At 38.5% G+C, this 72,089-nt stretch overlaps 2 protein-coding genes across 2 annotated transcripts; one reads left to right on the forward strand and one right to left on the reverse strand.

Moving 5' to 3' along the window:
- The first annotated feature begins 6,229 nt into the window (after positions 1–6,229).
- Positions 6,230–32,270, forward strand: CLNK (cytokine dependent hematopoietic cell linker). The gene is made up of 15 exons (XM_036382056.1): positions 6,230–6,340; positions 8,796–8,958; positions 10,653–10,729; positions 11,030–11,075; positions 13,249–13,277; positions 13,590–13,609; positions 15,044–15,172; positions 18,073–18,100; positions 20,903–20,921; positions 21,949–22,012; positions 23,133–23,173; positions 25,582–25,715; positions 26,040–26,117; positions 26,249–26,404; positions 31,696–32,270. Exons 1-15 carry the CDS (start codon positions 6,269–6,271, stop codon positions 31,822–31,824), a joined length of 1,185 nt encoding a protein of 394 aa, XP_036237949.1. The 5' UTR covers positions 6,230–6,268; the 3' UTR covers positions 31,825–32,270.
- Positions 32,271–33,008: 738 nt separating this feature from the next.
- On the reverse strand, positions 33,009–45,713 carry ZNF518B (zinc finger protein 518B). The gene is given in 4 exon segments (XM_036382055.1): positions 33,009–36,140; positions 36,143–38,486; positions 38,488–39,002; positions 45,501–45,713. Coding segments are annotated over 3 exon segments (3,222 nt in total). The 5' UTR covers positions 38,800–39,002; positions 45,501–45,713; the 3' UTR covers positions 33,009–35,574.
- Between the last annotated feature and the right edge of the window lie 26,376 nt (positions 45,714–72,089).

Consider the following 72,089-nt stretch of genomic DNA (forward strand, 5'->3'; position numbering starts at 1 on the left):
GTCTATGCCTCTAGTCTGCACTATCAAAAACACACTAAGGATTTTGTATCTGGTGAGTCTGGTATGAGTATCATAAGTGGAAAAACTTATACAACATACCCAGGTGAACTAAATTCTACATTTTAAGTAAAAAGAGGGGAAATGGTCCTAAATTGCATTAAAGAAAATCCCACATTTTTGCAGGAGGAAACAATGTTGCTGTAGTATTGACCAGAGAATAAAGAAAATTCTGTGAAGGAAAGATGCTTTGGCCCTATAATTAGACATGGGGATTTAAAAAATGGCATACCAATATTTTACAGCAAAAATGGTGAAAAATACTTCTTTTTAAGCAAGGTCAGGATTTTATTAACATAGAACATGCAGAAAGTCATAAATGTCCTCATGGCCTCAGCCATGATAAGTTTCTGATAAATCCTGAGCCATTTATGTTACTATTCACCGTAACGTAACGTGTATGTAGTTCTGATGGACTCACAGAGATATCAGTAAAACCTCAGTGCTGCATCTCACACAAAGACAAAAACTACCAAACAGACCAAAGGAGCTCCCTGCTGCAGGTAAAGGAGAACCTGCAGAAGGTCACTCTGCAGGTGCATGTTGGGAAATTTGCCACAGGAAGGGGCAGGGAGGAACGAGGTAAATTCAAACACACAAAAATTTTGTTCACTGTATGTATAACTCACGCAACAGCCTTTTGCATTTGTAATACAGACTGCCTTGGGGGAGCTGGAGGAAGAGTTTTGCAAGGAATGAAACTGTTCTTTTAAAAGACAAAAAATTATACATGAATGATAAAGAGCACTGAGATGACAGAATTCAGTTACTTGTTCATATTCCACATGCTCCAGAGACATATCACTGCAGTATAGATTTAACCACTTATCCAAAATTCTCTATAGCTATAGCAACTGCTAAAGCACACCTCTCCTGCTAAATCCACAGCTGAAAATAAACATATCTAGTCTTTCTTCTAAAATTTGCATCTTTGCATTTAAGCCCTTTAGTATTTCCATAATAAACTGTCTACATGACAGTTAAAAAATTCATTAGCAATGTGTGCATTTAAATACTGATTAAAATGTGTGTGCGGGGGTGGTTTTTGTTTGGTTGTTTGTTTGATTGTTTGTTTCAAATAGGTTTTGGAGCATGTTTGTAAATAAAAACTGAGACCTGACTTGACAGCACTGATTATGGGATCTATGAATTTAAATGAGTTTGGGTAGGTCCAAAAGGACATGACCGCCTTTTCATTTGTAGGAATTATTTGTGAGATAAACCTAACCCTTTTTGCTGAAAACACTGAAATGTCCAGTAGTCAAAAGGTAAAAGTAGAAATCATCTCAGTTTTTGTTTCAAGGATTTGTAAATCAGTATTATTTCACTGAGTAAAATGAGGAGTTCTGTTTCTAAGAGAGGTTCAAGTACAATCAGAAGTAGAGAGGCCAAGAGAACTGAGCTCTGTTGTTTTGGTATCTACACCACTGGTGTTTAGCAACTATTTTACCAGCAATAGAGATCTTGGATATGTGCCCCTGGGTTTTAATTCCCATTCAGTTGAATTCAATAAGTACCCTATTCTAATGTAACCAAAACAGTGGATGCAGGAATTCAGTTTCCAGCTTTCCGTTCCCTCGGCAGGAAATCTTTGCTCTTTTGTCCAAATCACTGAAAAGAAAAAAAAAATCAGGAAAATATTCAGAGAATGAAAATGTTTGAGATAGAGAAGAAGGTAATAATTTACATATGTGCATTGAAAAGTTTTGAAAATTAGTTTTGGAGCTCTGCTTGCCATTGCATTTCTTTCCCACTTACTGTTGCTCTCTAACAGCAAACTTTGTTCAATTCTGTCAGACCCAGCAGGAAAACAGTAGAATATCACCCAGCAGATTCAAACAGCAGGAAAACAGCTTTGCCAAAAAATAAGTAAGTAAATAAATTATTTTTTAAATCACTGATAATTAATATAAATAAAAGTTTTATTGTAGATGTGTCCATGCTGTTATCACACACTCTAGTACACTCGTGTGGCTTACAGCTTGCTCCCTGAATAGGAAACCATTCAGCTTCACCCTGTGTTCAAAAGCTGCTGCTAATCTAAGTTATTTTGTAATTGTAAGAGTGGGCTAGTTGAAACTCTGAGATTTGTGGTGGTATTTCCCAAACTTTAGGCAATTCCAAGGGTGGATGCTTAGCTACAGCTAAAATGAGTGCGCATTAATGCAGTCTTAATGTGATCCCTGGCCAAATCTTCATTGCAAAATAGCTTTTGATGTTGCTTCTGAATACTAAGTACTGCTACTGCAATGATCCACAAATGTTTCTGGGCAGGCTGATATAGAGCTACAGTCTGGGTAAATTCTAGGAACAGTCTAGCTACAGTCCAGTGGGTAAAGAGGGTCATGGTGAGAGAACCAACACCAGAGTAAGGCTTATGTGGTTCTTCCACACCCAGTATATCTCATATATTCTCCGTGGCAGAGGAATAACAGGATGGAAGAATACTACATCAGGTCTAGGGAAGGTGTTATACTTATTTAGCAGAATGGGAAGGGAGCCATGTGGAGTGGCACAGCTGCATGTGGAAAGAGAGTTTTGGCTCTTATCTCCCTAAGGAAATTCATCCCTCCAATAATACACTGAATATGTAAAGCATCAATAAGGCTGTTACAATATTTATGTCTAAAATGAATGTTTGCAAAATGAGTAAAGCTCTCTGCAACAAACTTGGAGCTGTAAGTGAACATAAAATGTAAGGTTTGACCCAAGATTGTTGAATTTCCAAATCTGCAAAGTCATTTCTCAAATGCACTTATTATCCTTGCAACTTTCACTCATTAATTTAAACTGGACTCTTTGAGAAGTTTCATAGAACAATGGAAATTTCTAATATTTAAGGGGATTTTTTTCTATTTTTCTGTATTTAGATCTTGCCCAAACATACATGAAGCAATGAATCCAAATAGACATCGGAAAGGTAAAATCCCTTCACTGCTGAAAAAGGAAGTACTGTAGTATATCTATGTAGCCTGTTTCTTACTCAGAGCCAGTAAAAGTCTGTGATAGATCTGAACATTTTAATATCATAAAAATTAAAATGAATTGGTAGGAAAAATGAAAAGTAATGGATATACACTTAGGGGATACCCACTAATGCAGACAACTAAAACATATTTACTTCCACTGTGCACCAAAAAATGTTTGGCTTCATGATGGTATACACTGCAAAAAGCCAGGAGTAAGTTATTCTCTTGATGCAGACTGAAAACATTAGCTTGGCTGATGGCTTCTAGAAAGAAACTGAGGGACCTTTCTCTTTTTCCTCTGCTGCTGCCTTTGAAGGTCTCTCCTCATTTTGCTGTTTACTGTTCCAAAACAACAAGACAATGATATAGGATCTCTAAATCTGTTTCTATGACAGATTATTGTCAGTAGCAAGCATGTGTTTAAACTGCATTAATTTCAAAAGCAAATCACTTCATTTACTTAAATTCTTTGTCAATGACACTGCGGTTCACAACTGTAGCTGAGCTGAAACATTTAATGCAAAGCATATAAAATTATCTAACTAAAAAGTTAGATGGCACAACTAGCCAGATAAATTTATTTGATGTACCATATGTTTATAGTGCTATGTGAAGTTTGCTTAAATGCATTTAATATCCATATAATATAAAAGATTTAGATTTAGGGCTGGAAAAAGCAGTTCTGGGAAAAAAAAAAAAACAGCAATCAATCATCTAACTGCAAATCTTTTATTGTTGTGGATAGCTGGCCTTAGCTGAAATGCCCACCATAACTGGTATTTATTCACATGCCTTTTTCATGTCTCTGAAGTGAAACCTGCCTAATCTTTTACTTGGTGCTCTAATTAAACCTGTATTATTTAGGAAGCTTGTTTGTCTAGCCCCTCTAAATGCTTTAGGAAAATGCCTGCATACCTGAGCAGGACAAGGCTTTGCATCATAATTTTGGGCAAGACAGTAAAAAAGTGACTCTGAAAATGTCTACACAGTTCTTCCTCACAGCATTTCCAGCTTCAGGGTTTTTTCTACTGAAGTGGTTAGGATACACCCTTGCAGGATCACAAAGTTTATTAAATCGCAGCCCACAATTCTTTATCATTTTCTGCCACTGGCTGAAACACCACAGTGACCTATAAAAAACCACCGTGCATTCATAGATTCAGAGAAGCCAATGGGAAGAGATTTACCTTCTGCTTTCCCACTTAAAGTGTTATGATTTTGATGTTGGATTTTTGTGCACAAATTCCTAACCTGTCACCCTTTTAAATAAAACTTTTTTAGGTCACCATGAAAAGTCAAGTTAATAAAACACACTGTTTTATTCCATTGCAAATTAAAGAGAAGGTATTTTTTTCCATTTTGTCCTTTGACATCAGGCATTCTCTGTCAACTGGCAGAAACACACCCACATGTATGCCACAGAAATATAACATCTTACTATTATAAGTGATAGTCTCTATCTATCAATTTCACAGGCAATGCAGCAAAGCAATGAAAAATTTCCAGACTGAATAAAACATGCTGAGTCCCTATAGCTTGAGGAGACTCTAGCCTGTGCCAGCTTTAAATCTTTAGCTTGCAGTGAAAAAAATTATGCCAGAAGGTCCAGCTGATTGCAGTTACCATCTTCACTATGAAAATTATATTCTTAAATAACAGGAAGAGTGATTTCTCATTGGTTTGCATTCCTCAGCTAGCACAGAGCAAATATTTAGGCAGTTACCTCACATAGAGGGCAGACCCATGGAAAAGCAGCACCAGTGCTGTTCCCTTCACTGGCCCAGTGCAAAGGAGGCCTAAGAAGAAAGAGGCAGATGGAGTTCATCCCACCTTCAGTGATTCATGCAGAACAGAAGAGATGATAAACTGACCAGGACATCAAATTGTAAAGTGATATTGGATAGCAATACATCACCCCACAGGCTTGTGTCAAACAGTCCCTTTTTAGCATTAAGCCATGAAATCCATGAGCAATAGCATTGATGTTTACCACTGTAACTCACTTTTTTATTGTTGAGGATAAATCAGCCAAGCTTGTTTTATGAACAGAAGTATAAAGGCTACAAATTAAGACACTGCCTTTTTTATTATCATACTGGTAACACCTTTAACTGGACTTACTTCTGATTAGCACCAATATAACTAAACAGAAAATCAGACAAGTAGCTTGCATGAATAAGTCTCCTTCCCTGTCACCCAGGAATGATCCTCTGAGCAGACATTAAAGTACTACATATATTGAATAAATGAGCATTCAATGCCATCTGCTGGGGTATACAAAAATATGCAATACCAGGCTCACAGGACCAGAGTGACAAATGCAAAAAGGGTGTTTAGGCAGAAACTTGCTTCTTCCAAAACACAGCTGTAAGGGATGGTTGTGGGATGCTGGCTGTCCTTAATACCCTTCAGCTATGGGGTACAACCCCTGGACAAGAAGTAGTTCTGGTTTTAACTCTCTCCTTAGCATAAAAGTGTTTCAGTGCACAATTATCCCTTTTTTCCTACGCATTACAACCTGTGGTAATTATTTGTTTTTGGTTGATCTTGATAGAAAGACTTTCATGCTCTGCTTTTGAAATCAGGTCATTATGTAGCCAGAGATTCAAGATTTGTGAGGTTACAGGCAGCCTAAGGATTGAAACAGTCCAGAATGAGAGCATATGCTGGGCAAGGTGATACCATGGCTGTTTTGCATTAAAGAGTCACTGGGTTAAATGTGTAAATCAGGCTAAGTGCAGAAGTTGGGAGTCTCTGTTCACCAGCTCTTTGGCCCTATAGCTCATGCACTCCTGGTTATACCATGAAACAGCTTCATGGGCAGACAAATACCACTGAGAACAGTTTATAGCCTGATAGCTGGAGTGTTCTCAGATTTGGGATTTTCCTCTGCTACAAAGAGAACAAAACATGTTTCTATTCACAGAGGGATTTCCAGGAGTCCCAGAGATCTCAAAGTTCTGCACCAAGAAGCAAAACTCAGGAGAGAGACAGGAGTTCAAGCACATCCTTTTTTGGGTGTTTTTGGTGGGCGGGCTTAGATGTGCTCATGATTGTGAATCCCATTTCCACACAGCTACTTCCTCATGCATTGTACAGGTCCACAAACTCCTGGGTGGACCCGCTTCATGTCCTTTTTTCCATATCTCTAAAATACTGCAAATAAATACTCTAAAAGCTGCAGTTGGCAGATATATATTCCTTTATATAAGTTACTAGCTACTGTTATAATTTACAACAGAATGGGACCTGCTGACAGCTTTTCTCCATTTTATACAGAAAAGAGAACTATTCCGGCTAACACCTATAATTCTGTAAGTACCACATGGTTCTTCCTAAAATTTTACATTTCTTTCACTTCTTGATGAATGTTAATATCATCTTGGCTAAAATACTAACAAAAAATGCAATCATCACTGGTTTTTAATGCAAAATAAGGAATAAGAATTGTGAATTACAGATGAGAACTTTTACCTTTTTTTAGCGGGATCTAGACTGGAAAGTGACTCATTTGCCAATTCTCCATTAATGGGCTGAATCTAAAATACACCTCTATCATAAGATCAGGTAAAAATAACAGGAGTCAGGCTGAACAAGGATGTAAGTCATAAATCTCAAGATTAAATATGTAAGCAATACAAATGAAAACTGAAAAGCAAACAGAGAACATTTCAATATCTTTCCATTTGTATTTGAAATCTGGGTTTGAGTTTCAGTTCAGGCCTATAAGAGTGAAAATCCCTTTTAAATCACAAAAAGATTAAAATAAAACACAGGTCTATGTTTTAATAAGCAAGTTGGACAAACAAAGGATGACTAAAGTTTGATGCAATCAAAACTTTGCTTCAGATTTCACAGAATGATTAATAACAATCAGATGCTATATGGGATTAATACCAAATAGAAGGCAGAAACAGCACAGAGCGGAATGAGGAAAGAATGGTCAGGAAATTATTTACTTATGCTAAGACACTTAAAGAATTATTTAAGAAATTTCTGAGATATTAATTTATTCTCTTTGGAAATTCTCCAGAGTCCTGAGTTTCTAAAATTATGGAAAAGAACAGTGGTAATTACAATTTCTTCCAAGAAAGAAAGCAAATCCTGAGGATTTATTTGGACCTGGACTGATTATTAAACAAAGTCAATCTGAAAGCATCTTTTGGAAATAATAGGTCTGATTATGCAAATAATTGTTAATATCACATGAAGAACATCTCACCAATTCCTCAAACTAAAAGTAATTTCCTTTTCAGCAGAAATATGACTATGATAATGAGAAAGAAAACAGTAAATGTGATATATATTGATTTTTATTAGGCCTCTGTTATTTCCCAGAAGACATTCTCACAAGTACATGCCTGGTCTAGATGAAAATGATTTCATCAAATGAATGTTCTTGCACAACTGATTGAAAAAATAGCCACTCTCAGCCTAGCTGACAGTATTGCTATTGAACTGGCAAGAGTGGTGCAGAGAAGAGCCTGAAAACCCAGGTACCCTGCAGGGTCTGTCTAAGGTGTGGTGACATTTTTATGTACTGTCATAAAGACAAACCTCACCCTGCAATGTACTGTAAAGAACACTTCTGGAAGGTCTGCCTCGTGTTGTAACAAAGATATGTACAACCTGGTGTGTGCTCACAGGAAAGTAACACTGGGGATATGAGATTCAAAGTCTTTTAAGTTGGTTGATGATCCAGGAAAGATTTAAAGTATATTTGCTTAGTGAGAAGAATAAAAAAGTATATAATTATAGGCATTAGTATAGTAAAGTTTGAAATAAAGTGGATAGTAATCAATTTATTTCATGTCCTTGGAGAGTAAAAGAAATTGGCTTCAATTCTAGCACTCCAAGAGAAAAAGCATGAACTGAAAGGACAGTTAACTAGAAGGGTAGAAGGGTAGAAGATACCTCAGGAAAATATTGATTCCCCATTAGTAATGAGAATAAAGCAAACATCAGGGAATAAATCTGAGAATAAAATAAATTTGAGAATAGAAGAGACATCAAAGAAGACCCAAGTGCATGGATGCACCTACGCTGTTGGTGACAAAATATGACTTCTAGAGGCACGGGGTATCCTCAGCTGAGATTCCCCAGCTCAGCAATATTGGCTCTGTACTGAAGGAAGCCAGCAGTTATGTTTCAGTGAGTAAACAGTGAAGATGAAGGGTGGAGCAGCACTCCAGAACACAACCTTGAGCAAACCTGTACAAGTGTAAAGACACATCCAGGGACATCCTGAGTCACTCTCAGCACCATATTTCCATGGACTCCACTGTTCAGTACATACCCACTATCACAATCAGTTGGACTGCACATTTGTTAGCACAAATTCCCCAAAACACTGTATGTTTTTATTTTGAAGTGTGACATTTATGATGATCTAGTTAATATATTCTTGCAAGTAACACATGTAAACAGTCAGTACAATACAAATACCACACAGATAATATTATAATAAAAGATACACTTTCAAATGTCTGCAATGATCATAAATTAAACACTCTCATTATATTTTCAAGAGCAGAGAGGCAAAATTCAGACAGACATTTAAACTGCCTCCCAAATGGCTACTTCATGAATCTAAATTAAAAATTTAGGCACTCAAAACACTTCCTCAACTACTTTCCAACCTTTCAGTTTCCATCAGAAAATTTCCCATGCACCAAAATGCCTGGTTATGGCAATCATATATTTCCACACTGAAATCAATCTTGAACTTAAATTTATTTGTATTATCTGTATTTCTCCTCTTCTATCCAGAGTGAATACTTGACAATGAAGGGCAAGAGTGACTTCCAGCTTTCCTCTGAGCTATCTGAGGAGGAAGACAATATGTATGAGACTGTAAATTCTTCAGTGCTGGAGGCCATTCATTCTTTGAGAATCCTTCCTGCCAAACCTCTAGAAGAATCTGAATATGCAGGTAACATTTTCTGTCTGGGGAAACCGAGCAAAACTTAGAGTTGTAGGGGAGCAGTACAGACCTGGAGTTTCCTGTCCAGATTTTTTTTTAATTAAATGGTTCAATTGAAAAATAAGACTGGTAGGTAGAAACATGGGAAGAGCTTTGTCTGCTTCTTCATATTCAACAGTTATCTTGATTTTAATTAGATTATGCTAAATTAATAATTACACATTGCTCTTTAATTTTAATATTACCTTCACGGGATAAATTCTATTATCCCATTTCACATGGAATGTGCAAAAAACTGGCTGATCAAACCCACAGCCATTTCAGAAAGTCTCACTGCTATTTAAGCTTAGAAAACTTTAAGATGGAAAACATTAAAGAACACACCACACTTTCCTCCAGATGATAATGTAGTATCCTTTCAAAAGGAGTTCTCTGATGCTTTAAATAGCAGTAATAAGCAATTACTGTGAGTGTATTTCTCAAGCATTCTTAACTTTGTAAGGTAGCTGCATTAATCACCTTTTGGTTTACTAAAGATATTCTAAGTCACATTTAATGCCTAAACATACAGAACCAATTAATATCCCATTTATGGCAGTGAAATGTCATCCTAGCTGTGCATTGCACCAATCCAATGTAAACACTCGAGAGGTTTTAAACAGTTTTAGAAAATGGGGGGAGTCCTAGATGAGAAAGACTGGAAACCATAAACCAGACAGCTTGCTCCAGTCACATAAACTCAGCAAACACATTTTCTACTCATTTTTGTGGGAGTTTGTTTGATGTCTAAACAAATGGATGGCTTTTAAAGTGAGTAAATTCATCAGTGTGTGAAAGGACCACAATCAGTCTGAACAACCAGATATTCTACATTATGTTCCAAGACTAATTTGTCCTTTTTATTTGGAAACCTGAAGTGAATTCCAAACACAGTTTTTATCTTGGTTAGTAGTAGAAACTTTCATTTAGAAGTCAGCATCTTTTGTTGTTTATGTAAGATTGTCCTGAACTAGCCAAAAGACATAGTTTTTGTTGTGTGATTTAAGGTAAAACACATTAAACAAAAAGCTGCTTTTTGCCTATGTATTATGCCCAGTAACTATAATGTGGCAAGATACAGGAGCGAAGAAAGGACTGAAAATATTTTTCAAAAGGGTAAATTCAATGCTAAAATTTTTGCCATCTTTTCTAGATAAATACAAGTGCCCTTGAGGTGTAAAATTAATGACTGAAAAACACATGTTAGCATACAACCTAAGCATTTCCTTTTAATGGCCAGGGATGCAGTTTTTTTATTAAAAGCTAAAGTAAAAATTAAAATACTACCTAGAGAATAAAACCCCTACAACCCTCACGAAACCAGAACAACATGACAGCATTGCCAAGAGCAAAGGTTGAAATTAAAAACAAATTCGGTAATCTAACCACAGTTAAGGTCAAATGTCTGCCTTAACTGTTTACCAGCTTATGAAGGCTTTTATTTATAACCACAGTGGGGACATTAACCATAAAGCTATTACCAGGATCACGCTCGTGTTCTCAATAGAGCTGCTACAATGGTTGTTAAGTTCTCAAAAAAAAAAAAAAGCTATATAAATGATGAGACCTGACCTGAAAAACACATTTTGAACATTGAAACATCTCCTTCTTCAAACATTATATTACCGAATTACTCAGGCTTGATTTTTCTTCCTCTTTTGCAGATACACGGTGCTTAAGGCCTTCAGGTACCACTTCCCCAACGAGTGAGAGCCCATCTCAGCCGCCTCAACACTCAGCTGTAAGTAAAGATACTAAACCTTATTCACAAACAGATTTCCCCTTTTCTGTAATATCCCCCAAAGTGCAGTCTATTTAAAGTCTTAGCCACATCACATTCATGTGCACCAGGCAGCCCAAGTTCCTGTGAGCTGTTCCTGTTTCGCTTTGCACGGATGCCCTCGTCTCTTGCTTTCGCTCCTTGGCTTCTGGGCTTCTGGTGAGACTTAGAGGCATCCCAGCCAGGAGCAGCACCCTTTCTACTGGCCATAGCTTCTAGAATGATGGCTAACATCACATCTTTCTTTTGGTTTATTAACAGATTCACACATTTGATCCGGAGGGGAGAACAGTGCCAAATGTAAGAGGTATAATTTTAAAAAAATCCACCCATTTTTGCAAGCAGAAATAGTAATTTCTACTTCCATAATTACCTTTTGTACATAGGCAGAGATTACACGTGATAGAATAGACATGGTTTTCAGAACAGCAGCTGCTTTCCAAAACAATCATCCTGCAAATTTTGCAATACTCTTTCAACTATCTAACACTGAAGTAATTATTTACAGAAGGAGATATATTTTATCTCAGGAGTTGTCTGCTCCTACAAGGGGAGAAAAAAAAGGCCCTTCAGTTTAAAAACCAGATTTTCCTTTTTGCTATGTTGTAAGGATATAAGGGGCAGGGAGCCAATGTCTCCTGAACTTTTTCACCAAAAGTGTGCAAGATCCCCATTGGGCTTTACTTCTAATAACATAATTCTTTTTCACTCCCTATCCTTCTCAGGGTTTTTCCATTAATTTACTGTAAAACATAATCTAATAACCATTTTTAACTAGTAATACCAAATTTACCAATTCCCACTAGGGACTTACATCCTAGGGTGACTATTTACAAAGGCTTTTGGACAATGTTCTGACCTACTCAGAATATGCTAATGGTGGGGTACCTCACCTAGCATATTTTTTTCTCTGCTGCTTTACCTTTAACCCTAAATTTGCTTCAAAATCCTTTAATTTTGAGTCAAAAATGTACCTTTAATTTTTGTTCTGTTTCTTGTGGTGAAATGAGAGAAAGGCAATCTTATTCTTCAAGAGCCTAATGAAGTCTCCAAATATAGTCCTCTGATTGACAGTTTCACTCAGTTGTAGGATTGTTTTAAAAGTAGGTTTCTATACCCTTTTTTACATTTCATTTACTTTGGCTATAGCAGTACCTCATGAAGTCAGCTACTGAAGGATTAAATATATGATTGTCTTTGAAAAGAAATTGTATTTTTTTTATCTTCCCATTTTCAAATCTTTGAAGACAAGGTAATATGGTCAAAAAAATTGCAATTGCCAAGCCAAGAAAATGTGACCCTTTTGTGTTTGCTGTAACAACTGATTTTTAGAAAGTATTATGATTTGACCAGCCAGAAAAATAACTCAAAGAATTCCATGTAAAACAGCATTTGCTTCCCACCCCCCCTTATTTCACACTGTAATGCAAAATGTAGAGAGAAGTAATTCCTACAGATGATGAGAAAGTAAGCACTATATAGGTTGAAAATGAAAGGTTAGATTGATTCTTGTGAGCAAATCCTCATGTAGCCTGGAAAAAAGCTAAACTGAGATAAATTCGAGTAAGCAAGCTTCAAAATCTGCAGAAATCAGTAGGTAAGGGCAGTTTGCCAGTTTATCTAAAGCTTTGAATTCCACCAGGATTTAGTAGGTTGGATTTACATGTCTCCATGCAATGTGTGCTGGTGTTAACATGAACCAAAGCCAGTACAGGAAGGTAAATTAACTTTGGTGTTTGAGAATGCAACTGATACAAATTTTTGGTACTTCTTGAGTGAACAGTGCTTATAGAGAACACTATTATTTTTACATAATAGTTACACTGTTTTTAAATATATCCGAACATTTTTTCATATGCCCAGTGCTATTAAGTGGCCTTGCCACAAGATGGCATAAATAGCACAGAAGACTTTTTTTTCAGCAGTATTTTCTAGACATGTTAAACATTTAAGGTATCATTATTTTATTCAGAGCAATTTGTTATGGTTTATTTGAAGGAGAGCTTGACATCTGTTGCATGTGCCTTGCATTATTTAGGATTTCAGCATGTAGAACTTAGAAAAATAATTTCAATATAGCAAAAATAAAGAATTTTTTTAGTAGTAAGATGTTAATTAAATAATAAGTCATATTTTGGTATATTTGAAAAAATAGAACTGATTTCATTGGTTTTCAGTATTTTTATAAATTTCTATACAAAAATAAAAACAGACAATAAATGCATCCCCAACTCAATAAGCATATATATATGCATATAAAGTCTCTGGAAAATATTTAAATTTACAATACCTGAACAAATATCACCCTCAAATGTTTCATTCTGAAAGCAAGAGCAGAGTTCTAGAGGTAGAGCCAGGGGAAGGCAAGGAATGGGGCTGGAATGCCCATAATAATAACAACAATACCAGAATAAAGCTGTAACTTCATTTGTGAATTACTGGGTAGCACTCTACTAATAATTATTTGTAATTATTCTTAGGAGGAAGAATGAAAATACATGGATACCAGGTAAGCAGAATCTCTCATCAATTCAATTTTTTACTGGTTATTTTGCCATTTAATAGATTTTTAAAAGCAGGCTGCCATTTTGCTAGCACTAGCCAAAGGAAAAGAGAACTCCTGTCTACATTACCTCACTTGCATTCACATGAGGATGTCTTTTATTCCTCAGTGATTTTAAAATACCATGTTATAGAATGATGTTCTGTGCTGTAGAGCACATAAACCCTTTGACTCTTAATCTAAATTCCCCACATTTCTCTCAGGTAAACTAAGGGGGGGAAGAAGCTTACAGAGATTTTTGTTTCCTTTCTTTTCCAGGAGCCAACACCTCCCCCACGGTAAGATCACATCAGAGATCTCTTACCTGTGCTCCCCGGGGAACTCAGTGCTAATGAATGCTCACATCCATCTGTGCTGCTCATGGTAATGAGGTGGCTGAAAGTGAGCCAGCATCCTTTCCCTGCTGCCTCTCTTTGGACTTAACAGGCTCTGATATGGAATTAGGGAGAACAAAACAGGAGCTCTAAGCATTCATAGCAGGAGCTCAGGCCTGCATCTTCAAAACCAACTTGGCTGTGCCTACAGACAAGTCAAAAGCCTAGAAATATTGAATCTGGTTCAACCCAGGTATAAATTGCTGCAGAAAAAAAATATTCCACCAATTGTATTGGTGCCTTAGGCTCTGTTCACTGTGATAATATTGACTTCATTCTCACTTAAATCAATTTGCCTTTTTTTTTTTTTGCTACACATCTAAACCATGTATGGAAATAACTGGAATATTTCCATTACTCCCACAGAAGATAGACCAAGCCCTATTCCACAAATATATTTTTCTATGATATGCTCACAAATAAAAAATTAATCACTTCTCGATTTGGTCAAACTCAAATAATAACTGCTATAATTAAAAAATACTTTCAAAAGGTCATCTAGGAATGGTGGCAAGTTTATTCCTCCATGCCTGCACTGACTGCCCTAAAAGATAAAAAGAATTTTAAAATATGATTAGCATTACATATTTAGATTTTACTCTAAAAAATATGAAATAGCATAAAAGGGCAGTAAAACTTCACAAATTCAAAACCATATTAGTGCAGGAATAAGAGCATTCTCAACCCAGTATTCTACAAAATTTCAAAAATTTGTTTCTGTTTGTATTACAGTAGCCAGAATGGTTCTTAATTCTCTCACTTGACTTAATTTGAGTATGCAGTGTGCAGACACACAAGGCTCCCTCCCCAGGAGCCCACCACTGAAGGCAGCTCTGCCAGGCACCTTGGATGCACCTCTCTGTGCTACAGCTTCCAGCTGGAGCTGGGCTGTGACTGCCTGCTCTCAGAGCACAGACAGGGCATGCCCACATCCCTCAGAAAACACCAGGCCCATGGCACCTTTGAGTTTTCTTTGGGATGAAGAACATTTTTTCCTCTATGTCTGAAACTGGATTGTGTTCAGTGGAGCATACACACAGCCATACCCACCTGGAAATATCCACACTGCAGAGCTGTACTTGGCACACAAGAGCACTAGTCAGTGGCACACAGCACAGAGCAGTAATGTCTTGCAAATGTAGAATATTATCCAACATTGCTGTTGCTGTTGAAGGGCCCTGAAGAGCTCCTGGATTTGAGCTTGGCTCAGCACAAATACATGGAAATACTCTCAGAAAATTCCAGTCTCTTACTTCTAGAACTTGTGCTTAAAACACAGTCCCTGCACCTCCTCCTTTTTTCCCTAATAGCTCTTTAAGGTCTATTTGACTTCTCTAGGCCTCTGAAGATGCTGCCAAAGCAGTATCAGCCCCTTCCTCCAGAGCCAAGAATAAGCAGCCAGGTCTTACACAAGAGGAACACGCTCAGCCGAGATCCCACCTTTCCAATATCAGCAGAAGTCACAAGGTACTGTGCATTCCTCAGCTTCATTCCCTGAGAATCAAAACACTCTCCCTGCTCAAACCACAAAATTTTACTTCTGTCACACCTCTGCTTTTGCTTAAGAAAGTTATTCTTTAGACAGCTGTGAATAATTGAGAGAAGTGGTACTTAGTGTAATGTGACACTGGCATTTTTTTTTTAAAAAGAAATTACAAAATAATGGTAAAGGAGTAGAAAAACAGACAAAACTTTCATGAACACTTTGTTTAAAATTTTTTTCTTAATAATATTTAGAGGTCTTGCAACCACTTTTAAGTAAAAAAATGCTATTTACTCAGCACAGTTAGTGAATCAAGTGATGGGGAAACACACTGATTGCAGCAGAGATACAGAAACTCACTCCACATCCCAAAGACATTACACGCAGCAAAAGAAATGACTCATCTGTAGGCAGAAGTTTGGCTTCAGCCCATGGGACCAATGAATCCAAGCTAGAAATCACTTCTTGCCCTTTCCATTTTGCACTCCTCAGCCACACAAGACCCTTGGGCATTCAGCATCCTGACATGGCAGTGAGGAGGAGCCACCTGAAGCACTAAGACTCGTGCCCAGCTGTATGACCCAGCACATGCTTGTGCCAGGTTAGGAGTCTGGGTGTTTTTTCCACACAACACATACCTGGTCAGATGAGCATGAACACACTCTGCTCACTGCCACACAAGCAGATGTGTGCCTGCTGTGTGACCAAAATTCACATTCATAACAGGGGACAGTGTTGGACTCATGCTGGGAACAGGAATGACACAAATCCAGGGGTTATGATGCTCAAATGACTCCTAGAGCAGCCAGAAGCTGTGTCAATCTTGTCCATCCTCCCTTAAATTATTTCAATTTCAGCTCATCAGGATGGAATTTTGCTTCATTTTACAGAGGTCACTTCAAATCCTTTGGGTAGAAAATAAGCTTACAAATCAAGAAAATAATCTTTGGCTTAAAGTATGTATTTAATGAGTGAGCTCTAATTATGGGTCATTGAGGTTGTGTTTTTTTCCTGAATGGTGCTTAAATTTTTTCATGGCTTAGGTTCCAAAATATGTTGTTTGCTAAGACATTTTATTAATATGAAGTAGCTTCATATTCAGATGCAAGACCTGACAGAGCTGCAAAGTTCCAAATCCCACAACTGATCTCCTCCCTTGATAGGGCAGCACAGATTGAAAGCTTTTTGATAAATGTTATAATCCATGCTGCCAGCAGATATCAGTGTGCAGAGCACTTTGATTTAAAAGGTCCTATTATAAAGCCAAATTCTGTAATATAAATACATGTCATGGCTATTGTACTAGGGGTTTTTATTACATGAGTAAAACAGAAGTAGAACAGAATAAGACAACACAATATCTGGGGAAGGCACTTGACAAATTTGCTGCAAGCACTTCACTCAAAATATTTCTCACCCATCCTCAGTCCAGTTACAGCTTTGTAAGGAGAAAACAGACCCATGAGCTGCAGAGGGAAGCAGTATGGCACCACAGCTTACAGCCCTTTTTCTAGACTGAAAGCAAAGCTGTCCAACCATAGATGTGACTTAGGAGTGCAAGTCTTGTTTTCCAATAAAATTTGGAAGACTTATAAAATTTAACACATCATTATTTATACACTCATAAAAATAGCTTTATTAAAAAATAGGGAAGTGCAAGATCCTGGAATGTGTATTAGAAGGTCTGATGTGATTGAAACTTCTATATGCCTGTGGTAAGCAGGCCATGCAAGGGCCATGTCCCTTGGAGGTGGAGGCCAGCCCTGCAAGCACATCTTTAATGTCATGGAACTTTACCACACACCCAGAGTCCTGAATATGAGCTTTCACACACTAAGTAATGGCCCTGGAGACCAAGCTAACAAATTGAAGAAACTAACACAAAAACAACTATCCAAAGCAAAAGAGTTCCTCTCCTTTCTCCTAGCCTTCTTGAATAATACAGATAATTTCCAAATTTCTTGCCTCAGGCCTCCATGCTGATTGATGTTTTCAACACAGACATGAGGAAGAGAGCCCTTGTCACTGTTGAAAAATAGCTCCCAGGTTTCCCTATACCAGATCTTCATTTTGCCTTCTGACTGATTTAGCAAAATACCTCACTGTCATATTTTTTTCAGTCCAGGAGACAGGCTAAACAGGGACTAAATCTCAGAGCCTTCCAAAAACTACTAGATGCTTTTTCACACCTTATGTTGCTAAATAGCTTGTAAAATCTGGTACCCTGTCTCTTTTATTAGGAGATGCAAGCTACTAAAAGCTGCCATAAGCTTTCATCATAACCAAAACATCTAACAAAATTTGTCAGACTCAATACCTTGTCCATTTTTTTGGAAGGAGAATATTTCCTTCCCAGGAAAGGATGATACTTCTGTTGATCAGGCATATCAGGAGAAGGCAGAAAAATACCTTAACACCTATTTAAGCAGGGCCATGAGGAACATTCTCCACCCATCTTTCCCTGTTTTGCACCTCTTTTCCTCTACACTCTCAATTTCAGCTCTGTGAATGCTTCATTTTTTAAATTCTTCAGTCTTTACAGAACTTCCATTTATGGCTGACTCTAACATGTGTAATAAGACTTTTTGGCATGAGATGAAAAGTGTTGAAGCTGATACTCCTCTTTTTCCCCTCCTTCCAGTATAAATCCTTAACAAAGTTGTCTTTTGCCATAATGAATTCAGTGGATGCTATTCTTTTTTTTAAGGAGGTCCAAGATAATTCTCCTGATAATAATTCATGTAAAAAATAACCAGCCTCTGAACTTCTCTAGCAGTAGCAAAATCCTTCCCTTGTCAAGATGTAATCATCACTGATGATGTACTCAAAATGATTTTTATTTTATCATAATTAAATATTTTGTTCATTATTCTTTCTTTTCCAGACATTCTTCTGTTAGGAAATCAAATACAGTAAGTATTCATCTTTGTATGTAGTAGGACCATAAAAGCCAAACATATTCCCTGGCTATGTATGTATATGTAATAGCATTTGAGCCTATTAGGTTAAAAAACCTGTAAGAGTCATATTAGCTTTGTGTCATAAAGTGTCCATCTTTAATGTGTGTTGCAATTTCAATACTGTTACTTCCTGAATGGGGTCATTTTCTGAATTTGTTTGCAGAAATAAAAACACAGGTACAGTACAAAGCTCCCTGTCCAACTATCCACAGAAAGATCTCTTGTAACTGCCTGATGGGGATGCCTGTGAAGAGGGAGATACTCTCCTTCAGACAAAAAGAGAATCCACATACATTTTCACAAGCAGTGAAAATCTTATAATTTTCACTGAAATTATAAGATCAATAGAGGAGAGTAACAGCATTAATGTAATATAAATACTTGAAATATAAGATGACCCATTTCAATATGAAACAAGAATGGACAAATTTTAAATCCAGTTTTAACAGTGCCTGCTATGCCCCAGCTCCCTTTGGCCTCCCTTTCTCCACTCACTTTCTACTCAGACCAATGAAGTAAAGAAGAGGTTTTTTAGCAATAAAGGAATTTAGTTATGACAAGTGGTTTCCCATAAAACTTATTAAGAGATACAGCCCCTACAATCATGCAGAGTGTTGAAGGATGTTTGTAAAATTTTGAAAGAGGTTATCACTTATAGTTTTTTGTGTTTCTTACTGAATGTTTTAGTTCCTGCACTAATGTGTTCCTACTGAATTGGTTTTATTTTTTCTCTCATTAAAGGGAACAGAAGAAAGGAATCTATAGGAGTTAATCCCAATTGTTTGCTTCCACAGCAGGTTGAAGCACAAATCTGCAGACTTGTCTAACTCTTAAATCCATTGAGTTTTCCTTTCCCACAGCTCTGACTGGGAGGCTGCCCCAAACCTCACCCCTCTTGGTTAGAAGCTTTAGTTTGAAAGATGGTGACAAAAACATGGTTTGATAGAAACATTGTAATCAACACTTACTGCTTAAAAAAAATTATATATTGGCAAGAAAGACACCATTAAAAAAAAAAGCTTTTTCTTCTCCTGGATGCTGCCTCATTACAAACCAAATATGAAAACACTCCCAAGAAAAATAAGTATCTTACATCTGTAATTAATATTTCTGGCTGAATGCTGTACAGCTGCACAAATACTTCAGCTCTTAACAGACTCTTAGTTTGGTTATATCTTAAGGAGAAATATTGTGTGTCTCATGAGATGGAAAAGATAAAATTTCATTTTGGTCAGTTCCCACTCCTATAGATACAAAGGCCTAGACAGTTTCAGTGTGACCTGGAGAAGACAGAGTGTGCCCTTGTCAGGGTTTCAAACACCAAAAAGCAGATTTGAGAGAAGGACTGCCCCTCACCACAACCCAGACAGGCTGCAGAAAAGGGTACTGAGGGGCCTCTTGAAATTGGAAAGGACAAAGGCAAAATGCTACCTAAGAATGAACTAAAGCCTCTGCTCAGCTCAGAAGGGCCTGGGGACCAAAGGCTGAACATGAGCCACTGGTGGATCCTAGAAAGCCATAAAGGCCAAGAGCATCTCAAGCTGTGTCAACAGAAGCATTGCCAAGAGAACAAGGGAAGGGACAATTCCCTTTTACTCATCACTCACTAGACAACACCTGCAGTACTGCTCAAGGCTGGAGCTGGCAGAGCAGAGAGGGTCAGCACAGGGTCTCCAGGGCATGCAGCACCTGCCCTGTGAAATGAGTCTGGTGGGACTGGGCTCCCCTGCCTGGAGAGGGGACAGCCCTGGGGGAACCCAACAGCTGCTGAGAGATGTTTGTCAAAAAGGCAGAGCACGGTGCACCACAGAGTGCACAGTGGAAGTACAAGAGGCAACAGTCTTGAAATGATGAAGGTTTCAATCAGAAATAGGGAAAAATTAATTATGAGGGTATTGAAAGAGGTTTCCCAGAGAGGCTGTGAGATCTGCATTCAGGGAGGTTTGCAAGACCTGGCTAAAGCTCTGAGACCCCAGGGCTCATCTCACAGTTCTCTGTGCTTTAGGCAGATGCTTGGGCTAGGACCTGCCCAGGTCTTGTCCAGCCTGAATAAGACTTGAAACTTCTAAGTAACAGGTAAACATTATTGGGGAAGTAACTTATAAGGAAGGCTCAAAATGCAATATCTACCAAAAAAACTTATTTTTCTCTTTAATATTTATGCATTATAGTCTTAGATGCATCAAATTAACAAAATTATTGATATTACGATCATTTTAATCTGTGAATCAAAATAATAAAGAAATACAGTGAAAGTTTTAGGAGCCAAACTCCAATCTTTAGAAACCTGTCATTCTTAATTTTAACAAAATGTGCTGGATTAAGACTCTCCACACAGTGATTTTGAATGAAATATCTGCCATGACACTAAAATAATTGTACTGTCAGTTAAGGAGCCTGAAGAGTGACTGATTTTAATCTCTATGTCTCTTCAGTCAACCATAATCAATCTCAATTTAATACAAGATCAAGGAAGGAAAACCATATTGTAAGTTAAATTTATACACCGTAATCATCATGAAATGGTGGTCTTTGCAGAAAACCACATGTTCACTTACACTCCTAAAAAGTATAATTCTCATTGTTGCTAGCAGACTGAAGTCAGTATTCAGCCCAGGTTTTTGACAAAGTTATCAGGTATTAATGATTGAATGTCTATAAATTACTTAAAACTGGTGGATAGTTGGGTCTGTTGGAGTAAATTCAAGTTACAAATCCAAAGAAAAATATTTACTATGTTATCATTTTATACAGGCACCTGGAAGAGAGCAAGGTCAGTATTCAATAATATGATAATAATTTGTTGTCTTTCCTTTATATTCCAAAACTAAAATATTCTATCATCAAAATTCTAACTGAAACAAGAGACATCCCCCAGGTACACATCTGCTAAGAATGGAGAGAGTTAGAGACCTCAACAGTTGCTGATGAGCAGCAGAAAAAAGGAAACTTAACTTGGCCTTAGCTACAGCTATTTGGGGAGCCAGGGTAACACATTTGTCCTAAGCAAATGTCTTGAGGTTTTGGGGAAAATAAGTGTTGGTGCCTAAAAACCCTCCAAAAGAGATCTGCACAGAGGACATCACCCTTCTGACAAACTTGCTGCTCTACCATTATTTGAGGGTGAGAATTTTGAAATAAAGTTTTTTAAAAGAGTTAGGCTTTTAAAGCTAAATTTTTTTCTTTTAAAATTTGAAACCTCCAATGTTTTAAAAACATGTCAATTCTTAGATGTACATATAGCTTTGAAAAAAGGGTTCAAACCACTCACTGTGTCCACGTGCACAAAGGTCCATGACAAACAATATTACTCCAAAATACTTTGAAGATAAATACAGGTTACATGGCTTTCATGCTGTTTATACTTTGTGTTAATAAGGTCATGATTTCCACTGGCTTTTCCTTTTGTGGATTAAGGCACCATTTCCTGATTTTCAGCAAGAAATAGTATCGACTGCATTAATAAATTCAATGCCTATCCTGTCTTATAAAAAGGATTTATGAACTCTCCACATACTTCTTGTTCAGCATTTTACATTATTTACTATTATGTGAAGCCATTTTTGGCATCAGCAAACTCTGTAATGTCCCCCATGTAACATTCAGTACTGGTCCAAATGTTTCCCACTGAAATCATTAGCTGACTCATTCAAGTCAGACTGATTACAGCCCTTTAAGGTTTTCTGTTGAACTGCCTCACCCTCATGTATGAATTTACTTAATTTATTTCACAGTAGTTGCTAGATGCTGTCAGTTAGACAAAAGAGGAAATACTGAGTTCTTATCCTTTTTACTAACAGTTACAAGTTTGGGGAAGAAACCTGAAGTACTTTTTCAAGCACAATATCATCCTCCTGAAGCCAGGTAGGAATAGAAGAATTTCATGAGTTGTACTGGATGCTTCAAGGACTAACCATTCTGCCCTAGAAAATTGTACTTCACTATGCAATAACAGCAAAATGATACCACTTTCTGATGCCATGCAGTGATGTGTTTTGCCCTGATGTATGACAAGAACATCTTTTGGAATTGCTTTCAAGCCTTTGTAATTGCACAGCCAATTTTTATCTTTAATAGCATGCTGCTGTATTACATTTCTGCTGCTATTTCTGTGATAGGGTGTTAAATATATTGTATAAAGAAGATCTGCTATCTCCAGCCTCAGAATTTCCTCTCCCCCTCATTTTCTATTTTTATTTACAAAGGATACACACCTGGCTTTCCAAAGGCTGATTATTCTTCCACAGAAATCTTCCATAGTTAGACCTACTTTGTTTATCTAACCTATACAAATCTTTCCTTTCTAAATGTCCGTAACCTCTTTTCTACTGAAATATGCAACAAAACCCAAAAATATAGGAGACAGCATAGGAAGTATATGAATGATTTAACATCCTTCCTAGACAAATACAGAATCTCTCATGTAACGTTGTTTACAATAATGGCATTTCTCTGGGATAAAATTATTGTATGGAGGAAATATGACCACATTTGTGACCCCTAGTATTCTCTTTCTTCTTATGCTTCTGTTGTGAGAAGTTATTTGGTCCATATTTCTACCAGTGTAACACAACAAAATACTAACTGGCCAGCCCCTCAGGAGCAGTCTAGAAAATCAGAACAGGCAGGGAAGAACTGCCCCCTGGGTCTTCCTACAGAGGCACTGGGAACATCAGCTGAAATTAGCAGTCAACAAAAGCAACTGTGCTTTACTACACATGCAGTGTATCCTTTTAGGAAGACTAAAAAACCCCAAAACTCTATGCATTTTGAAATAGTGGCTCATGAAAATAAGGGAAATCTGCCAAAAGACACTAATTACAAAATTACCACCCAAAACCTGGGAAGGCCCAAAGCTGCCATCAGTAAGAGAAAGGGGTATTCTTGGGAAGCACAGCTATGCATTGCTCTCTAATTTGACTCTTACACTGCCACTATAAGAAATATTTTTCTGACATTACTTTTATTCATTGCTTTTTCCTAGCCCTCAATGTACACGGAGCTCTAAAAACATTTGCAGATCAGGTAAGAACCAGAGATTACTTTGAAAGCCAAACTAAACATGGAAAAATAAGAGTAAGAAACAGATTCAGGTTGCTATGTTTGTATGTCTGCACTGAGGATTTTCAATGCACTTCCTACTGTCCTTGACTATATAGCATACTTTTACTCTCCTGTAACTGCTTCTGCAAATGTTCTTTTTTATCAAAATACAAACCTCTAAGCTGTGCCAAGAACCTATGAGTGCTTAACACGAACTTATGGTAAAAGCAAATACCACCAGGAAGAACATATGGACTGCATTATGTGTTCAGATCAAGTAGGATTCAAATTAACTTTGGTCACTGCCAGGCTAACCAAGCCCACCTCCCCCAGCTTTGCTTCACAGGCCCCAGCTCCCACATTCTGGGGGGGCTCCCTCCATTGAGCCACTTCCTTCTTGTGCTGGGGTGCAATTGCACACACTCTCCTCTGGACAGCTACTAAAAACCCTTCTTTACAGAATCCATAAAGCTCATCTAGGTCTCTGATTGCTGCTGCCACTGCAGACACTTCCTACCATTCTTACCAGGGCTTTTGCTCCTTTAGGCTCTCTGGGACAGCAGAGTATCCTTTTTCCTCTGTCAATTCCTTGCCCTCCTGAAGCAACAGGGGGAGAACAAACAAGTAGCCTTTCCCATGCTACCCTATAATTGCCTTTAAAGTCTATATTTGGCCTAAAGAATACTGTAAGAACAAATATTAATTTTATTAAATCTTATTTCTTGACAAGGTGTTGTTAGCTCCATCTCAGCCAGACTTGGTCCATAAGCATTGCAAGAGAATTTTAATTTTACCCTTCTTGTCCCACACCTTAAGACACACCAGAAAAAAAAAAATTGCAAAAAATACACAGCACAGGTCCACAAAGCAACTCTGGTCCTAGCAGTGGGGTCTCTAGAAAAAAATTCTGGGGATGCCAGCCACTAAAAATGCAATGCAAACAAAAATGCTAAAATCATGATCCAATAAGCTGAACAGTAAGAATATGCCACATCTTGACAAGTCAAAGTGATTGCAGAAACAAAAGGCTGATGTCTGGTACCAGGCCCTTTGAACAGTGGTTTCATTACTGAACAGACTGACTGCCTGCTGCAGATCATGGCTCTTTGTCTACTGCTATCAGTGATCTTGTTTTAAAAACAAAAGTAATGCAGTTATAAATCAGAACACAGTACAAATATGAATGGAACAGTGAAAGGCAGTGCAAACCACTTCCCCTCTTAAAAGAAAGTCTTCCTAGTAAAATTTAATATTGTTATATGCTACACACCAGCATAACAATAATAAACTGATAAGGCATGAACAGATAAAGCACAATGAAATACCACCCTGACAAACAGCACTGTCTCTGGTGACAGTAACCAGAAGGAAAAGATGGAAGCCATTGATAAACACATTTTTCTCATTTACTTTTAAAATGGACACTGGATCATTTCTTCTGTCAGTACTGCATAAAAACACAAAACTGTTTTCTGTTATACAGCAGAACATGGTGGTTTTTATCTTCAATTAACAATTTTCCCCATGTCACATATCTGGAAATTACATTTGATCTTTACATTGAAAGGAAGCCCTTGCTTTTCTCAGGGTGTTTCTGCATGCTCAGAGTCAGCCCAAGCCTCCTGTATTACATGACTTCTTGTGTTCCTGGCCCAACCCCTGCATTTCCTTAGCTCCACAGGGACCTGGGTAGCTGGGTCTATCTTGTAAAGACAGCAAATCACATTTGCTGTGGGAGAAGGATTTCAGCTACTCCAGACTCCTGTGCCAGCAGCACTACATGGAGCAGGCACACACAGCCAAAGACCAACAGCTTCTCCTTAATGCGAGAGCAACCTCAGCCCTTGGTCCTGAATTTGTTAACTCAAACAAGTCACAGAGAAAACTGAAATTCAGCAGCACAGCAGAACTTCTGAATCATTTGAGGTTTCAACAGCTTGGTAGAAACAATCCTCGCTGGAATAATGAGAGGCTTTAATATGATCCAATGTAACAGCAACTGGGATCCAACACAAATAAAAGGACTGAAAAGGTGAAAGTATAACAGAATGAACCATTATCATTGTCCCATATTTAGTATTTTATTTATCATTTGCTGGTTTATTTACAGTTTATTATTTTGCTATGTCCACAATAGCCTGTCAGATTGAAGTCAATTAAAAGCCATCAGGAATCTTATGTGTTAAATCTCTGGAGGCATTAATCTGAAATCATTGATGCTGCATTAGCATAAGACCATTCTTAACAGACAGCTCTAAATTTTAAATGTTAATACCACAATATTCTAAATTAAAAGTACTCTTCTCAAAATTACTAAGTAAAACATAGTGTAAAATTAAATTATAGCTTCTAAGAATGCAACCTTTTTCCTTCTGAATTTACTTTTACAGGTTCCACATTAAGTGTAGATAATTTGACAGTGAAGAAGCCACCACCTCCTACATCATACGCAGCATGCAAAAACAAATCAAAACATTTGCTTGTAGAACAGGAAATGCAATCTCTTACCAAACCCACTGAAAAGGTAAAGACCAGCTTTGCTACATAAAAATACAAGTTTTTAGGAAACAGGATTAACATTATATGGCACCACCCCTTATCCCCTCTGAAAGCTGTGGGTGTTCAGCACCATTGAGAAAGTCCATTATGAGCTCTTGAAACCATGGATAAGAATTTAAATGTCTAATTTGATTAACACTTCCTAACAGGACTTCTCAATATAGATGCATCACCATTATATACTGTGCTGCATGTGCTTTAAATGCAGATTATCTTCCAGATTAAAATCCGGTCTCTCTTCTGCTTGTTGTTAATTTCTATACACTGATTATGCTATCTTAAAATTAAGGATTTAAACAAATGTGAGTGGTATGTTGGAGAATATGATCGCCATAAAGCAGAGAAGATCCTGTTACAGAAAAACACTGTAAGTACCATTTATCTCAACATATGGGATGTGAACTCTTGGGGGAAAATTTCTGTAAGCTGTCCACAATGGCATACAAGTTTTGTTGTGAACTAACCATACAATCTATAATTTAAATCTGTATCATTCAGGATGAGACATTCTTGGTTAGAGATTGTTCAAAGAAATCAAAGGCTGAACCATACGTGTTGGTTGTTTATTATGGAAGAAGAGTGTACAACATTAAAGTACGGTTTCTGGAAGAAAGCCAACAATACGCCTTGGGAACAGGGCTCAGAGGAGAGTGTGTAAGTAAAATCCCATCTCCTGTTACAGCCCATGGCTTTTATGTTAGACTTCACAAGTTCTCAATACTAAATATTAGTTACAAACTCTCCCACATAACAAACTTGCTGTTTCATTAAAGTTTCTTTTACAATAGTTTCTTTTACAATAGTTTCTCTTACCCTAATTTCAAGTGTCTCAAAATTTAAGCAGCTTCAACATAATTTAATACCAAATTTTGCATACCATGCTCAAATTCAGATTTTAATGAATTTAAAAATATCCTGAGTTCTTACAATACTTCTACCTACTGTAAGTAACACCTTCAAAGTAAAAAGGAAAGAGAAGCTCTACCTTTTCTGGTATACATATTATTTTAGCATATTTTTAAACTTGTGATAATTTAAGCAGGCATTTTCAAATATATACAGCTCCACATAATCTGACAGCAGGACCTGGTGCTATGAAGCAATAGGATAACAATTGTAATGGATATTCAGAAGCAATAAAATCATGTGGGTCTCCCTAGCAATCAGTCTTTCAGATATGGTAAATTTCAATTAGAAAATCCCATTAGATGAGAAAAGCTTCTTTACATAATTAAATTCAATTATAGTCATGATAAAAGTCTAATTCTTATTCTACATATATGGTTAAATGATAAACACTGTATCTGCAAGTCTTTCACACAAGAAAAAAATCATTAAAACTGAAAGTCAACTCTATAAAATGTGATACTTGCAAAACAAAACAAAAGAACCAAACAAAAAATATTTAAAAAAGACAAACACAACGTAAAACTTAAAGAATGCTCAGCTGCAGAACAAAAAAGCAAAGCAACAAACTCCTATGGGTTATTAGCTATGTAAATCACTAACAGAAATCCAACTCAGGTGAACCAGCAAGAACTCTGCAGCTGAATCTTTAATTATATCCTTTTCATGCATGTCAACACTTTTCAGAACTTGTCTTTTGTATAGTTAGACTTTAAAAAGCCTGAAATCACAAGTGACCCAAGATGATTTAAGGCCTTTGATGGGCCCAAAGTTTATATTAGAATTTTTATTAGAAAACATGGGATAGGATTCATAAGCTTTCACAAGAGGAACAATGTTTACTAGCAAGTTGTTCTTCAGGGACATTTGCTTAATGATAAAGGGGGAAAAAATCCTTCATTATGCAGGCACAGTGAAACAGTTTGGAAGCTGGAAGGCTGCAAAAATCAAGACCTGTACTGCATCATCCTGGTGCTGCTGTAGGACAATCAGTATTCTGTAAAGCACTGGCTGCGTTTCTGAACTGAAACTCCCAGATAATTTCCTGGAATTTTAGTATGACTTAGGAGAAAGCAAGTTTAGTTTTCCACGTTCTGACATTGTTTAGTCTTCCTGTAATGGCTCTAATACAAACAGGCTCAGAATAGACACAATGACAGAAATAAGGCATGCTACAGCATAATGTAGTATATGTGTATTCTCACTGGAGAATACAGACACAGAACTAAATTTTCATTAGGTTAACAGCTTTAGCAATTAAAGTAACCGGAAAATTACTTGAACAGTACATGAACAATTTTTACTGAACTAAAAGGAAGGAGAACACAATCCCTCCCATCTCAGGAAATACCAAAATATATTACTTTGTTGTTTGTTCCAACTTCTGCACAGACAGTACATATCTTAAACAGTGGGTCTGGACTGACTAGTCAAATTGCAAAGTACAGCTCCAAAATAAGGATTCCAAGCATCTAGTCAACAACACACAGTGCATCCAAGACTTGGATCTGCCAGGCCAAATCTGTAATCATGACTGCCTACCTTATGCCTTCTTCTTTGAGGATTCTTTCTCTTTAACTCAAATCTTCCCCTGGATCAAGCACAACAGAAAAAATCAGAAGCACTTTGCTGGTCAACTGTGTTGTGCCAGGGAATCACAAACATGGCAATCTTCCTCTCCTATGTATTATTCTCAGCAGTAGATGTGAAAATAGAACAGGGCACAAAGCACATATGCAATAATGAACAATCAGTGGCACCAACATTGCTCAGAAGAGCTTCTTCCATCTCCGGCAGTCTCATAGGGTTCCCCAAAAGGGCTCTTTCTTGAAAACTCTCACCTCAATTTTCCCACATCTAAGGGGTTTTTTTCCAAAGAAAGTGACAACACTTTGTAAGGCTGTGAATTACAGAAGATTGCTGTCTATAATTTTTAGTACCCATTAAAGAGCTTTCCAGAGCACTTTGCTTTGCCCCTCTGCAGGGATACCTTTTGTTACACCACATTTTGCAGTGCAGCCAGACCTTGCTGCTCCATCTAGATTAGCTGAATATTCCCTCTTCACCAGCCAATGAGAAAGAAAACTACACACCAACAAACATGTGCAGACCTATTATATTTTTCCACAGTTGGTGATTTTATTCAGAGGTTTGGTCTTGCAGTGCTTTCACTTTTTAATTAGTCTATTTTCATCCATTAAAAACACATGTTTCCTCACACATAAATATAATTATTCAAAGTTTTCCATATCTTATTGCAACTTCTGATTTTTACTATACAGCCTACAAGTTGTTAACATATTGTATCACCAAATAAGATTTTAACTTAACAGTTATTTTTCAAAATGTATTTCATTTAACTCTCACGAGTGCTTTTATCATTAGTTCCCATGTAGCCCTGTAAGGTCGTAAGGAGGGAAAAAAGGGATTGATCATCAGATTTTTATGGTAAAAGTAACTGAAGTTCCATGCAGCCAAATTAGTATCAAACTCAAATATAAGAAATTGAAGGATGGAAAAAAGAAAATAATTTAATCTCTTAGTGGAGCTACATCTTTTGCTAGCTATTTAGCCACAGATGTTCACACCTACATATTTAATATACCATATTGAGCTTTCTAAAGGCCAAATTACATAAAGCTATAAAGATCAGATCCCCAAATGACACATACATGGAATTCAGGAATTTACATTCAAAACTCAGCACCCTTTACTTGGCTGTTGCCTTCCTCTACTCCAGACAATTTCACTATTAAAGATCCAGAGATCCCTGTAACACTGGCTTTTTTCATCTGCATAGTTCTTTTGAAAATGATGAAATACAAACCTTGCTCATATTTAAAGCTGATCATGACACAGAGTTTACATATTTTTCTTATCTCCTTTTCAAAACTAGATCTGCCACATGCAAAATACATGGTTTTAGCATGTCTGTAGTATCAGTCTCAACTCCCAATGCAGTGAAAAATATGTAAAAATGAAAGATAGAAGTAGGCTTCTCTTCAGCTTGGTGCCTGCTTTACACAGAAGTTTAGAGCAGAGCCTGATATGTATCTCTGGATCTCCCTGTTCCAGCCACAGATACTTTCTCCATCCTCACCACTGCATTTGCAGATTACCTTTCATCTTCAAACTCTAAGTCACAGCAGTCACACCATTTCGCTCCGTTCATTTCCATGTGAGACAAAAGGATGAGCTGCACCCACCTTCAGCAGCCACCAAATCGGCCTGGCTCATCCCAGCAGATCAGGGAGCACTTCCACATTGCCTCCCAGTGACAGTGTTATGTCAACAGTTACTGCTAGGAAAGGCAGCACAACAAACAGCCAGCACCTTCAACTGAGAGAGGTTTACAAGATAAGCATCTTGTCCACAGCTTAAATGACAGCTCAGGGATGAAAGGTCTTATTCAGGATGTGCAACATAGCACAGAGTTACACCACCTCCCCAACACGATTCAGAGCTACACCTTTCACAAGCAACCCTTGAGACCCTACTCCCATCTCCCCAGAACAGTCTGAGACCTGCAGATAGGAAATTCCTACAACAGCAGAGATGGGCTGAGTCTCTTCACACAGCGAAAAGAAACAAATCAAATACTGAATTTTCTCCATCTTTATGTATTTAGGTGTCTTTACACTAACAAAATGTGGAGTTCCATTAGAAGAGCTGAGGACATAAAAATTCTGAGACATTTTTTGCCCATTACTAAAGAGCTTGAAAAATTATCAATGTGGCATTAACCTAGTGAAGCCTAATTAAATTTCCAAAGCAGAAGAACTATCATTGTAGACTTTTTGACTTCCCAACCAGCAGAAAACATTCAAAAACAGGAAAAGAACTGGTGCTGTAAGTGTTAATTTAGAACAAAAATAGTATGGATTACTTTCATAAGGCATGCAATACAGGCCACAGTTTTGCCTCTGTTTTCAGTTGCAAGAGTGACTTTGAACATAAGCAAGGCAAAACAGCAAAGTAAAACAAATGCATACGTGTAAAAATTATCAAAACAAAACTTGAAAAAATTACCATACTAGCTTTGAGATCAAACAATTTTCATCTTAATACAGGAACAGTTTGCCCAAATCACATCCTTAATCAGATTTTCTTGTTATAAACTAAGTGTCAATCAGGTGGGGGTGAGAGACGCTACCATGAGACACCACCAAGTGTAGAATGAAGAGCCATGCTTACAGCAAATGTTATGTAAATAGGTGATAAGTATTAATGTCAAAGTAAGCTTTCATTACTGTGTGCAGTTCTGGTGGTTTAATACCAGTAAGTACAAAGACTAGCTCAAGAGGAAAACACTGGTATGATGAGAACTTTGTGGTGTGAACAGAAGTGTGTCAGAACTACTTAAACTGAAGGACTGCTAATCATTGGAATCGGATTCTTCCACTAGGGCAGATGAGAATAAAAACCTTGTGTAGCTTTCTCTTGCTGTTTGATCAGGTCAGCAACCTTGAACCAGACCTTTATCACTTGAGGAGTTGCCTGGAGAATGTCATTTTTTGAGCGTGAGAGAGCATGATGCTTCTTGTTCCATTCTTCAAAGGGATTCTATAGCAACTGCCTCAATAAACTGAATGGGAAAACAAAGTGTACATTTAATAAGGTACATTGAAACTTGCAGTGTAAAATATCATGTACTGCTAATTAAGTGTAACTTGTGGCAGGAAAAAAACTAGTAACAATTTATAGTTGCTTCATCATTTCAACATCTATCATCACATCTGGCATCACAACCTTTTATAGGTGATACTGCATTATCAGGGCTTAGACATGCTTCCTTTCCCTAAGGTGCTAGTTGCTTTGTCCTGCACATGACAGAGACACAAAAAAGAAATATGAGGATCAAAATATGGTGCTTTTCTTTTTAGAATTGCTTTCATCTAATCATAATTCCATACAAAATGTTAATTTGTAATATTTTTAATACTGTCATTTGCAAGTCTTTTACTGTTATAGATTAAACCATCTAGCACTTCACTTTCAGTCACTGATTACTATCTTTCACCCCCCCCCCCCCCCCGCAGAAATTTAATTCCGTGGAAGAGATCATTGACTTCTACAGATCCGTTCCCATAACGCTCATTGACGGAAAGGATCAGTCAGGAAACCACAGAGAACAATGCTACCTCACACATCCATTCAAGGCATGCTGATATGGACAACGCTACCTCACACATCCATTCAAGGCAGGCTGACCTTTGCTGCCTCGTTGTCGCTGATTCATCCGCACTGATATAAATAGAACACTTCTTGAAACGCCTCAAAAATCAGATTCGCCTCTCGAGCAAGGAGCTCCCCATAATATAATGAAGCATTCTACAGATCTACTCCATTTTTTGATTGTTGCATTTTCACTTTGAGGATACAAGCAAAGAATATGTCAACATATTAATTCACAGGAAGGCGTTGAGACCGACTCCTGATACCTTGACAATGACTGACCAATTTGCTTATCTTGCACTCTGTCTTCTAACTTCAAATGAAAATGAAACTTGCCCTTGCTTACCTAAATGTCACTTAAACTCTGCTAAGTAGCAAAACCTAATAAAGTATACCACAGTCATTAAATAAATATTCTTGCTTTTAAAAATACACATGAAACACTGCGTGTCACAGTTCTCACTGTCTAACAATTTCATGTGGCGTGCATATGTTTGCTCAACAACAAGCTGTGCTCAGCTGCCACTGAAGTTAGTGTCAGTTGATGCTTACAGGCACTGGAGATTTTAAAGCTAGCTGTAATTATGTGAATTCTATTATTCAACGAGCACTTACTCTTCAGCTTAAGTAGCAGAAACTTGTATGCCATACCTGAGCCTTCAAACAGTTACATGGTAGGACCATTATGGAAACAGTCACTTTGAATTCATACCATATGCAAATGTAGAGATAAAAATCTTAAGTAGAAAGAGTAGATGTACTTGAAACCCAGCAAGAAAACATGCTCTAGTGTGTATGAGCAAAGAACATGAGAATGTGATTATTTTTCCAGAAAAAAATACATAAATATTTATTCATACAATTTGAGTTTTGGAAGCCTACCTAAATTCTGTATGTATATGAAGGCAAACTACAGTTCCATATGTACATGAAGGGATTTTTCTGCACAGCATCGATAACCTTCCTAACAACACTAGAAGTTTGACTAGGTTATTGTAATATACCAAAAAAGGTATATTACAACAACCTAGTTACTTTAGAACCTCGGTTACTTTACCCTTATAGAATATGAAAAAGAAGAACAAAACCACTCAAGCCCAAAACCACAACATTCCAACCCAATTTATGATGTACTATGTAGTGGTACAAACTAGCTCTAAAAAAATTCAGCAGTTGATTGTTATTTTCTTTCAACCTTTTTATTTCTCAATGCTGAGTCAAAAGGGAAGAAAACATCCACTGTAAATTATTTCTCTCAAACTGATGACACTGTTAAACTTGAAGGAAATTATTCTGACATAATTTTATCTAATAAAAGTAACAAAACAGAAGCCGCTAAAATAGAGTTTAGCAGAGTTCATAACAAAAAGGATGACATAATCTGCTTCAAGAATTTCATAACCACAATACAATTTAACTTACAAAAGGTTTTCATGTTGAAACAAAAAAAAATCGAAATTAAAAACCATAAAAACCCCAAGGTTTAACAATTTAGATAACAGATTATGGCAGTGACATACAGAGCTTTGTAGATGTTTACTAAAGTAAACAGTAAACTTGCTTACAGAAGACAAGCATTACTAGTGTACTTAAACCACCCAGAATCCACCAAGCTGAGCAGCAACACTTTCTCCATTTCCCCCAGTACAGTTTTCATGAGCAACGTTCTGATTTTGCCAGTGACAACTCTTACAAAGCAAATTCAAAAATATTTATTTGGTAGCTTCTACAGAAACAAAGTTAATTCAACCAGTAACCTGTATTGAAGGAATCAAAACAAAGGAGGAATGCTAACCATGGGGTTTTTCATGTTAACCATTTCAGTATTCATTTTATATGTTATGCTATAATTTTAAAATGGAAACTATTTTCACCATTGAAAATGCAAATAGCACTGTTAGGTTTGGCATCAAAGCATATGAAGTGGGGAAAAAAAACCCTCTAGTGTACCCATCTAAAAAAATATAATTCCATTTGAATACAAAATGAGAACTGTCATTTCCTTATTATTGATGAAACAGGAAAAACAAAGTTTGTTCTGTGGAATAGTTTAGTCTGATACAAATGATACAAAAATTTTCCATGTGTACACGATGAAAAGATCTGACTTAAAGCACCAGCTATCAGAAGGATTTTAACACTGTATTGCAAAATTATGGGAAAGCAATAAGTGGTTTTGAAAGTAAACCTCAGTCAGATGTAGTTTTAAAATATTTACATTCTAATGTAGATATGATAAATATTTTATCAAAAGAATGTATAATCTGCTGGAGTATATAAAAAAATATTCCCAGCTAAACTGTTTACAAAAATGCACCATCAGTGAAAAGAGTTAGGGACTACCAGTTTACCAGAGAAGTCCCAGTTCAAACATAGAACACACATCCAGCATTAGAGTCAGTATTGATTTTCATATTTCTAAAACTGTAACACATTATTTTAATTGTAAGTATGTGCTTCAATATACTTCATTCTATATGATTCTAAAATTATTTAAAATTGACAAGATGAAGAGAAACATCCACAGCTCACATACAGAAACAGTAACTTCAGTGTCATCCATCCCTCTTTTTTACTAAAAAGCTGTCATTTGGCCCTGATTTAGAGAAGTGTTTAAGCAACTGAGCAATGTTTACACTGCACTGAAGTCAGTACGCATCAGACATAATCTGTAACTAGGCACATGCTTGTATGAATTTGAGGCCTACAAAAAATAAATTGTAACAACATCTAAATTCTTAAATACGATGAAAGATTGCACTGAAAATTGGTTCAACACTGTCATGTAAAAGCTGTGCAATGTGGCTTTTCAGTTTGAAAATTCTTCAACAAGCTCCCTAGTAAATCAGCTCACCAACTAGAGTTCTAACCAAATACCAAGTCTGTAAATGCTTCTATCACGCACAAGGTGGTACAGAGTTTATGTTTGGCTAATACTATTTTAGAACAGCCTTGAGGCCATTTAGAGAAGTGCTTTTCACTATCAGCCCTAAGCCTGCAGGTATCTCTGGCTTGATGGCACAGAATCCTCATATTGTTCTGCTCCCTCTCATCTACACAATACAGTCTAGGTAAAGACTCAGTACTAAACAAAATTAAATTTCTTTGTGCTATCTGACCTAGCAGGAGTAACTGATTCCATAGATTTTTTCATTTACACCCTTGTACCGCCTCTGAAGTCAGCAGAAGTGTTTTTATTTCACTGAAACACAGCACTTGCATTTAAATTTTACTTTTTATGTGTAGTGCTTAATTTGCCACTAAAACCTATTACTTACACTTGCTGTCCATGGAGGACCAAAAGTGCATTTCCATACAGATGGGCTCGATCTTTGAAACACCATGCTGTAATAAAGCAAACTAAATCCTGTTAAATTTACAAAGATCTCATCATCTAAGATTTTAATCCATACAGACCTAGCACAAACCACGTACAGCACAGTATCCTAAGGTAACTAGAAAGATGTTTGCATAGCAAATCTTCTTCAAATTTTTCCTATGGAACAGATGAAGCTGACCTCCAATACAAATTTCAAGCACAAGAGTGCAAAGTGGTGCTTAATCCTCACTATCTTAGCTTAGCTATCTTAGCTTCTCTATCTCTCTGTACCTCTACTCTCTTATTCACTTTGCTAACAGCAGAGGACTTTTGGCAAAATAAAGCAGTTATTTCCATCCTCCATTTCAAGCAAGTTAGTGTCACTCATTAAAAGCAAGAGGGGAAACCTCCCCTAGGCTCTCACTTAACGTTTTTTTGCTTGAAGAGAAAGAACATCCCATCCCTTGGTTGCCTCTATTAAGTGCCTCTGTCCATGACTTATCCATTCTTCTTGGTCCATATATACTCTCCCACAAAACCAACACTTAAAGAGACACCTAAGTGCTTCAGCTGGTGAAGCTTCCACCACTTGGTAGTTGTTTTTGTGGGTCTTTTTTAGCTTCATTTTTAGCATACTCCGCTTTTTTGCCTGGTTTCCTGTCTCAGCATTCTGAAGAGTAAGACGCTTTCGATAACGTTTGACACCAAGACAACTACTTGTCCTTTCTGACAGAACTACTTTCAGGACTTGACCTTTATACTTGTTGATAGTCTTCATGACATTAATTATCTCTGGTGAATCAACATCAGGATGGTTTAATACCACAACTGGCTGATTACGGCGAGGGCATTTTATCAACTGATTCGTTTTCAGAGGAAGAAGTCGAAGACGCCTTGCTGTCAACAGGTATGACATATCAGAACTTGAAGTGGTTTCTGACTGAGCTCTTGTTTTCCTCTTAGGAAGTTCTCTGAAGCTTGTTTGTCTTGCTTATTTTTGGGACTTTTTGAATAGGGCTTGCTTTGCTTGCTCACATCACTGCTTTTCTGAAATGATGCACTAGTTTGCTTGCTGTTATTTTTAGCACTTGCCTCTCGCTTTGGTCTTTGCCTGAGTGATATAGTTTGGGACTCAGCACTTGGTTCACCCTGATTAGGCAAACATGGGAAATTACTGCTGAGTGCCTCAGAAACACTGACGGGGACCGGGCGAGGCAGAAACATTTCATTGCGATGCACAGGAGCTGATGTTTCACCCCTGTTCTCTATTCCATATGAGCTTTGACTGCTAGTAGCATTCAGTACTCTCAGCATTGTCCCTTTAGGGATAAACACTGGGGTAGCAACATGGGAATTTTTAGTTATCCTGTTTTTAGAAGTTCTTGCAAATGTAAAGAGCTGATCTTCACTGTGTTCTTCACTAACCACACTTCTTCCACCATGTGCTTCAGACGAAGTTGCAGGTTGTTCCACTTCAGTGGCACAATCAGCTCCCTCACAGCTTCCTGAACTTTCTTGATGCAAAAGCAACTTCTTACTAGAAGACTGACATCTCAAGGGCACAGATTTCATGTTAGGTTCAGCAGCAGACATGAGTTGAGCAATCTTTCTACACAGCAATGTTGCTGATTTCTTCCTGCGTGTTGTGTCATCCCATCTGACATCCTCTGGAACATTTTCAGTCCCAGAGCTAAGAGAAAATACAGATGAAATAACAGGTCCTTCAAAAGGACTGCCTTTATTTTCCACCTTCTGTAGTTCAAGTGATTCCAGAAGATGACTACTCTTTTGGCTTGTGGTTTCAGTTCTTTTTACTTTGCTTAAGCCAGATGTTATATCCTCAAAAGCTGGAGTTTTAGTAATGTGAAAGTTTTTTCCTCCTTCAGAAGATGTAATAAATTTTTTATCAAAACCCTTTCCAGCTATATGTGCTTCAGTAGAGCTGACTGGTAGACTCCTATGTTCTTTGTCAACCCTCTTCACAGACAATGTATCCTTTTCTTTATGGACAGCAGAAAAACTTTTGCCCTCCTGAGCAGCTTCTACTGAAACATTCTTGGAATTTTTACCTTCAGAAACGGAAGCGTATTTTGGACGGTATGTATCTTTGCCTTCTTCATAACAGTACAGATCACTATGCAAGTTATTTTTTCCATCTACTTTCCCCCTTGAGGATTTAAGATCACTTTTTTCTTCAGCACTGTTCTTCACCAGAGATTGAGAACAAAGTTCTATAACACCTGAATGGACATCAATACCTTTCACCAAATGAAAGCATAATTTTGATGTATCTTCCCTCTGTACAGATACAGAGCTATAGCCTGAGAGCTGAGAATCAGAAGAACAAAAACATTCAGAATTCTTGCCATATGTACTATCCAAATTAAGCTGGTTACTAACACTGGATAATTTGTTTACATTCACTTCCATAGTTAGTAACTCATTTTGACCAACAGAAGACGTTTTCTTTACTTCTTCAGATTGTTCTATACCTTGATTCTCAAGTTCCTCTTCTGCACAGTTCACGGGTTTGTAAGCTGCTTCTTTCATAGGAATTAGTTTAAGAACCAGTTGCTGTGTTCCATTCACTATTTTTAGCTCTACTATCTGAGCTAAACAGTTGGAAGGAACTACAAGTTCAGATGGTGCAATTACTGTTAAAGGCATCCCAGGTTGTAAAGGCTCTGTTTTTGGAGAATAAACCTCAACCTCCACACTTTGATTCTCACATACACTCATTTCAGATGGCTCCAATATTGTCTTATCCTGGACTGATGAAGTGTTTATGCTACATTCTACATTTTGAGATGAGCAGACTGTTTTAGTTGCTTTACTTGGAATCTCACAAACCGTATTTGAAGACAAATTTGAATGTTCATTTTGGAAAGGAATTTTATTGTATTTCTGCTTTTTACATAAAGTGCTTTGACTCTGCTTCTTTTGCTTGTGGTTCATGAGAGTATTTGACAGGCGTTTTCTGGGTGTTTCATGTACTCTTCTTGTATGTTTAACTATATAGTCATGTCTAACAGCACCATATTCACAGTACTCACACTGATACGGAAAGGTCCCAGTGTGCTTCACCAAATGTCTCTGGAATTCTCCTTTGGTGTAGGATACATAACTACAGTGGGAACAAAGAAACTTAATTTCTTCATGTTGCCCTACGTGCTTTTTATACTGTAAAGGATCCTTTGTTGAAAATCTGCATTTATCACAGTAGTATTTGCCTGGCAGAAAATTTTTTACTTTAAATGTTTTCTGGGTTTTACTTGGGGTTTTTCTTTCACGTTTTTCATAGTCTGCAGCATTGGCACCTTCAGGAACAAAATCGAAAGGCTGGTGGTTTAATATGACTGCACTTCTTGCAGATGAAATTTCTGTCTTCAGTCCACTCAAGCTTCTTATGCTTCTCTATATCTTGCATTGAAATTTTCTGAACATTTCTGCACTTTATACAGCTTATCAGTGACAACTTATTGTTCTCAGCCTCAGTTCCTTGGTAACAGCAGTTTTGGTCATCTGCCCCTTTTGACAGATTTATTTTATCATCAGATTGCTTTGGGGATGTAGTTAAAGAATTATTTTTATCATTAATTTGGCCAGAGTACAATCTTGGTAAAATTTCCCTCATTTTTTTCAACTGCATTTCAGATGAAGGAACTCTGCATCATTTTCATTAAACACAACATCAACAGATAGAATGTTTCCTTGGTATTAGTCCTGTGTATAATTTCTTATCAATCAATGATTCAGGCTACCAATCTGCAGAATACAAGCTTTGGAAGAAATGATGTTCAAGCAACTGCATCCATATTATATTCCATGTTCTTAGTCGATCAGATTGCAGCACTGAAGAATAAAAAGCAGAATATTAAGTCAATTAAGATTCAATGATCACTGAAATACAATGAACTAATAATTGAACTATTAGTGGACTACACCTGAATTACAGAGTGCAAGTTTACTCTCAATATACCACTGATTGTATTCTGTATATACAACCAATAACTCTAAAACATACCAAATCAAATAATCCTTTAACATTTGCTCTCATTCAAAGCATTCACAAATTTGTGTAATTACCTGCTATGCAGCAAAACCTGAAGAGTTTATGGTATTTCTCCCATGACATGAAAAATTTTACACTTAAGAAACATATTTATAAGCCAAACAAGATACTTGATAACAGAACTGAGCAGCAGAGTATGATTTCAGTTCATATAAAGCCTTCAACTCAGGACAAGATATCATGAAACATGTACCTTCCATTCATATGTGAATAGCAGGGAAACAGAATGTGACTAGGATGATTACTAGAAACACAGAACTACTAGTCTGTTTTTAAATCAAAGAATTTTTAAGCTAGCATGGAAATTCCTGACATACAGAAGGAAGTTCTTTTCTAATCAGTGCCAATGTTTCAGATACAAACAGTCTTGAACACTCATTTGTAACAAGATGTGATTTATGCTTCACATGTTCTCAAAGCAATGAAGTCAAAACAATCTGTGGCTGCAAAATTAATTACTTTTTCTTCTATTAATATTACAGTGTAATCACTTCTATATATGTGGACAATCATATAAATAATTCACTTCATCCTAATAAAACAGAATGTCAATCAAGCAAAATAAACAATGCAACATAAGGCAGAGGGAGATCAGTAATATCACTGTAAAACACCAAATTAACACATGCAATATGTTTGGCCCACAGGTTCCAGCACTCTGTCTCTCTACTATATTTAACAGGAAGAAGATCTCAGCCTTTAAGCTTTTGGCAAGACTATGAAACTACTATTATTTAGAAAATAAACAATCAAATTAGGCTTTTGAGACATACATGAAGTCCAATCAACACCTTTTTTATTTAACATCATTAGTTATACTGTTGCACACGCTTGCAATTACGAACAGACTCAATTGCATGAGGTTACTTGTTTTCCAATACACCCTACAAAAGGCTTCTGCTCCTGAAGTCCAGATCCTCACCAAGTGTACCTACAGAGATCAGGGCCTGATTGGACTCCAAAAGCACAGTGCTGAGTTCACTTAAGCATATGGTAATCAAGAGTTCACAATAATCATATGGTAATCAAGAAATTAAACTACAGTACTGGAAAGACATTGAGGTGCCTGAGCGATTCCAGAGAAGGGCAACAGAGCTGGTGAAAGGTCTAGAGAGTAAATCTTACAAGGGGTGGCTGAGGGAGCTGGGGGTTTTGAAAAGGGGGCTCGGGGAGACCTTACTGTTCTCTGTAACTACCTGAAAGGAGGCTGTGGCTGGGTGGGTGTCAGCCTCTTCTCCCAGGTAAAAAGTGACAGGAAGAGAGGAAACTGCCTCAAGTTGCACCAGAGCACATTTAGATTGAATATTAAGAAAAATTTTTCATTGAAAGGGTTGTCAATAATTGGAACGGGTTCCCTATGGAACTGGTAGAATTACCTCCTGGGGATGAAGTTAACATCCCTGGGGATATTAAAGACATGTAAAGTGGGCACTCAAGGATATGGTTTAGTGATTAGCTTGGCAGTGCTGGGTTACAGGTTGGACTTGATGATCTTGTAGGTCTTTTCCAGCCTAAATAATTCTGTGATCTCCCCAGTGGCTTGACAGGACTAAATATCTGATCCAAGAAGGTTTTCCTGCATCTTATGTGCTCACAACCCAGAAAGCAACCACACTATGGCATCAAAAGCAGCGTAGCCAGCACTTTGAGGGAGGCAATTCTCCCATTCTGCTCTCATGAAACCTCACCTGAACTGCAGCTGCCTCCAGCTTTGGGGCCCCCAACACAAGGAAGATGTTCAGTGCCTCTCCTCTGGACCCATTCAAAGCTTATCACAGGGCTGAAGCACTTCTCCCACAAGGACAGGCTGAGAGTTGGGGTTGTTCAGCCTAAAGAGGTGGCTTCACAGAGACCTTATAGCACCTTCAAGTACTGAAAGGGGGCTTCCAAGAAGGCTGGAGAGGGACTTTTCACAAGGGCATTCAGTGATAGGACAAGGGGGAATGGCTTCAAGCTGAAGAAAGGTAGACTTAAGTTAGATATTAGGAAGAAATTCATTACTGTGAGGGTGGTGAGGCACTGGAACAGGCTGTGCAGAGAAGCTGTGGATGCCCCATCCCTGGCAGTGTTCAAAGCCAAGCTGGATGGAGCCCTGAGCAATCTGGTCTAGTGGAAAGCATTCTTTCTCATGGCAGGAGGTTGAACTAGGTCTCTTCCAACACAACCCACTCAGTGATTCCATGATCTTCCTTATACTCCATCAATATCCATAAGTGCTGTATCAATGCTGCCCTAAATACAGGGCTCTTCAAAGTGTTCTGATGTAGTCACAATCAGCAAAAGTAAGTTAGAAAACTGGTTAGGGACAACATAACAAGCTTTTCACTCTTAAGCAGATGGATGGGTGTACACTAAAACTCCTTAGTGGGTAGCTCTAGAACTGTAGTAATCTCGTCTCATTGCAATGCAGAGAGCTGTGATAATACAATTTAAAAAAAACAAATCAATGGCAGCCTTGCAGGAAGGAGGAAAGTATACCTGATTGCTGTATCATGATCTGGAGAATTTTCTTCAAGCAATTCTAGCGTGGACAACATTATGTGCTCTATTACCCTGATTCTAAAGAAGACTGAAAAGCAAATTGTTTGTGGTAGTTCAGATGGAACATCCTTCCCTGGCTAGTACCACTTCCTAGACTTAAGACTAACCTGCTGACACAAGAGTGTGGTGGTAGGCCTATGTTCAGGACATCCACTGTTTTGTTTCAGGAGAAAGATGATAAGAGATCTTGATAAGCTCAAGAACCAGACCAAAGATGCTTTATGCATTTCTATACAGCTTTAAGGAAGAAGTAACATGGCATTTGAAAGGAAATGGGGAAGCTATATCAGTATTTGCCTTCTTCTGTTGTTAACATCTATCCATTAATACTGAAACTGCCCTCCATGTGAACTAACTGAAAAGCAATGTATAGAGAATTTATGCCATCAACATCCTTGATCACAAAAAAAAAAAAAAAAGTATAAACCCAGAGAATTTTCTTGTATTTTTTAAACTCAGTAGATTTCACTTTATGGGAGAACATGAAAAAGAACCCACAACCTTTAAAGGACAAGAAAGTACAAGAAACAAGGTCCAACATTTTCAGAAGACTTCAATTTAACAGCTCTGGGCTTCTCAATCCAAGACTATGCCAGAAAAATTTAATAGAGGTAATTCAAAGAACAGCTTTGTGCCCTCCCAATCTCTTGCCCACCCCATGGCTACTCAATAGAGTGGGGGGGGAAAGAAAACCTTGACATTGTGCAAACATTGTTCAGCAACAACCAAAACACCAGTCTGTTATCAAGACTGTTTTAGCCACAGCACTGTACAGGCTGCTTTCAAGAAATTTAACTCCATCCCAGCTAGACCCAGTAAAAGGTAAAGAACTGAATAACCAGCTGATGTTGAAGTAACATCTCTGCTGTCTTCCTAGCTAGTTTTTTAACCATGCACCCTGAACACTGACCAGTTAATAACAAAGGTTTTGATACAAATAGCTCAAATTTATATTTATTTTGGATAAAACAAGTCCAAAATTATATTGTAATTTCATGCCTGTATTAAAAAAAAAATTTCAGAAAGCCAAGATCATCAATGTACACAGGGAGGCGAACATTACATAAATTCACAGATGGGGAGGGGGAGGAATTCCCCTAAAGATTTGTTTTGGTATTTGAAGGATTGGCAGAAACATGCTTCAGAAGATTTAATTAAAAGATAATCGATTTTATAATCATATGCAGTGCACATAGACCAACCCAAAAAATATCATTAAAGGAGGACCTCGAAGTCTACAAAGAGTCTCAATAGCAAACATGGGAATGGGATGGATGAAAAATGAAATGAGAGACACTAAGAGTGTCAAAGTCAATTCCAGTTACTGTCTTCACAGGAATGAATTCAGAAAAATAAAAAAATATATTAAGAAATACAACTAAGTACCCAAATTAGGAAACATTAAAAAAAATAGAGAATCTAGTTTGGAGAGGAAAAAAAAAACAAAGCACATGGAAAAGAGACATCACAAGAAAGATAAACCAAATTTTCCCATTCACTCCTACAGAACACCTGCAACTCAGTGACATTAAAAGGTCAGCATTCAATGAAACAAACATTTCCACCTTTCACACAACAGTATCATATCTTGAACTTTGCTGCTCAAGACACAAGAGACTAAGAGATGCACAGAAATGAAAAGGCATTCCAAACTCTGGATATCCCAGCTACATAAAGGTTAAAAAACAAAGATGCATTGAAACAAAGGAAAATAGGACGAAACATCCTCTGCAGCCTGACTATGCCAAATTCAACCAGTACAAGGGTTTTTGCACTGCAGTAGGTTACAAACCACTGATGTGGCCACTGTCAGACTGGAAATTTCTATTTACTTCAAATACATAAAAAATTTGTTCATCATTTCAAAGAAGAATATGTACATTCCAAGGCTTTAGGTTCCTTTAGTGCAAACTACATGCTGCTATCAATGAAAAGGGCGTGATGAGCAGGATGCATTTAGCCTATGTGAACAAATAAATGAGCCCTTACTTCAGCAAAGCACACACCTCTCATGCACAAAGATCACAGACTGCAGCCAATAATCAGGGTGTGCTTTGGTAGTGAAAAGCCCATATAAGTCATCCCTAAGAAAAACAAGTTTAAACAGAATTGGAAGACACTGTGCATCACTGCATCAGGAGGATGCAGTGTATAAAATTTGAGCCACTGTGAAAAATGTCAATCTCTATGCATGCTTAAAATTACCCTGCCTGTATTTTGCAATTATATAAATATATACATACATATATATATATATATATACACTGACTGTTTAACATAACTACCTCTGTTCAGCAGAGTTAACTGTTCTACTGACCCAACTACACAGCTGCCAATTACCAGTCATTAATTTTAGGCCTAATGACTGGGAGAGAGCCAAAGTGCTTCACTCAAGTATTACATATTGCATTAATTAAAATAATTAATTTTGTATTAAAAACAAACAATTCAAATGAACCAAAGAAATTTCGTCTACAAGTATTTCTTCTTAAAAAGCCATTTTGTCTCACAATAACAGCTCATCACACAGTCGTAACAGTTCTTGGTTTTCAGATGAAATTCACATGAGGTTTTTCAAAGCAAAATGAATGAAGAATGACAATGCAGACAATTAAGAAAAGCAAGGACCATGCACCAAGTTTTCAGAGCTCATTTTTATTAAAAAATATACAGTTCTTTCACTCTACAGAAAAAAATCAATTACACTTAAAATGTTTATTACTTACAAAGTCATGCAAAACACCGATTGAAAGGAAATCACTATTTTTTGAATGCATAAGTGAAAAATTGTCCAATCTACTAACGTTTTTTGGCATTGTATGGATGCAGGTACATGTATGTACCATGCAGCATTCTACTGAAATGGAGGTTGCTTCCCTGCGGCTCTAGGAACAAGGCCTAGCTTAATTTGTATCTGAAAGAGACACATTTCTGTCATATCATTCAACTGCTTGGTGGTCTTCCTGCAAAAAGCTACACAAGGCATTACCAAATAACTACTGTATCAAAAGCAGTATTCTAGAGTGCTCCGAGACGTTTATAGAGTTGTTTATCATTACATGCATGATCTTTTTTTTTAAATCTGTGCTGGTCATTTCATCATTTCACACAATTTACAATGATTTTCAAAGTCTTTCTGCATATCCAGAGCATACCGACTAGTATAAAGCATTACCCTACTCTTGAGCTCTAAGGCCTGTAGGAAATACAGCAAGGAAGTATGGCACTGAAGAAAATGGGAGAAGAGGGGGAAGAGTGCCATTAAAAGCACATATCCCTCCATACCCTCATCTCAAAGCACTCATGTAGATGTTAAAATTGATTTCCACAGATTTAATTCCTGATAAAATTAGCCACATACTGTTTGTACGTGCAAGAAAAGAGCCTTGACTGTAACCACCTACTGCAGTAACAATGCACAACAGACTGCTAGAAAAATCCTGTAAAACACCACTAGTCTTCTTAACTATAAAGCAGACTTTTTAAATTAAATGTACATTGCAGGACATTTTGGCTACATATACGATAACACTGGATTATTAATTTAGAAGAAAATCGGCTTATACACCTAAATTACTTGAAGTGTCCAATGTAACACTTTTCAATGATAGACTGTCTTGCAACAAAATTCAACATGGGATTCAATTAAGCCAATCTTATGCCCAAACACTCAAAAGAACCTTATCTGCACACAAAACACAGGACGTTCTATTTTGATCATGAAAACATTTACTAACCCGAGAGCTCCTTTTCTTCAGGATGACCAAGACGACAAACCTGGACAACAGCTTTAGTCCAGACGAGTCCAAAGCGGCCTGATGGCGTCCACGAGACAGCAAGCACCAAAAACCTCCTTTTCTTGGGCATCCAGCCCACCCACGCACCAGCGCTGCCGGCTCTCCGCGGAAGGGCGGCCTCCCCCGGCCGCTGCCTGTCCGAGGCGGCCCGAGGAGCGCGGCGCCGCGGGGGATGCGGAGCGGGGCGGGCGCTGCGCGGGCCCGAGCGCAACCTCCGCCCGCCGCCGCCGCCGCGCACTGCCGCCGCCGGCCCGCAGGGGGCAGCACCGCGCGCCGCGCCCGCTCCGGCCCCGCGGCCCCGCGCAGGGAGGGCGGCGGGAGCCGCGGGCCCGGGGCCTTACCTGGCTCGGAGCGGGACGAGGGGGATGGAGGAAGGGCAGCGTCCCTGGGCGCTGACCCCGCCAGCCGCCGCCGCCGCTGCCGTTGTCTCCGGACACAGGAGGAGCGCAGCGCCGCCCCGCGTCCCGCGCGGCCGCTGCCGCCCCGCCCTGCGGCGCTCATTCCGGCAGGGAGGGCGAGCGAGCCCCCCGCCGCCGGCCCGGCCCGGCCCCCGCCCGCGCGGCGGCGGAACTGACCTCAGCGCGCCCCGCCCGCCGCGCGTAGAGCTCTACCGAGCCCGGCACCTGCCCGCCGCCCGGCCCTGCGGCACCGGCGCTGCCCCGCCGAGAGCACAGCCCGGGGAGCCCGCGCTGCGCCCCGTGAGGGGATGCCCGGTCGGGTTGGCGCCCGCTGGCCACGCTGACACAACAGGCCAAAGGATGCGCCGTTGTTCCCAATAAAACCTCTCTACCTCCCTTCGATCCCGTTGGGTTTCGCTAGGGTATGGTGTGGGCACACATTTCATGGGCATCACTCAGTAAAGTACTGCAATGACGTGGTTGTGTATTTTCATATCCTTCCTATGGAATCCAGGTGTTTTTTGAAATTAAGTGTTCTTAGCAAAATTTGAAGGGAGAAAAAGAGGGTTTAATTGACTGCGTATTGCCCTATAAAGTACCTTTGATGTCACTGCATTATCAAATCACTGCACTTTAAAAACAAACCATGTCTAACACAGTCTTGCCAGATGAGGTCTTTGGAATTAAGCTTTTTCGTACGTGTCTTCAGAGTTGAACCCTGTTGCTGTGACACATTTTCCAATCTGTTCTCTACTGGAATGATTTGAGAGTGCTTGATCTTGTCTAGGCATGGACATACATCCTCAGGGATCTTGGATTTTGGGATAGGCTCTTCAGATCACAAAAAAAGAAAAGGGAAAGCTATATACCGGGAAGTGTGGGGAGAAAGAATCCTCTCAATTGTAATTGCTTTAGTTACAAAATGAGATCTTGCCTTCAAGAGTGTTGCATCTTTTGATTAGCCGTGTAAGAAAGCATTCTCAATGCCAGTTTGGAACACTGTCGTTTACTGAGTATCTTTAAACTTGTGAAGAAAGTTTTCTGGCTAATAGAGCCTGTTGGGATTTCTAGAAAACTGTAATGGCCTAAGACCAAGTGTCTTGGCATGAATAGCTGGTGGAGTGTGTGTGGTCCTTGTAGCATAGAGATGATGGGTGTTCTGCTGGATCAATCCAACATACAATGGACCTGCTCAACATACAAGTGACTTGAAAAGGGAGCTGGGCACTCAGGTGACAGCCTTCTGATCATACCAAGCTATTGAGGGACCTGAGGACAAAAACCGACTCAAGATCTGGGAAGGACATTGTGCAGCTGAATAACTAGACATAAAATGGCAGATTAGATTTTGGATAGATAAAGGTGATGCACAGTGAAGAAAAACATCCTGACTTCAAATAAAAAATCAACTCTAAGCTGACTAGTACTGTGCAGGAGCAAAATCTTGGCCTTAGAAAAGGTTTTTGTGAAAATCTCACTTCAGTGCTTAATCGAGTTGATAAAAATAAGCCTTATGCTGAGATTTGAAAGAAAGCAGACAACAAAGCAGATTAATGCTGCTGTGTAAATTCACAGTTAAACACATTTTAAAAGCTCTTTGAGTTTTTAAGTTGCCTCAGCTCAGGAAAGACAGAATAGTAGTGGAAAAGGTTCAGTGAAAGGTAAAAAGGATGATCAAAAGTACTTTACTCTCAACTTCACAAAAGAAAGGAAGCTAAGGAAGCTTCTATCAAAAAAAAAAAAAGAAAATTGATAAAACAAAGGGCTAAAAATCATGAGTGATCGCTGAAATTTTGAGCAGTTACAGAGTTACAGTTGCAAGTTGTGTGTGTGGATCCCATGAAAGCCACCAGGGACAATTTACAATTATTGACTGGTGTCAGCTATTCTGCAAAGGTGATTATGCACTGTTATGAAAGTTTACTTCCCTAACTGTTAAATCAATCAGTCTTTGTAATACGAACATGTATTCACTTTGTTGCCATGTATTAGTTCACATAATACAGTGAAATGGAATGAGATAGTGGAATTTTACTGGAGACTTTGAGTTTGTTCATACTCAAGTAAAACAAACTAAAGGACAGCCCAGCCCTGGAAATAAGGACTTTGCTTCTTGGAAGCATAGAACTGTCCATGAAAGATAAAGGACACCCATGGACAACCCAGATAAAGCCAGAATTCTAGTCACTCTAATATGTCTTTGAAACCCTTCCAGTGTCATCTGGCAAAACTGACCCCAGGGACATCTGGACCAATAGACAAGCAGCCAGAATGCTGCAAGAACACAGTTGCCTGGCAAAATTTTACAATTAGAAATCAGTAGTGCGGGTCCTAGTCATTAGTCAAATCATGTTCTACTGGAGTGGTTGAAGGGTGTAGGAACCATGCGTAAAACCACATTCAGGGTGACCCAGTTTGGCTGGGACACCTCATGCATGTGAACAAATATTTACTCTTGTAATTCTATACTTTGTTTCCTGGCCTCTCTTGGTCAGCACCAATTGTTGCAAATTTTCATAAAAGTGAACTAACTACACATAGCAGATCGGTTTTTTCAAAAACAGAAAAATTAGGAACATTCCTAAAATACAAGATTATAATATTTTATACAATAATTCAAGAAGTAGTTTGCTAGCCAACAGGTTTTCCCACCTCATCTGTCTGTATCTGAGAAAGTTCAGACTGCAATAAATATACTTCATACCAGTAAAATGGAATCAGTTATCTGATACTCAACATTAATTAAGCACTTCTACCTCTCTTTCTAAGATATGTGTAGCTACCCAGCTCTGAGGTTAGAATGACAATTTCCTCTAACAAATGCAAATAGAGTATTCAGTATTTAAATAAGGCCAAACAATGTCATCCAGGAAAAGCCTTGTTATAGAATGCTCCAGAGACAATTTGCATCTTCCTCAGTGTTTTACAGCTACATAAATTCAGTCTCTCTCCTGTGTTTTCTAACCTCTAATCGTTCAAAGCCACTCAATTTCGTGTCCATGCTGAATGCTCTCTTCTTTGCAGACACGAGCTGGACCCGATCAGATCAGATCAGATCAGATCAGATCATAGTTCTTCTTTCTCACTTAGGCTCCAGCCCTTTGTCGACTTAAAACACCAAGCAGGGAGTAATTCCCTGCAGTTTCTGCCTTATCTGTCCCCTTTGGTTTGCCATGTGCAAGCCATCTTTGGTGACCTCTGAATTCCCGGCTCTTGCCTGGTCTTTTGTTCCTCCTCAATTTGTCCTGTGATTCAGCCACCCGCAGTGCTAGTTAGGTGTTCCTGGGCCATCCTGCTGAGGCTGCAAAGGGAGGGCCAGCTCTTGGTAAGGCCAAGACTTGTTACCCAAATAGGAAATGCTGATGGCAGTGCTGCTAATTGACAAACAGAAGCAGCATCCAAGCAAGAAGCCTTCTTAACTTCCTGCATCCTTTGCAGCGCTGCTGTCCATAAAATTGGTCCTGTCACCAGGAATTCACCACAGCTCCTCAGTTGACTCTGCTTGTCCTGTTGCCATCCTGCATTCCTTTCCATCCCCTAACAAAATCATCTGATATAAAGTGCTTATTGTTGCTTGTGGATCCATAAGAACCACAGATAGACAGAATCACATAATCATAGAATGGGAGGAACCACACTGGGTCATCTGGTCCAATCTCTGTGCTCAAGCAGGGCCATCCCAGAGCACATGACACAGGGTCATGTCCAGATGGTTCTTGAAGATCTCCAATGAGGGAGGCTTCACAACCTCTGTGTTCCAGAATCTCTTCCACTGCTCAGTCCTGCACAGTAAAGTTCTTCCTCAATATTCCTGTGCATTAATTTCTCTCCATTGCCTCTTGTCCTGTTGCTTGGCACCACTGGGAAGAGCCTGGTTCCATCCTCTTCATGAAGCCTCTCTTCAGATACTTACAGATATTGGTGAGATCTCAGTTGTCTCTTCTTGAGACTGAACAAGCCCAGCTCCTTCAGCTTTGAAGCTCAACAACAAAACTATAAAACAGCCATCTTTAGAGAAGGTTCACAAAAAAAAGAAAATAAAGAGGATGAATAAATGAGCTACAAGATGAATCAGGTGCTCTAGGTACTTCTCTTGGAACAGTTTTGCTTTGTGTGTTACTAAATTCACAAGCCCTTCTGTCACTGAAAATGTTGGCATAAATCAAACTCTCTAACAATATTATTAGTACTAGACTGAAGGCATTACTTTATTACAGCACTGGATGCATGCCAGTTCTTTCCCTGAACATGCATAAGCACTATCAAGACTTTTCACTATTTATACATTTTAGCAAACAAAGAAATTAATGTTCATTGGCTGTAATTTGTATAGTTCTCTTCATTATTTTTCTGTCTTCTATTGGTTGCTGATTGATTTGTTTCTTCTCATGATAATTCACCCATATTTTCAGGTTTTTTATTATCTTTTTTCCAGGTAAAGAAGGTTTCAGTACAATTGCTGAATTGTCTTTGTTATTTTCGTCTCTATCTCAGGGTTCTGCAAAATGGCCTTGTGGTTCATCAATTCTGCATTCCTAGTGTCCAGTTCCAGCAATGTATCTCTTGCCCAGGTCTGAGATCACTGAACCATATCAAGGTTGATTACAGCTGTTTTAGTGAAACTTTAGGTTTCAGTAATTTTCCCCAACCATGTTCCCACCAGAGCAGCTAGTGGCAAACCTTGTTGTGTGAATCAATGCATAGAGGTAACCACAGTGATCACTAAGCTGAAGTGCAAAGAGTGGATTTATTTCAGTACCTTGCTAACACTGGGTGGCAGAGACACAGGCTCTGCCAGGCTTAGCTCATCCTAGGAAAGAGGGGCACATGGGGACAGGGGCTCTGTCAGCCTCAGTTCAGCCTAGGAAAGAGGCACATGGGGACAGGGGCTCTGTCAGCCTCAGTTCAGCCTAGGAAAGAGGGGCACATGGGGACAGGGGCTCTGTCAGCCTCAGTTCATCCTAGGAAAGAGGCACATGGGGACAGGGGCTCTGTCAGCCTCAGTTCATCTTAGGAAAGAGGCACATGAGGACACAGGCTCTGTCAGCCTCAGTTCAGCCACGAGGATGGACAGGGGCTCACTGCCTGCCCCGTGTATCAAAGGGCTTCACACATGCTCAGTTTATCCCAAGGCTGTGCTTCCATGATCTCCCTCTCCCAGCAGGAGTCTCAAGTAAGTGTATGAGTGTGTTATCCCTACACAGCACTCCTTCTTACTCAAAACAGGTAAACAACACTAGGTATAATAAATGGAGTTTTCCCACACTGACATCCTGAGCAGAACTATTCCCTCCTCACCAAATCTTCCAATTTTAACCCCTTCCTCCCAGCAGTTGCTAAATGCTGGCTACAGTGGCATATAACAGAGTGGAAAATTAGACTTCTTATGATTCATTGAAACAATTCATTATAAAAATGAGTTAAAACAATTGGAAAAATTTTAGGAAAGTTATATAATTTCCAACACTCCCCCCAGAAAAGTAAAAAAAAAAAACCAATGTGCTGGAAAACCAGAAGTGATAACTCAAGTTGAAAATGAAGAAGGGCACTTTTTTAGACAAACAGAATTTCTGTCTGAGCCACTGTAGTACCATTACAGTACATAACAGCTTCTCCTGTCCCCTTTCAGGACACTGATAAAACTGTAGCCAAGTGGATATGGGTTTTTTTCACTCTATAGGCTGCAATAATGCAATAATATAGTCTACTAAACTCAGGGAATGCAGTTTGTATGGCTAAACTTTGTTAAGTGCAATATTTTGGCTTCCAGGGTAAAAATATACTACTAAGAATCCAGAGTACTTAAAAAAGAGAAATACAATCTTTGTTTTCCCAAACACAATAACAGTACTCAGGATTTCAAACAGCAAGAGCAGAAGTTTCAGTTCTTGCAATTCCCAGCCCCGCATACTGCAGGCTTGGACTTTGAAGGAATCAGCCGAGTTGTTGCTTTGCGGTTCTGTGGCTGTTCTTGGTGCTGCTTGCTACGTTCCCTCTTCAAAGTGCGTAGAACACATGACGCATTCTAGACGTTTCTTTAGGCACAGGTCGCTGCGGGTGAGCAGATCTCTCCCTCCTGCCGCTGCGCTGGGCGTTAGGGCCGTGCCAGAGGCTCCGGGGCAGGGCTCGGGTTTCGGGTTTCGGGTTTCGGGTTTCGGGTTTCGGGTTTCGGGTTTCGCACGGCGCTGCCGTCCGCGGGCTCGGCTCGCGGGGCTCTGCTGCCCTCCAGCGGCCGCCGCCCCGCTCCGCACCCGGGGCCCGGCCTGCCCGAGGGAATCAATCCCGCCTGGAGCGCCGAGGGGCAGGGAGCGCGCGTCCCTGGCGCTGTTCGGTCCTCTTCCGCCGCCACATTCCTGCTGTTTCCACCTACGTCCCCGCTTGTGGTGACCTCACCACCGCACAGACGGGATCTCCTCTCCCCCCCGAGCGCGCACGCCGGCACAGCCTCGCCCCCGTGTTCCAGCTACGTGGCAGCGCCGCTGCTGCCTCTCGCCAGGCACAACTCGCTGGCATGGCATGGCATGGCATGGCATAGCATGGCATGGCATGGCGTGGCATGGCACAGCGTGGCGTGGCGTGGCGTGGCGTGGCGTGGCGTGGCGTGGCATGGCGTGGCGTGGCGTGGCATGGCGTGGCATGGCGTGGCATGGCATGGCATGGTGTGGCATGGAATGGTGTGGCATGGCGTGGCGTGGCGTGGCATGGCGTGGCGTGGCATGGCACAGCGTGGCACGGCATGGCGTGGCGTGGCATGGCATGGCGTGGCATGGCGTGGCGTGGCGTGGCATGGGCCGCTAGCCAGTTCTGCGGGGCGGCTGCTTGGACTGAGCTAGTGGCCGCTCCAGCAAGTAGCCTGGTTTTACAGTCTTACAGGAAACACTCTCATGTAGACCTCAGTTCGTTTATCAAATTGTTTGATTTGGGAAATAGATTTAAGGGGTGAAGGCTGTGGGCTGTGCAATCATATAAGCCTAGAGGAGGGGCTTGACAGCTGGCCTGCAAGCAAAGCTGAGTTAATAGAAGAAATAACAATTGATGATTTTCGAGTGTTCCATAGCAAGGAAGAAGACAAGGCTGTCAGCATGGAAATAGATAGATACATTAGAAAAGATACATGAAAATTTTTGTAAGCTAGACTACGTGCATAAGTAGATATGTATATGTGCCTTATTAAATTTCTGTAAAACTTTTGCCAGTTATATTGACGTTAATTGCTTTGCACCAATGAATAGAATAAATTATTGTGATGTAGTTAATTACTTAAGATCACGCTTTGTTATGAGTATATAAGCTGGAGAACATGCAGAATAAAAAAGTTTTTTCTTCTTGGACCCTGATCACGTGTGTATGTAACAGTGACATTCTTGATCCTTTGGGAACTCAGCAGATCAAAGTCAAGCTGAAGAAGAGAAGAGCCAGCTCAGAGTGTGGTCAGGGCAGAAACTGGAACAAGGTTCTGAACTACTGGAGACTGGAACTTCTGCAGTGGCTTTTCAGCAGACAGGAGTCTGTGAGCAGTCTTTAATTTGGGGGTACCTTGGATACTTTTTTGAAGGACACCTTTTGAGACCCTCAAAGGTGAGCTAGAGACCCTCCTGGCACCATGTTCCCTGCTGGTGGCTGAGCTAAGAAAAGCCCTTGGGTAAGGGCCTGAGGACTGCAGCCATCAGCCAGCGCATCTCCAGTGGCAGCCCCCAGGAAGGAAGACAATGGGCAGTGGTGACCATTCCTTACAGCTGCCTAAAAGAGAATGGGGAGGAAATATGGAGTGAGCAAAAGCAAAAGTTAATATTCAATCAGTTAGATTAAAAACACACCCAGTTACAAGTCAACAGTTCTCCCTCATCATTTATTTTTGTGGTTCACAGCTATTCCTTAAAAAGTATTTGAAACTACCTAGGGATAGAATAACAGTTTTCAGCAGGCAGTAAAATGTGTTCATGGTATGCTGTGTCCTGTAAACCAATACAGCAGGAGAAATCTGAAATTGAGTCTTGCATTTTACACAGAAATTAGAAAAATAGTGCTTAGCCAAATACCATTAAAAAGTCATAATACTCTTTTCAGACCTTTCAGATTTCAAATTTCATTGCCTTAGATTTCTCTAGGTATTGCAACTATTATAAGAGTATTTTCAGATAACTACCCATTCTGTGAAATTTTGTTTTGCCATCTATGACAAAATTGGAGACAGGTAGAAATATCTTAAATATCTAGATAATTAAACCCTGTTAAAGATATAGAGGTCTTAAAGGACATTCCTTTATTTAAAAGAATTTTATTATGTGACTTTTTCTAAAAGGATCTTAGTTTGATTTAAAAAAAGAAAAAATGGTAATGATGCAAATCCAGACTGCTCAATGAGTGACGTTTTCTTTAGAATAATGAGGAAGAGAAAAATATTATTTGGGGGCCAGTTTTGGTTTTGCTTTTCTCCAATAATTCAGAAATCCAAGACATCATTATCACTTGTGTTTTACTTTTGTATCTATGGATTTTAATTCCTGAAGAAGTAAAGGTGAAGAATTAGTAGAAGGAAATGGTTTTTAATCTTTGTCAAAGTTCTAAAATTAGTAAATATATGTTTCAGTCAAGCCTGAGAACAGTATCTGCTTTTGGCTGCTCAAGATCCCAAAGCACTGGAGCTGCTCTGCCAGCACGAAGACCATGAATAGCATGAGACCTGCTTTATGAAATATCAGCCTTCAATACAACCCTGTGTCATGATGTGGTATCAAAACTGCCTCGTTTTGGATCAAAATCACATTTAAGAGGCGTCTTTTAATTTTTTAATTCATTTTCTTCAATTTGTCTTAAAAAGAGATGAGAAGATTAACAGTTTTTATTAGCTTCTGGCTTACATTTTTTCTTGCACCTGTAGATACTGTGAAATGTTTCTGACATCTGATAGTTAAGCGTGCCAATGGTGTACCTGTGCAATTTAAGAGAACAATAGAGTTTTTTGGACAGTCTTCCAGCAAGCCTATTACTATGAAAGTTATTTCCCAGTTTATCATTTGAAGCAAAAGAACCTAAATTTTAGAAAATGCTGCAGAGTCACAAATTTTCCATACTTAAGACATCAGGTTTTTAAGATTCCTGATGCTATGGCAGCCTTAGCAATAAATGCATTTTAAATATCCCTTTGATGAGTCACAAAGTGTCTATTGAACTCTCTTTGTGGTGAACTACCATTTCATTTCCATTCAAAGAGTTCCATTGCTTTTTTTACATCAATCATTCTCTCTCCAATCTAATATTAAGGAAGAAAGAGGTAATGTTTCACATTTGTACAATCACATAAAAATCTTACCAAATTCCTTGATCTTCTGACACAGTCAGAAGCATAGAGAGAGGAATCATTGCATCACATTACCAAGCAGCTCCAAAACAGACCCTCAAAAACCTTGGGTGCTCACATATCTGAAAAACAACTTTGTAAGCATCAGGTACAGCACACTGAATACTATGAACTCAGGATTATAATCTCTGTTGTTTATCAGAAAAAAGATCTAATAAAAAGTCACACTTACTTTACATACACTACATCTGTGGATATTTCTATATTTCTATTTTACATGTACTCAGAAGAGAAAGATGGTAATAAATAACTTGAGGTGAGGCTTAAAAATAAGCCTCTTTATTATAACCACTTTTAACCCCACATATCTCTAGTCTCTTCTCTTGGATCTTTAGACCACTTTAGTTCTGTACACAATCCCAAAAGGCCAGAGATACCTGGTGGTCTGTGGGAGCTTACACAAGTAATTGGGGAGGTCCCAGGCTTCACCATTTAGCTGCCTGTGACTGGTTTGATGGCATCAGTCTGGACAGTTCAGAGAACAGCTCTGGAGAAGAACTGTGTTGGAAGAACTGTGCTGGCTGAATATTAGACACCTGGGGGCTTCTCTTTGAGGACTGATACACCTCATTTCTTCTGCAGCTTTTACAGGCCACATTGGAAGGAAGTAGATACAAACAGCTTATGGCGGGGGAAAACTTACGTATACATGTATACTGAATTTTTTTTTTTTATATACACATGTTCAGTCTTGTAATCACCACTGAAAAAATATGCACTGTTGTAGAAAGGATTTCTATTTTTAAATAAAAGTCAGTTAATTTACTTTGAACAGATAATGGATGTAGGTAATCTTTTGAATACACCTAATGAGATTATTTGGCTTTTTGAAGTCAACTTTCTGTCTCGACAGGCATCCTTAGTGATATTTTTAGTTGCAGTAAATAATTTCATAAAATAATGATGTTTTCAGGAGGGAATTTAGTCAAGCTAGAAGTCGAAGACTAGAATACATTTCTTAGCAACTGCAGATTGGCATTTTTTTAAAGAGAGTACAGCCTTCATCTCCATTTCTGGAAACTATTCCACGTAAAGGGAACCAGCACAGTAGAATTCCAATGGAAACACTCCTTAGACTGTTACTTTACTGTAGTGCATTTTAATTTGCATTATTATTGCTAAAATATGGCCTGGAGTTAAAAATTATTAAATTTACGAAGTCCTTAAAATTAACTATTTTTCTGCATAAAATCTTGAGTTTAGACTTGTAGCTTTAAACAGCCATTTTATTCTAGAAGCAAATTAATATTCTGTTTTCATGTTATTAATGAGAGTTTCTGAGAGTCCTGCTTGAGAAAATGGCCCCAAGACCCCATCTACCTCTTCAAAAGAACTTAAAAACTTGCCCAATCTACACCACTGACCTATTTAGTAACACAGAATGCTGCATGGATTGCTAGTGCCTTTAACTATATTTCGGCAAAACTAAAATTAAGAAGTGCAAATGGCTCCACTTTTCCACTGTAATGCAATTTTACCAATATTAAATTTACTTAATTCATATTCCTAATTTTTTGTAACAAATGTTTATCAAGAGACTTCATAACACAATTAGAAATATCATGAGGCCTGTGTTCAATTCTGTGTTTAAAAGTCAGTCATCAACTGGCCAAAACAAAATATGGATGTATGCTCCATTCTTTTTATACTCAGAGGTGTATTCGTTTCTCACTGTCATCTTTATTCCAAGTTTCAAAGGCAGAATTCAAAATCCACTACAGCTGATGGAGGTATTTCCACTGATTTTCGCAAGGCTTTGGTCAAGCCCCAGATGTCAATGAACAAGCTGAAATTCACAGAACCTCCTTGTTTACAGAAGTGATGAAGGAGGTCAAAATCCTCATTTAATCTCACTGTGGGGGATAGGCCACTGATGAAAGAGCACACTAGCAAAAGGCAGATTTTGAAGAGACAGACCTGAAACAACCTGCTGTGCAAGTGCCATTTAATTACCTTAGTTCTCTGATCTTAATTCCTCTTGATACAACCTGCTACAGACAGAACATTTCAGAATAAACATGAGGCTATTTCTGCTCCCTGTCTTTGTTTTCAATTACCTTTGATGTTGGCATAATGGCTGAATGTACATGATGTTGTAGAGAGCAGTGGGGAGCTTGAAGAGAGTTTTACCCCATGGGTGAGACTATGTGGCCCTGTCAGACCACCCAGGGAAATCCTTGACTCCAGCTGTTTCCCTCTGCCCAAAAGCCCAATGTTTTTTTGTTGCCCTTTCCTCTCATGGACATCCTTCTAGGTTTGAAATCAGCAGCAATTGAACTGTCTCCACTTTTTCTTATTAACCCAACATGTACATATCTTTCTTAAAAGTGCATAGTCAGGTGGATTATTGCATAGGTTGTGTAAAACTAGGTGACTTTTAAAAGACACCACCAGTGTTGACTCTGCTAGCGGCCACATCTGTCAATCATCGTTTAATGAATCTGTTCAGAGGGTGAGTCTGAGCCTCCATGTACAGAGGAGGAGACCCCAAACTGCAGGATAAGCACAGCTGACAATATGAAACAGGCATTGCATGGCAGGCACACCAGTTCTGAAATGTGGAATAAAAAGGATGAAAAGTCAAGCTCTTACCTTTGCGCACCATTTCTAAGAGAAACCATAATCTCACAAGTTCACAAACATAGATGGGACTTCAGGTGAGAGACCTCCTGTGGGAAACCAGCGTGGCTTTCTTGTCTCTAAATCAGTGGCCATTTACATCAGCTCTCAGTCCAGGAAGGTAACCCAAAACTTGGGAGAGTCAATTCCTCTGAGGAATTTATTTCTGTACTATGGGTCAGTATAGAAGCCTCATGTGGTTCTAGTTGACATTCATCTCCAGGAAAGTTATTATAACATTTGCAAATAGAAGAAGGTATGTTTAGTGGCATATTCATAATCCCAGCATAATCTTCAATTAACAATCTCTTTCATGAGGAAAAGACCAAAAGTTCCCAAGGCCTCTTGTCCCAAGGCAGCACACACACACACAAATTCTTCTATTGCAAAAATATCTGTCAGCACAAAAGAAGAAACTATTCTTGTCAGTGTCAGTTACCAAATGTGTTTAGAATTGAGGGTAATTTATTCTAATGATTTTCCTAAGAATCTATACAAACTGTTTAAATTTCTATTTGTTGTCATCAGCTGTTATACCAGATAGGGTCTACACATATACAAGATAGGGTCTGCTGATTTTAGCAACTGAGTGCTTGGATGCAAAATGAGCAGACTCACTGAAGCAGATGAATAAGCCTCTACAGAACACCCACAACATTACAATATTTTCCTCCATGCTACTGCAAGAACACAAAGAAGAAAAACAAACTCAAATAGAATATTTGACAATATTAAACAAGACTAATTCTCTTGTGATAGTCTGAATCAGAATTCTAAGTGGCCTGAAAGCCTGAAAACAGTTAAATGGAAAAAATATACTTGTTTAATAGTACTGTGCACCTCCACTGGAGTACTGCAAGTAGAGAAATTATATATGGTCATCAAAAAATTAAATCAGTTCAAAAGCCTTTTTGCTACCTCTTTAGCATATAATTGCACAGACAATCTGAATCAGTCTGTTGACTCTTATCCACAACCTCAGGACAGGAAATGTCTGCCATTTTCTTCTCTTCTCCCTCTTGAAATACCATGTGTTGTGTCTTCAAAATTGTTGATAGCCTTTTTCCCCAGAGCAGTTTCTTTAATGAATGTTTAGTTCTATCACCAAGCAGTTAATGGTGAATTTTTGGTCAGAACAGAAGTTGTTCTTCATGGAAGAAGACAGGGCAAAAAGGGAAAAAGCCTTGTTGCAGTTTCCAGCTCTGTGGCACTGACAGAAGAGTTTTTGCACATCCATATGCTTAAGGTGTTAATGCACAAGATAGGCAATGACAGCAGAATTAGTGTCAATATAGCATGTTATACAGGTCTGTGAACCCTGCATTGCCCCAAATTCCTGAATCTAAAAAAAATATTGCAGCATGACCAAGTGCAGGTTGTGAGATGACAACGAAAGTTTTGTAAAAAGCAGGACTCTAGAAAATATGGAAATTTCATACCTAGTAGATTCCACATGGAATATGCATGCTACTGAAGGAAAAGTAGATATGAAGCATTTTCAATGATGAAAGCAAAGTGGAAACAGAATAAATGATGATAGATCTAAATTTACAAAAAAAAAAAAAAAATACTGATGGAAATCTCTTTAAGGAAAAAAGTATAAGGACATTTTATTCTTAAAAAAGAACTGCATATTGTCTAAGGTAGAAATCTTAGGACTGTCTTGTGTGATGAAAACTTGGTTGAATTAAAATATGTCTCTGCATAAAAAGAGGGGATATTAACCTTTCCTATTCAAATTAGGCCTTTGAAGAAGAATTTAAATTGAGTAGTAGCCTGGAAGCTTTGTTTACATCAATATATATGTATTTCCAACATGTAAAGCACGCAGCAACTGAAAATTATCTGAACCAAAACAAGATTTTCAAAATCATCGCTGAATTATTTGGAACAAAGGCCATGAGTATTGGGAACAAAACCAAGAGTGAGAAAAATATTAAATCACATAGGAAAAACTTCTATGTAAAATAACAGCTTCTCTGACTGCTACTGGAATTGAAAACTTTATTACAATATCAACTAGGTGGTCAAGTGCTCAGGTCATAAAAAGAAATCAAATGCTAGAAATGACAAAGAAGGGAATAGAGGACACAACAGGAAACTTTTTTTTTCACTATATGAACCCCATGTGCCTGCACCTTGGCTATTCTGAGATGTAATCTGGGAGCTAGAATGGGTTCAGAGAAGGACAGCAGGGATGATAAAAGTCTAGACCAGCTCTGTGAGGAGTAAGTGCCAGCATGAGAAAGGAACTGTTGAGAAGGGAATACAGTGGAGGCCTCTGCAGCCATTAGCAACACAGAGAATAAAGGGAGACCAATTGTGTTTTACAGTTCAAGAGACAGCAGTATTACTCTCAAATAAAGCAAGCAGGCAGCAGGTGCAGAAGAAATAACAGGAGGTGACCTTCCACACAATGAGTAAATAAGATATAAAAACTCTCAAGATAGGGTTGTTCAATGCAAAAGTGTATTGGGATTCAATAAGTGGTTGAGCAAATGCAAGAAGAAATATCCACAGGTAACTAAGTTAAGGGCATCACTCTCTGAAATACCACTACATGATCACTGGGTTTTGTATTGTGCACCAAACATCTGCTGTTGTTTGCTACAGATTGGTGGGTTAGAAGGACCATTGGCTTAATATGTCATTTTTATACTCTTAAGTTGCTGTAGTTTTGTGCTTCTTTCTTAACAAATTTTATCTGTATTGTGCATTAGATTGACACACAATGCAAATTATCTTCCACCTGTCGAAGAGGACAGGAGCATCAGAGAGCTGTTGCTAGGGATCTGTAAACTAGAATTAAATAATAAGTTAATGATCGTGATTTTACCATCAAAACCAGCAACAAGCACTTCCTACATAAAGGCAGATTTGTTGCCACACAAGCAGAAGGAATATTAAAAAGTGATATAACAAGATTGCCACTTAGAAATCCAAAGGCATTTGTAGTGCTTTAGCATATGGGATTAGTTACCCATTGGTACTTGGCTCAGATTTCAGAAAACAGCATAACTACTTTATAAATGTAACATAATATGAATATTTAGCATATCTTTTTTTATATTATCCCTTTTAAAACCAATTTATAGTCCATGAGAACTGATCAAAAGCTTGGGACACTTTTAAGGTTCAGCAAGGTAGAAGCTTAGAGACAAGTTCATTAACTAAGCACAGAAATGAGCAGCACTGTAAGTACTCTAGGAAAGTAAGCTATGAATAAAGTGAGAAAAGCTCAGTGAGGTCTGTCCAAAAAAATCTTTCCGAAGTAGCAGCAGAATGACCAATGACTGAAAACAGTTAATCCAAACCTCTCCGTCCTTTAAAGGTGCTTCAAGAACCCCTACAAAGACTAGTGATACTGCAACATGACCAGCCCAGAAAACTCACTCCTTTGGTTTTACTGGGATTAAAGTGTGTCCTTCAAGTATTACTGTTTCTCTGTATCTTCAATAATTGCATTCAGTTTCTTGGCTGAACTAGTTTAGGGGAGAATTTACTGCTCATAGAGCCTGTCAGTGCTGCTCAGCAATCCTGCAGTGATTGCTCCTCAGGACAATTACACTGCCTTTGCAGGGCTGTGGGGGCAGTAGCTGGGGGATGATGGATGTGGGCTGTATATACTCAAAGGCTGATATAACCTACTGAGACTCAACATCTTGGGCTTCTTCTAATATTAACAGTCAGAGCTGGGGTCCTTTAGAAAGAGGTTCAGGATGAATTTCTAATTTCACCACTTTGAATTTCTCTCTGGAGTGCTTATCTCTCTGCACTGACTGTGCAGGGAGCTGGGGCACTGGGCTTGCTATGCTAATATTGAGCTTTGGGACACCCTTGCCCTTTGAAGATCTGTCACTGTGTGCCAGAAGCCTGTTGGATTTCCCAGTAACATCACAAAGCCCCTGAGAGTGCCAGAGGGGCCAAGAGCAGAGGCTCCAGCTTGGCTGGAAACACAAACCACAGAAGGTCAATGACTCATGGGTGCAGGAATGCAGCCTTGGGAGCTGGGAAGAGCTGGTTTGAGGAGCTAGGCAGGGCTGGCTGGGGGAGCAGGGAATTGCAAAGAGAGCAGAGATGTCATTTCTGTATGTAAACCATCCTGTACATAGTGAAAACACAAGATAACAGGCAAGTGTAGATAACAGACACAGTCCCTACTGGGGGACAAAGGAAGAGCAGAAATTGCTCCAGCACCCTCTCTTCCAGTTAAAGAGGAGTAAAGTCTGAGCAATGTCACTGCTCCGTCATTGCTACCATCTCCCTCACCTTCTGTAATGAAGGAACACTTTTTGATTTGCCCCCCTGCTCCCATGATCCAGCAGTTCAATGTAAAGATTTTTCCTTTATCAAATCCTCAGGTTAAGTAAATTAGCACATTGAAGAGCAGTTTGAAAATCTCTGTTTTCTGCTTCTACTTTCCCACAGGACAGTGTGATTTATTACCCCAGTGATTTATTATCAAACCTATGTGAAATTGGGTGCAAGAGTTGTGATGATGTGCATACATTGGAAATGTTTAACAGTTTAAAAGTGATATTAAAATTATGAGATGGCAAAGTGAACTGTGAAGATACCTGTTATATGAGAGAAACTAAGAACCAATGGCTCAATTAATGTCACTAGTTTTTCCATAGTGTTTAAAAAATTACACTTGAACACACACAAAAAGTTATTTCCAGAGTAGATAACTGAATTCTACCTATTTAATGTACAGTACTTAGCAATGACTGCTGACCTGCAGAACTGTCTCTTTATCCATTCATAGAAGGAATAGGACATCCCATTGCTAAGTGGACTAGATTTTGTCCACTAAAAGGCTTCATATGTTTCAGGAAAAGTCTTCCAGATGGAGTAAAGTAAATCTTATTTCCTCCTGTATGGCTATTCTGACATTAGAGCAAAATATTCGCTTTTTGAACCATAACGCAGTTCAAGAGCTTTAGTAGCTAAAGTCTCAGAAATTCATGCACTACCTCCTTTGCAGCTGCCATCATAATTTCTCTAGTTACCTTCTTCATCAGGCACTCTGCCTGATTTACACCTTGGAGCTTGCTGCATTTGAAATTATATTGTTATTGCCTCACCTTTGAAAGATAGAATCTGGAGTTCAGTCATCACAATGCAAATATCACCTCAAAGTAGGGGCCTCCTACATTGTTTGTTCTCAGCCAGGTTCCAGTGATGCCCTGCCTGCATGAATCTCATTTGCATCTTTGTATGAAGGATGCCTGTCAAATACACAAATTTCATAGCTCACCAGGTACAGGCTGGGGAATGTTTACTTTTTATTAATAACCAACATAATAGAACAATAAAGTGCAGGATGTATCTGAACAAATGGGCTCTGTTGAAAGGGGTGAGAAAGTCCTTAGTTTAGGGGAGAAGTGTCACACCAATCTCCGAGGATGTCAGAGATGGAGAACTTCCAGAAAGGGACCAATAATTTTTTTTTTTCTGATAAATGTAACCTCTGACATAAAACCTGGATGAAGAGAGGGGTTCCTGATTGTGTGGGCCAGCTTAGAGACTTTATGGGGGTTTTTTGTTTTTACTTTTTGGTATGAAAATATAAAAGAACAATTTATTTTTTTCACTGATGTCATTTATAAGACTACTCATAACTGTGTAGCTGTCCTAGGTGTTTGTGAAGTTGTAAACAAATACTTTCCACACCACTTATCTTAATCTAAATTAAGTGAAACAGGATATCAGCCTTTGGATAATATTACACAACTTTTGGCCTTAAAAGTAGGAAAGTGAAATTTTCAATGAGGACATTTTGTCCCAGCAAGTTGTTTTGGGATATTCAGCTGGTAATATGTTTTTCCACAAAAGCTGCTCAAATCAGTTTGAGATCTAGAATCATATGAGTCAAGAAAGATGTAACACACTGAGGACTGTGCCTGACACCCAGCAGTCCCCAGGGTATTTTAAGCAATTGTCACTTCTTCATACAGCTTGGCACACTTTTTTCATTAATTGTTAGAAAGCATTAGGAATTCCTCTCATGCTTTCTATCCAGTAATCATTATTACAGTCATTACCAAGTTAATTGCACTAAGCAGTCATGATTTTAATACTTTTCCTGTCACCTGTTTAAAAGAAGTGCATATAAGCATTAAATAATACAGCTACTTAGTAACAGCATTGGAAATGGAATTCAGACATCTAATGGAATTATACTACTCTCTAAGCTCACGATGTTAAAACACAACAAAAAGCAAAATAGGAAATTGGAATGAAGGCAAAAAACTTGTTCTAATTAAGGAACAGTTCTTACAGCTCAAGTTACGCTAAAGGCATACAAAAATATATCAAGATATATGGTATATAGATATGGTATATAGAAGATTAAACTTCCCACTGCATCTTATTTTAGCTGGAACTAAAAACTGAACTAAGCATATAACCTAAAGAACAGAGCATATGCCTCAAACAGGGGTATATAAAAGAAAGATAATGGACAAAAGAAAAGAGAAAAGAACTGTGTTAAATTGAAATGACAGTTGCCTCACATTTCTTAATGTTGAATGAACTACTTCAGAACAGAAACAAAATCTAAGAAACATTATTGTTCAGGTGCTCTTATCATGTTTAGCCTTTTTTTGTGTAGATGAGAGAAATGACTTCTTGAAAAGAGACAGTTAAATAGGACAAAATCCATCAAATGCTTTATATTGAAGAAAAAGCACCAAAGTTCCAGTAGTTCATAAGAAGAATACAGTAATACATTATAAACTGCATGCTAATCATAGGAAAAATATTTGAAAGGATGAAGGTTATATCCAGTCAATACACAGCCAAATCCCCCTGGGTTTTACCTTGTATTTTGAATAGCATAAATAAAATTACACAAATATTATCATTTGAAAAACAGCAGGAGAAATGGTGCAGAGTGGTAGTGGGCCAGGAGGATGCTCCGTACCTGCACCTCTACCTGTGTCCTCCTTCCACTCCAGGCAGTTTGGAGGACAGTGGCAGTCTGAACCCATACTTTTAATTGTCTGTCTTCTCCTATTTTCCTGGTTTTCCTGCTGCTCTGGTGATGCTGCCCAGCCCTACTCCATCAGCTCCCAGGGCAGGGCTGAGCATTGTGGGGTGAGATGCAGTGCACTGAGTGTTAACAGAATCACTGAACCATTTTGTTATGGCTCCAGCTGTGCTCCTTGCTAAAAGTTTCCTGCCAGCAATACACTGCAATAGTGAAGGCTACAAATGTATTGCAGCTGTCAGCCAGCTGTAAATAACAACCAGTTGCATTCAACGTGTCAGACCAGTGCAAGAATAGAGCCTGAGGAATCTATTTTATTTGGAAGAGAACCAAACCTTAGCCATAGTTCTGTCCAAGTGATTAAACTGAAGCTGCAGTGCACTTGAAAAAGAATTTAGGATTTCTATTAAATAAAGATTGAGTACTGAAAACCTTCTTGATGAGGACAAAATGTCAAATTAATGTACATTTGCAGTCAGGACACAGCTGCGGAAAGTTACCTCAATTTAAGTCACTGATTGAGGTGCGGGAAGTAAAACAGTGATTTCAGTTACTTCCTCTAAGAGGAAACTGGAATGAGAAGTCAGTATAACAAGTCATTTGTTTACTCCCCAACTCCACCAAACATGGCTCAAGCATGAGGCAAAATTTGCAGTTAATTATAGATGATTGAAACAGTGAAAAACAAATCTAAAAGTAATGCCAAACGAAGCAGAAACAGAACACAGCATTTGGGGAGGTGGTCAAGAAGATCCAGTTAAGCATCACAACTCAAGTGGCAGCTGTAGCAGAGATCAGTAGGTCTGTGGAGGCCACAGATGTCACACTGAAGGGAGGTTGTTCCTTTGCCCAGAGACTTGCAGATACTTCATATTGGTAAGAGTTCTTGACAAAGCAACACAACTTTTAAGATATTGAATGATGTTTATAGTGATTATAAAATGTAAATTGTAGAGGCTGATATTAGATTATTCTAACATTTATAAGATTTATATCATGCCTGAGCTACTTCTTTGTTACTTCTGGCAGGAAATGGCCTTGTCCTGGCAGCAGCAGGATGGGATGCATTAACAGCTGTTCTGGAGCCTGCTAAAATAACAGCAAAGATTTTCAGATGCAATAGCTGTCCTTCAGTTACTCTAATAATGCTTTATTAAAATGCCAGCTGGAAACAGCAACCATCTCCTTTGTTGCCAAATAATTACCAGCTTTAATAAAGATGGCAAGTTAAAAACTTGGATGGGCATTTCTGGCTAATATCTATACCTAAATATCAATTTCTTCTATCAAAAGAGGGCAAAGTCAAGGTAGAAGTTAGAGTAACACCTATAAAACCTTCATGTTTTATAGGTTAAGTCCTTCATGAATGTGTCTACACTACAGTTTAGTTTTTCATTTGATAAATACTGAATTCCTTCCCTTGTTGGCACATTTGAACTTTGATGAAATGGAGATTTTGTGTAGAAATAATTCAATAACTTAGCAGAGGTGCCATTTTAACCTTAATGGAAAACAGAAAGTTAAATGGGTCTATTTCATTCTGAGCTTTGACAAGAATTAAAATAAATGTTCTTCCTTTCTGTAAAACTTGCTTGGAGAAGTGCCATCAAATCAAATCTTTCTACATCATTCTTTACCAATAAATAAACATTTTCAGTATTTAATGCAGTTGACAAACAAGACCAGTTCCTCCAAACTGGGACCTACCCTCAGCCCATCTGGAACCCATTCTAGTTCTGTCTTCTGGACAGCTATTGATTAGCCATTTCTTAAAACAGCACCATTTACAAGACAGCAATGATCAAAATTTTTGTGAATGATCAAAATTTTTATGTGAAAATCATTTCACATGAGGTTAAATGTTTACATGAACTGATTTTTCAGAGTTATCCAGGATAAATTTGTCCTTATTTTCTTGGGCATGGCTGTTAGCCTAATTCTTTTTCTATAATGCCCCAACTCTTCTGGAATCTACAACACTCAGAGGACTTGTTACACTGCAACACTCAGCAAAAATGCTGTAAAATTGTCCAGGATTTCAATTTATTCAAGGACAGTATTTTAGTTCACAGTTATACCTATGAATTCACAAAACACAAATAGTGAGATTAACATGCTACTGAACAGTGAAAGATAATCTCTGTCTGACCTAAATCACTTCAGAATAGTAGAATTTATTAGTACATTGTGAGTCTTTCCTTTTACATGACTTACATCCTGTTTTCAAGTCCAGACTAGTCAGGGTGTCTGTATAGCCTTTAAAATCTAATCCTTGTCTTTTCATAGGACTGTGGATGGATTTGGCTAGAAAACTCAATGATAAGATATTGTTGTAGTGGTTGTAGTGCAATTTTATTCTGAAAAAACACCAAAGTTTTTAGCCTAATATTCCTCCTCTTGTGGATCCTGTTTGACAGCCAAAATTTATGAATTACAATGAGCCTTGTCAATATTGTGTTTAATTCAAATATTTCATTAATTAAGGGGAATTTTGTTCAGATAATGGGAGGGATGTGAAAGCTAGATCCCTTGTTAGACTGCTTTTTAAACTATTTTCTTGCAAGTCTCAAGGCAATGAACCGATGCCTCCTGGATGTCATTTTAATATCTATTTTCAGCACAGAAATGAAACCTGAATTGCATATATTAGTATCAGGAAGAGTCATAAATGTTGAAGCTGTGGGAAACAAAAATACCAAATTTGAGATCCACCAGCTGGTTTTACTACAGACAACGTTGCAGCCTAGTTCAGAGCTATTTTCTAAAGGCTCAGCCTGCTATTCCTGTAAATGAAAATAACTTACACACTGAACTTTATAGCAGATTTCTTGTAAATTGTCTGAATAATAATCACTCTTGGGACAATATTTCTGCTTTTATTATCCTTGTGTGCTATGGGTGGATTTCTCAGCATTTCAGTTCTCGTATTTCTGTGGTTGTTTACTTACCTTCCCTTTAGCAGAAAGGGAATGATCATATGCTGTGGCCTCAATATGACACAGAAAGAGCATGTTTCAAAAACCACTCACATAATCTTTGTGGAGAACTCACACATGCTGCAACAAGGCACAGAAAGCTGGTTTATTGCTGAATGTCAATAGAGTGGCAGAAGAACAGAAAAGAATCACAAGCAGCTCAGCCCTCTCCTACATCCTCCTGCATTATTTTGCCATGCCATAGGCAGGTAGCTGACCCACCTGAGTAGCTCTGGAAGACTAATTGGCAGGATGACTTTCACAGACCTTGACTGTGCAGATGCTGCAATCAACTGGAAGAACATCTGAAATACTTGAACATTTAGGTGCATATAAAATGTTATTGTAGTGCAACAATCTTAAGTCAAGAGGTGGTCTGCCCTGTGAGGTGGTCTCCTCTTTCCATTGCATCTCCTGAGGTGAAGCCAATTTCATGCAGGGCAGCCTCACTTGCCAAAGCCTGCAGTCCCACCCTCCTGGTCAGCATTTGCATCCCTTGGCTACCACTGCCTCTGGATCAAGACTGAGCTGCCCTGTGTGTCCCTTGGCTGTATCATGCATGACCATGGTTTGGGTGGTAAAGCCTGATCAGGGGGGATTGCTGGCTGCTGAAGGCACATAACTGCTGAAATGCCATCTCAGTGTATCTTGTGCCTGTGTTCAAAATGGCAATTGTTTTAGTGTCAGTATTGCATAAAGGATGTGGCTTAGAGCAGAGTGCAAAGCTCCCCAAAATGCGGGGTGAAAAAGCACAAGAGGAAACAATGCTCTGTCAAGTTATTCTAGCTTTTTCAGATAATAATTAAAATTTTTATTGATCCTCTGCCCTTGTGAGACCCCTAAACACTGACCGCAATTTCTTAAAATTACGTATCTGTCTTTTTGTAACCTTTTTAAACTTCAGAATTATCTGTCAGTCCCTCCAGGAGCCTCAGAGCATCAGGATTTGCCATTTAAGAAGTACTGCTCTCCAGAGACCACAGAGGAAAAGGTGCCCCAGGTGTGCCCAACACTGGCAATGAGCAGCTCAGAGCAGTGCAGGTAGCTCACACACATGGATGGCAACACTGGGCAAGCAGTGTCTGAAAAACGAGCTCTTCACTCTGCAGCAGGGCATTGTCAGCCTAGTGCAACGGGGCGTGGGCACCATGGTTGCTGATGCTTGGTACCAGAGTGAAACCCTGAAACAGGGCTCGTGTGTGTATGAGGTGATTATTCACTTTCTCTCCTAGGACACTTAGGGCTGAGACAGCATCAGACATTTAGTATAGACAGCTGTGAGCCTGCATTTTAGTGTGCTATACAAAATTATAAGTTTCTTTTGCCATTTCTCTGGCAACGACTTCAATTATGCAGGGAAAACTGCCTTGGCATCTTGAGTGTGAGGGTTGTTAATTTTACAGAACAATCCTTTAAATGGGAAGAAATTAAATATAAATGCATAATGCTGGATCTACTGCACCTACCTGAAAATGTACACTAATATCCATGGCAATTATTCTTGAAAAAAGAATTGGTTAGTTTCAGGGTTTAAAATATTTATAGTAACCCATGCAAATTTAAAGCAGGCTGTACAATCCCTTCATTGGGACTCTATGCACAGGCATCCTGGCAACTGTTTACCTCTCTTATGGACTTGACTTGGTGATGCACTTGAGCAAATCACTTCATTGCTGGTCCTATGTCACCCCCAAGAATATCTGAACTGTTTTTAGATACCACCAGAAAAAGGAGCAATGTGTAAGAAGGTGACAGGTATCTTAATGCAGAAAACACCCCATCAAGAAACCATACATCCTTCTAGGAATTACTGATTAGAGTCTCTCAGAGACAACTAACCCTATGCACCAAAACATATCTCCAAATCTCAAGTTGAAAGTCTCAGAAATAACTCATGCAGGTAATAATTATTCTGCATATGGTGGAGATTTGACCAACTAAAACAATACAGTGAAAAAAATCCCATCAAAATACAGAAAATGCTATGTAGAAAATTTTCTTTTGTATAATTTCTATTCTCTTCATGACAGAAACATATTGTACCACCAAGTGTCAAATGGGGATAAAAAGACTGAACTCCTCCAAATTGCTTTAGGGTATCTTTCAAAAATTAAACATGCGTGGAGTTTTGTAATTTCTGATCACACCACAATACACAGGGAAGTAAAGACATGAATTAATCTACCCATGAAATTCAATAACACATGTTTACATGCTCAAGAATGAGACTCATGGAAACAAACAGTAAATATATGCTTAGAAAATAATTATAGCTACTGTTGTTTTGACTGACAATGAAATCAGTCTTGCAGTCACCTACTGTTCTTACTCAAGCAGGAAAAAGTAAAATTGCCGATAAACTGGCTTACACAGAGTAATGTTAGAAACAGTAGTAAATAAGCAAATGGGAGAAAATACTGAATCCATTACATAGAGATGAAAACCCTCAACAGACATTACAGAGAGAGATATATACATACAGTTATTATATAGAGAGATATTGATGACCAGATATATCACCTTATGGGTATGGAGAGATATATATGCACTTAAGTAAGCCACCCTTCCCAACTGGTTACTGTTTAAAATAAATGTGTAAAATTGTTAAGAAATCAGTGTTCTTAGAAAACTGAAAGTACTAAGAATGTGAGACAGGGAAAATTAGGATAAGTGTGAAAATATTTCTAGGGCTGTATGAAGAAAGCTTATAGAATGAGTTAAAAAGTTTAACATAATAACTGTGGGTGGGGTTTTTATATCTCTCTGAGAAATTATACTACTGTGATACTTGTACCAAATTCAAGTGCAAGATTGACAGCTATAATGCTAATCATTAAAAAAGTTAAGCTTCTGGTTTGTACATTTAAAGAATGTTAGATATCATGACCAATAAAGACATAAAAGAGATTGTTATTTGAAGGCTGAGATTCAGAAAAATAAAATAGTCTGGAAAAAAAATTGAATCAAATCAAACCTCTTTAGCAAATAGAGAATTCATACATAATCACATCTACTCTCTCAGATATAACCCATAGAAAAGGGATTTGCTTATGAAGAGTATCACATTTTGCAACTTATTCATAGCTGGAACAGAGGATGCATAAAATGGAGTGTGACAGAATGCCAGAACATGTCACAACAATGGCAAACCTACAGTTGGACCATCAAGCCTGCTTGAGACAGGCATAGAGACAGGCACATGTGATCCAACTCTAACCTTGGAGCTCTGTGGTTCTCTAATCTAACAGCTGCCCATAACAAAAAGGACGTGACATAACTCTGCTTCTTTGGCAGCTCAGTAATTCAACTTGCTCCTAAAGTTAGATTTTTAATGATTAACAATATTTTTTGGCACTTCTGGTCCCTAAAATACCATTCTTGTTTCGCTGAACTAACAAAACAGTGGCTACCCAATAAATCAGACCAGTGACATGCAGTATTGCTCTATAAATCAGCAGTTTTGTTACTGGATTATCCTGGAGGCATCTGCAAAAGACACTAAAGAGAAAATAAACACATTTTCAGGCTTAAATTGCCTTCAAATAATTCTCAGGTACTGGAAGAAAATATTTATAGGCTTGTTAATTGAAAATGGTGCTGATGTTAGAAGGAGATTTCACCGTAAGACTTATCTCTGAAGGACTGAATGAAAACTGGAAAGAGGGATTGCAGTGTTCTGTACACCCTTAGAGACATTACACTAGTTTGATGTTAAAGTTGTCATGGGCTACACTACAGGGTACCACATCTCCAAAACAAGCAATAGATTCTTCATGGACACCATCTTTCCTGAATACAACCATTGACTGCAGTAAGCAGGTGGCAATTATAGCTGTGGGATTAATGACTGTGACAGCTGTGGCCATATTCCTCTTCCAGTTAATGCTATTCTATACAGAAAAGATACATTTTTTTGCGTGCTATAATGTTTAATTTGAGGGATGCCTGGGGAGTCCAAACACATATGCTTTGAATTCAGTCATTTTTGGACCTGGGGCTACTAGATAAATTGTATCCTACTCCACATTGCTCCTGTATAATGACATGAATCGAGAGTCTGGACAACTCATTAGGGCACAGATGAGCTACATTTAAAGTATTGAAGAAAGAACTTGAACTTGTATTACTTCCTAGTCTTTGCTTAGAAATATTTGGATTTTTCCATGTATGCAGTTAGGGCTA

The sequence above is a fragment of the Molothrus ater genome, chromosome 4 (assembly GCF_012460135.2).
Source record: "Molothrus ater isolate BHLD 08-10-18 breed brown headed cowbird chromosome 4, BPBGC_Mater_1.1, whole genome shotgun sequence".
Taxonomy (NCBI): domain Eukaryota; kingdom Metazoa; phylum Chordata; class Aves; order Passeriformes; family Icteridae; genus Molothrus; species Molothrus ater.

Coding starts and splice junctions, on each gene's coding strand:
- CLNK (XM_036382056.1), top strand. CDS start 6,269: ATGGGACCTGCTGACAGCTTTTCTCCATTTTATACAGAAAAGAGAACT. Junction 25,716..26,039: donor TTACCAAACCCACTGAAAAG/GTAAAGACCAGC, acceptor CTTAAAATTAAG/GATTTAAACAAATGTGAGTG. Junction 26,118..26,248: donor TCCTGTTACAGAAAAACACT/GTAAGTACCATT, acceptor TGTATCATTCAG/GATGAGACATTCTTGGTTAG.